The following is a 72,089-nucleotide window of genomic DNA, read 5'->3' on the forward strand; positions in this document are numbered from 1 at the left end:
GGGTAGATACAAGATGGTCAAATCCCCTTGATCAGTGAAGCAGCGTGATAAGTGAAGCAGCGTGGCTCAGTGGAAAGAGCCTGGGCTTTGGAGTCAGAGCTCATGAGTTCGAATCCCTGCTCTGCCACCTGTCAGCTGTGTGACGGTGGGCAAGTCACTTAACTTCTCTGTGCCTCAGTTACCTCATCTGTAAAATGAGAATGAAGACTGTGAGCCCCACGTGGGACAACCTGATTCCCCTGTGTCTACCCCAGCGCTTAGAACAGTGCTCTGCACATAGTAAGCGCTTAACAAATACCAACATTAAATCCCACATGGGATTCGCAGTAGGAGGGAGTACAGGTATTGGATCCCCATTTTACAGATGAGGGAACTGAGGTGCAGGGAAGTGCAGTGATATGCCCAAGGTTCCACAGAGGGAAAGAGGCATAACTGAAATTAGAACCCAGGTCCTCTGACTCCGAGGTCAGTGCTCGTGGCACTAGGCCATGCTGCTTCCTTAGTAATTTTGGTCACAGTGTTTGGGGAAAGAAATAGCATAAAAATGTTCCTTTTATATTCTGCTGGAGTTGATCAGTAGGATGATCAAACAATTGAGAGTCTTAACTGAGCGATTACTGGGTGCATAACACGGTACTAGGTGCTTGGGAGATGACAGAGAATTAGAAGACGTGATTTTGAGATTTTACAATGGAGACAGACACAAAATAAATTGCAGAAAGGAAGACGCAATAGCGGATGAAGATAAGTTTCTAAGTGCTCTGGATGTGTCTGAAGATACCCCAGTGCTGAGGAAGTCTGGAAAGGCTGAAGTGGCTGATATGTAGAGAGAAAATGGGGTGCAGAGACGTGGGATTAATCAGGGAATCCTCCTGGCAGAGGTGTGATCTTCTGGGGGGTCTTTGACCATCGGGAGAACAGTGGCCTGTCCAAATACCCGTTGGACCGTAGTTAATTCCTTCCCCGTTCAGAGCGACAAAATTGGATTTATCTTCCTCTAACCCAGTGGCATTTCCATACTCTGATTCTGAGGCAACGTAAGCAACCCCGGGGGTGATGATGTTCCCTTAACCTTTATACACTTAGACTTGTGACTTCTTGTCACAGTGGCATGCGCTTTATGCTTAAATAAACTCTTATGTTCTAATCCTAATGAAATAACCTTTCTCTCGAACTCCAAGATAATGAGAAAAACGTTCAGAAAATGGCTCCGTGGAGGACATGGTTGGGTGTTCGGGAGTTGGAGGAAGGTTTCGCAGCACCCTCCCCGCCAACCCCTGCCTAAGTCCCACATTTCCTGGAAGATGAAAATGCCTTGTGTTCTTTTGGCCTAAGATATCCAGGACAAAATGGTTGAATTGTCTGAATTAGCAGGTAATAAGTAGTGAATTGTATTTATTGAGCGCTTACTATGTGCAGAGCGCTGTACTGAGTGCTCGAGAGAGTACAGTATAACAGACACATTCCCTGCACACAACGAGCTGAGAGTCTAGACATCCGTATAGAATGTGTGTCCATGGAGGGTTTGCATCTCTGAATCCCAGGAATTCTTGGTAACCTGGTCAGAATAATTTGACCTTTGACACGGAGGAGAAAGAAATGAGCCATTTGTTACAGGTTATGCAGACTCTTCAATCAAGGGCAAGGAAAGCAGAAGAGGCAGATGTACTTAAACCGTGAGCTCCATTTGGGACAGAAATAATTTCCAACCAGATTATTTTGTAAGTAACCCAGAACTTAGTACAGAGCATAGCACAAAGGGAAGCAGCGTGGCTCAGTGGAAAGAGCCTGGGCTTCGGAGTCAGAGGTCGTGGGTTCGACTCCCGGCTCTGCCACTTGTCCGCTGTGTGACTGTGGGTAGGTCACTTAACTTCTCTGTGCCCCAGTTCCCTCAGCTGTAAAATGGGGATTAACTGTGAGCCTCACGTGGGACAACCTGATGACCCTGTATCTACCCCAGCGCTTAGAACAGTGCTCTGCACATAGTAAGCGCTTAACAAATACCACCATTATTATTATTATTGTGTTTGATTTTGTGGCATTTAATTGCATACTTTGTGTCAAACACTGTTCTCAGCACTGGGGTAGATCATAAATCAATTAGGTTAGCACATCTAGATTACAAGTCAATTAGGTTAGCACATCCCCTGCCCCTGATGGGGCTCACAGGCTAAGTAGGAAGCAAAACAGGAGAACTGAGGCCTAGAGAAGTTAAGTGACTTAGCCATGATCCTACAGCAAGTGATGGGGTGAGGATTCGAATCCAGGACCTCTGGCTCCCAGGCCCATGCTCTTTCCACCATGCTACTTCTTAAATGCCACCCTTATCTTAGAGAGGCAGAGTGGCCTTGTAGAAAGAGCCCCTATCTGTAAATTAGGGAACCAGCGTTCTAACCCCAGCTTTGCCTTCTGCTTGCTGGGTGACCTTGGGCAATTCATTTCACTTCTCTGAGCCTCGGTTCCCTCATTGGCAAAATAGGGATTCAATACCTGTTCTCCCTTCTATTTCGGCTGTGAGCCCCATGTGGGACTGGATGATCTTGTATCTGCCCCAGCGCTCAGTGCCACGCTTGGGTTATATACTAAGTGCCTAACAAATACCGTAATTATCATTGATGTTATTGTTACTGTGATGAACTCTCTCGAATTTGTCTGGGAGTATTTCAGCGGTCGCCCTTTATGATCCTGCTGTCACTGGGTACACGTTCCACAGCTTTAGAGAAGGAAACAAGAAATGGGAACCATAGTCTACCGCTCATTCTGGACACCGATAACAGAGGATTCCAGGCTTATTCTGCTCCCCTTGAACATGGGGAGTTCACGCCTCAATTTGAGAATTATTGAATTTAGGTTTAATGGATTATAATGTTCCCTACTCTGTGCCATCCCTCATCCCCCCGACCACACTGTGTTCTTTTCCATCATATCGCATTGCTCATTGTGTTTTGACAGGTCGAACGGCAGCGATGTGCTAATGCGATAACTCCTCACCCGCCGCGTTAGTGGGTCGTGCAGATGGTACACGCACATTTCATGCTCTGGCAGGAGAATCCCGCTGAAGACGACCGGCGTTTATCAGTCGGTCAATCGGTGGTACTTACTGAACTTTTACCGTGTGCACAGCACTGTACTAAGCACCTGGGAGAGTACAGTGTAACAGAGTTGGTGACGAGCAGCTCACAGAGTTTATGGAGATTGTCGGCTTTTGCTGAGGTGGGGAGGGGAGAGCAGAGCTGGGGCAGAGTGGGCATCCCAAGTTAGAACAGGAGGGAGGTGTTTTCGATGGAAGCCCTGGGTTCCAATTTGCAGGGGTCTCCAAGCTCTTAGTACAGTTCTCTGCACAGATTAAACGCTCAATAAATACCACTGGTTGATAAGAGTGCTCATTTTTCACTGACGGAGAGGAGTCTAATGGAAAAATTCCTGCCGTGTGGAAAGAGCACCGGCCTGGGATTCGTAGGACCTTGGTCCTAGTCCTGGTTCTGCCACTTGCCTGCCAAGTGACCTTGGCCAAGTCACCTCTCTGGGCCTCTGTTTTCTCATCTGTAAAATGGAGATTATCTGTTCTCCCTCTCACTTGGACTGTGAGCTCTGTACGGATCAGAGACCGTGTCCAGCCTGATGAACTTGTATCTACCCTAGTGCTTAGAACAGCGTTTGACACACAGAGAGCGCGTAACTATTAATAATAATGATAAGCTCTAATGCACAAGTGTTCCTCCCTCCTTTCTCACCTACCAGAGCTGGAGGAATTCGATTAATTATGGAGGTCACGGTTGGGTAGTTGCTCTTTTCTGGTGGCAGCGGAAGCAGCGTTGCTGTGGAGGTGTTAGATTTGCTTAATTCCTTTGGGCCCTCAGTTCTTGCCTGGAGAGGGCGTGGAGCGGTTCGTCCTGCACCTACTGGGTGCTTAATAAGTTGCTATTACTACTCTTACCATCCTCAGCTATTCACTCTCCAACGTCTTTTCTCCTACTGCTTTCAAACATGGTTATGTCTCCCCAGTCCGAGAAAAACCCTCCCCTGATCCCATGGCTCCCTCCAACTGTCGCCTCATCTCCCACCTACCATTCCTCTCCGCATTCCTTGAGCGAGGTGTCTGAAGCAGCCTGGCTCAGTGGCAAGAGCCCGGGCTTGGGAGTCAGAGGTCATGGGTTCGAATCCCCGCTCTGCCGCTTGCCAGCTGTGTGACTGTGGGCAAGTCACTTCATTTCTCTGGGCCTCAGTTCCCTCATCTGTAAAATGGGGATGAAGACTGTGAGCCCCACGTGGGACAACCTGATCACCTTGCATCTCCCCCAGCGCCTAGGACAGTGCTTTGCACATAGTAAGCGCTTAACAAATACCACCATCATTATTACGCTCACTGCCTCAAGTGCCTCTCCTCCATTTCTCTTCTTGACGCCACCCTCCGTCCCAATCTGGCTTCCATCTTCTTCACATCACCGGAATCACCTTCTCAAAGGTCACCGGTGATCTCCTTCTTACCAAATCCGTTGGCCTCTACTTTGTCCTAATCCTCCTTGACCTCTCAGCTGCTTTTGACACTGTGGACCACTCCTTTCTCCTGGAAACATTATCCAGGACACTGTCTTCACTGACACTGTCCTCTCCTGGTTCTTGTCCTATCTCTCTGGCTGCTCATTCTCAGTCTCTTTGGCGAGCTTCTCCTCTGCCTCCCACCCCCTAACTGTGGGAGTCCCTCAGTATTCATTCTGGATCCCCTTCTATTCTGCATCTACACCCACTCCCCTGCAGAACTCATTTGGTCCCATGGCTTCCCAAACCATCTCTCTGGGGATGATTTCCAAAACTACATCTCCATCCCTGATGTCTCTCCTCCTCTACAGCCTGGCGTTTTCTCCTGCCTTCAGGATATCTCTACTTTTATATCCCGTTGACACCTCAAACTTACCATCTCCACAACAGAACTCCTTATCTTCCCAGCCAAACCCTCTACTCCTCCCTGAATTTCCCATCACTTTAAGCAAAACCACCATCTTCCTTGTCTCACAAGCCCGTAGCCTGGGCGTAATCCTTGACTCAGCTCTCCCAGTCAACCCACATATCGATTCTGTCACTTAAATCCTCTCCATTCAACTTTCCTAACATCACTAAAATCCACCTTTTCCTCTCCATCCTAACTGCTACCATGTTAATCCAAGCACTTATTCTACTGAGAAGCAGCGTGGCTCAGTGGAAAGAGCCCGGGCTTGGGAGTCAGAGGTCGTGGGTTCTGATCCCGGCTCCGCCACTCGTCGGTTGTGTGACTTGGGGCAAGTCACTTCACTTCTCTGTGCCTCAGTTACCTCATCTGTAAAATGGGGATTAAGACTGTGAGCCCCACGTGGGACAACCTGATTACCTTGTATCTACCCAGCGCTTAGAGCAGTGCTTGGCACATAGAGCGAGCTTAACAGATACCCAAATTATTATTCTTACTCCACCTTGATAACAGATTTAGCCTCCTTGCTGACCTCCCCGGCTCCTGTCTCTCCCCATCCCAGTCCATACTTCACTCTGCTGCTGGATCATTTTTCTACAACAAGGTTCACTCCATGTTTCCTCTCTCCTCAAGAGCCTTCAGTGGTTGCCCAACCACCTGTTCACCAAACAGAAACTCCTTACCGTCAGCTTTAAAGCAGTCAATCCCCTTGCCTCCTCCTTCCTTACCTCTCTAATCTCCTACTTCCACCCAGACCATATACTTCACTCGTCTAATGAGAACCTACTTACTGAACCTCTATCTCATCCGTCTCACCAGAGACCTCTTGCCCCCATCCTGCCTTTGGCTTGAAACACCCTCCCTCTTCATTTCTCTCACACCATCTCCCCTCATTCGAAGACTTATCGAAGGTCCATCTCCTCCACGAGGCCTTCCCCAACTCAGCCCTCATTTCCTCTTCTCCCACTCCCTTCTTCTGCATGATAATAATAATAATGTTGGCATTTAAGCGCTTGCTATGTGCCGAGCACTGTTCTAGGCACTGGGGGAGATTCAAGGCAATCAGGTTGTCCCACGTAGGGTTCACGGTCTTCATCCCCACTTTACAGATGAGGTCACTGAGGCACAGAGAAGTGAAGTAACTTGCCCGAGGTCACACAGCTGCCAAGAGGTGGAGCCGGGATTAGAACCCATGACCGCTGACTCCCAAGCCCGGGCTCTTTCCACTGAGCCACGCTGCTTCATCACCCTGGCACTAGGATTTGCACCCTTTATTCACCCCTCCCTCAGCCCCACAGCACTTCGGTCCATAGTCATAACTTATTTATTTATATTCAACCCTGTCTCCCCCTCTAGACTGTAAGCTCCTTGTGGGCAGGGGATGTGTCTAACGGCTCTTTTATATTGTATTCTCCCAAGTGCTTCATACATTGCTCTGCACACGGGAAGTGCGTAGTAAATAAGAGTGATAATTACCACACTTTTATTGCTATTCTGTTTGGAGATGGCATTAGTTGAAAGAGCATGAGACTGGGAGTCAGAAGACCTGAGATATAAATCCACTCAGTCATTGGCCTGCTGCGTGACCTTGAGTAAATCATTTCCCCTCCTCTTGCCCTGACTTTTCTCATCTGTCAAATGGGGAGAGGGCACTGGGTATCCCTTTCCCCATGTGGGACAGCGATTGTGTCCGACCTGACTATCTTTCTTCTACCCCAATATCTCCCCTGGTTCCTGGCACCTACTGAGGGTTTAATTTAATCCTCAGTAAAACACCATCATTATTATTCCATCATTTAAAATACATGAATGTGTGGAAAAGATATTCAAAAATAAGCTGATTACTTGAGAATTTGAGGTAGTTTTGCAGTGGATTTTTTATAGTTTGGCTTTTTAATGGAGTGTTGGGGAGGGAGATGTTCTTTTTAGCATTGAAAAAATATTTAATGTGTAAATAAGCCTTGGGGAATTTTTTTTTAGCTAATGACCCAGCCTGGAAAGAACTGAAGCATCACAATTCTGCCTCTGAAGTTCAGATTGATTGTCACTCTAGGACGCTGTTTCAGAGAGGCTCTGAAACAAAGGATAGATCACCTTTTAATGTTTGGGTAGAAATTCATTTTGGGGAGAGAAATAAGCCATTTTCTACCGAGTGTGACTCTTAGCAAATCATTGGCAATAGCAAACATTTTAAATGCTTCTCTTTCAGTGTGCACTCTTTCTCCAACCAGCTCACCCTCCCTTCTCTGTTGCCAGTGCGCTGTGGCCTTTAGCCCTTAAGCTGTTGATATCCACCCCAAAGTCAGCCCTGCAGTACTTGTGGACTTGTCCTTAAATCAGTGGTATTTACCGAGTACTTCTAGTTCCTTTAACGAAACGTTGCTTTCTCTGGCTCTCAGAGATGGAAATTCACTCCATCGATCGTGTTTATTGACTGCTAGAGTGTAAGCTTGCTGTGAGCGGGGAATGTGTCGGTTATATTGTTACATTGTAGTGTCTTAGTACAGAGCTCTGCACACACCAAGTCCTCAGTGAATACGGTTGCCTAACTGTGTGCATAGCACTGTACTGAAGTCTTGAAAGAGTACAAAATAATAGAATTAGCAATCTCATACCCTTCCCATCATGAGATTACAATCTAGACGGGGAGACAGACGTAATGTGAATAAAGTAATTTATAGTATATAAACGTACACAAGTGCTGTGGGGTCGATTTGGCGAATATCAAATGCCTAAAGGTTACAGATCCAAGTGCAGTAGATGATGCAGAATGAAGAGTGAGCTGGGGAATTTTTAATCGTGTGTGTTACCCTCAATCATTCAATAAATCGATGGCCTTGATTGAGCACATACTCTGTGCCAAGCACTGTACTAGGTGCTTGGAAGAGAACAATACGGTAGAGTTAATGGCCACATTCCCTGCCCACAAGGACCGCACGGTCTGGAGGTCCGGCGGAGATGCAGAGGGGGATGGGTAACCATTGATGATACTGAAGGAGTGGGGTTATGTGAACTGAATTTTTTCTGTTGTTTTAGAAATAGATCCGGGCAACAGAGTGAAGTAAAGAGTGGAGAGGGAAAAGACTGGAGGCCGCGAGGTCAACAAGGTGACTAATGCAGTAGTGGGGGAGGGCTACGACGAGTGTTTGGAGCAACATAGTGGTAGTTTGGATGAAGAGGATAGGGTGAAATTTAGAGATGTTTCTTCATCTGTAAAATGGAGACTCAGTACCTGTTCTCCTTTGACTGTGAGCCCCATGCGAGCCAAGGGCGGTATCTGACTAGATTTCCCTGTATCTGCCCCAGCGCTTACTACGGAGCTTGGATATATTAAGCTTTGAACAACCACCGTTACCATCATCATCTCACGCCCTGGGCTACGCCAAAACTGATGAAAGTTTTTGGTCCAAAAATCCCAAAGCGCTCCCCAGGAAGACAGATCCAGTGGAAATCCTGACAAAAAGTTGGATAATATTAAGGTGAAGACAGCAGCGGCTACGAGGTGGATGTTGAGGCAACACTTCGAGTTCTCACTCTGTGCGGGGCAGGATACTAAGCGCTCGAATCCCAGCAGGGAAGCGTGTGAGTCTACCCCGCCAGCATCGATTTCTCTGCGCAAATTTGTCAGTTCCGAGATCCCGATGTGGTTCGGGCATTTCCGACGGCAGAGTCTATCATCCTCTTCATCATCCTCCCCCTATCTTCCTATCCCCAAGGATCTGCTGGGTTGTTTATAATTGGGGACATTCTTTCCCTGTGTTCAGTTAAGAGCACTCAAGTCAGAGAGAAGCGCCTATTTTATTTTTAGAAATTGGGTTGGCTTCATCTCTTTCCTTATCGCTTCGCCGACGTGAACTATCCCTGCCCGTCTCTGTCAGTGGGGTCAATTAACATCGTCCCTGACCAGTTATGGGGAAAGGTCAGCGGTGAAATGAGAAAAGGTTCTCTCTCCTAGGGGAACCTGTGGTTTGACAGCTCAGAGGGGTTGGGAATCTAACTTCTAGACCTGATGTGTCTGTGCATCACGGAAAGAAAGTTGAAAGAGGATATTTCTGGGGCTTTTTAATTCTATTTTTAAATGGGAATTTTTAAGCGCTTACCATATGCCGGCCGCTGTGCTGAGCGCTGGGGTAGTTTCAGGCCATTCAGGTAGGACACAGTCCATCTCCCACGAGGGTTTACGGTCACCAATCCTCTCCTTTACAGGTGAGGTAACCGAAGCCAAGAGAAGTCAAGTGACTTGCCGAACGTCACGCGGGAGGGAAGTAGTAGAGCTGGGATTAGAACCCAGGTCTTTCTAACTCCCAGGCCACTCTTCTATCCGCTAGGCTTGCTTATGATATTTCGGCATTAGGTGGGGGGGGTCTCTGAATAGAGGTTAAACAAGCCTCCATTTTGGGATATCTTCAGCCCTTCTTTCTTCTCTCACAGATCTTGGCTGGGCCTAATAGAGAAGCAGTGTGTCCCAGTGGAAAGAGCGCAGGCTTGGGAGTCAGAGGTGGTGGTTTCCAATCCTGGCTCTGCCACCTGTCAGCTGTGTGAGTTGGGGCAAGACACCTAACTAGTCTGTGTCTCAGTTGCCTCATCTGTAAAATGGGGATTTAGATTGAGCGCCCACGTGGGACAACCTGATTCCCTTGTATCTCCCCCGGTGCTTAGAACAGCGCTTGTCACATAGTAAGCGCTTAAGAAATACCATCATCATCATTATTATTAATATCCTATACCCTGTTAATGATGGTATCTGTTGAGGGAAGCGATATGTCCTGGGGGAAAAAGCGTGGGCCTAAGAATCAGATGACTTAAGTTCTAATATCGACTCTACCATTTGCCTGGTGTTCTCTGGCCTCAGTTTCTTCAATTGTAAAATAGGGATTAAATGCCCGTTCTCCCTCCTACATAGACTGTGAACCCCAGGTGGGAGAGGGACCATATCAGGCCTGATTTACTTGTATTTACCTGAGTCCTTAGCACAGTACTTGACACAGCGTAAGTAGAGAAGCAGCGTGGCTCAGTGGAAAGAGCCCGGGCTTGAGAGTCAGAGGTCATGAGTTCGAATGCCGACTCTGCCCCTTCTCAGGTGTGTGACTGTGGGCATGTCACTTCACTTCTCTGAGCCTCAGTTCCCTCATCTGTAAAAGGGGGATGAAGGCTGTGAGCCTCACGTGGGACAACCTCATTCCCCTGTATCTACCCCAGCGCTTAGAACAGTGCTCTGCACATAGTAAGCGCTTAACAAATACCAAAATCATTATTATTATTATTGATATACTATTATTATTAAGGACTGAGATAGATGGAAAAGAATCAGATGGTGCATAGGCTCTCTTAGGCAAGGTTCACATTCTAAGCGGTAAAGAAAGCAGTTATTCAATCTCCATTTTCCGGTGGAGGAAGCTGATGCCCATGAGAGGACAAGATCCATGCCCAAGGACACACAGCAGGCATGAGGAGGAACCGAGACTAAAACCTGGATTTCTTAGTAAGAATAATAACTGTAATATTTGCTAAGTGCTTACTCTGTACTGAATACTGTGGCAGGTCTATGATAATCAGGTCAGATGCAGTCCCTGTTTGACATGGGGCTCACAGACTAAGAGGGAGGGAGAACAGGTATTGAGTCTTCATTTTTCTGATGAAGAAAGTGAGGCAGCAATCAATCACTCTTATACATTGAATCCCTGATATAAGCAGAACACTGTACTAAGCCAATAGGAGAGTACAACTAAGCAGAGTTGGTAGTCACGTCCCCTGCCCACCATGAGCTTACTGTCTAGGGGGGAGACAAACAGTAAAATAAACTGTGGAAATGGACACAAGTGCTGTGGGTTTGAGGGTGGGGTGATCATCAAGTGCTTAAAAGATACAGATAATAATAATTTATTTGTTTAGGGTTTACTATGTGCCAATCCCTGTTCTAAGCGCTGGAGTAATTACAAGGTAATCATGTTGTCCCACGTGGGGCTTACAGTCTTAATCCCCATTTTACACATAAGGTAACTGAGGCCCAGAGAAGTGAAGTGACCGGCCCAAAGTTACGCAGCTGATAAACGGCGGAGTTGGGATTAGAACCCACGACATTTTACTCCCAAGCCCGTGCTCTTTCCACTGAGCCATGCTACGGATCCAAGTGCTAGGGTGACACTGAAGCGAGAGGGAGTTGGAGAGAGTCAGGCTTAGGGAAGCTCTCTTGGAGGAGATGTGATTTTATTAAGGCCCTGGAGAGTGGTGGTCTGTCAGATATGAAGGGGGAGGGAGTTACAGGCCGGAGAAGGACACGGTCGAAGGGGTAGGCGACGAGAGAGACGAGATTGAAGCACAGTGAGTAAGATGCTTCTAGAAGAATGAAGTGTGTGGGCTGCGCTGTAGTAGGAAATGAGTGAGTAAGGTAGGAGGGGACGAGCTAGTTGAGTGCTTCAAAATTGGCACTAAGGAGTTTGATGTGGAGGTGGATGGGAAACCACCGGAGGTTGTTGAGGAGTGGAGAGATGTGAACTAAATATGTTTTTAGAAAAATAATTTGGGCAGCAGATTGAAGTGTGGACTGGAGTGGGGAGAGATTGGAGTCAGGGAGGTCAGCGAGGAGGCTGATGAAGAAGTCAATGCAAGTGAGGATGAAGCACTTGGATCAGCCAAGTAGCAGTTTGGATGTAGAGGATAGGGCGGCTTTAATTGATGTGGTGAAGGTGGAACAGGCCAGATTAAATGAGTGAGCTGAGTTCAGGATAACGCCAATGTTATGGATTTGAGAGACAGGGAAGATAGTGATGCTTGAAGTGATGGGAAAGACCTGGGGAGGACAGGGTTTCTGTGGGAAGATGAAGAATTCCATTTTCGGTATCTGAAGTCTGAGGTGCCGGGGAGTCATCCAAGCATATAGATGAGGTGGGATTAAGGGACCTGGCCAAGGTTACACAGCAGGCAAGTGCTTGAGAAGCAGTGTGGCCTCGTGGAAAGAGCACAGGCTTGGGAATCAGAGGACTTTGGCTATAATCCCAGCTCGGTCACTTTTTACTTTTCCCTTTTTTTTAATGCTATTTGTTCAGCGGTTCGGTTGGTTCTGTTCCACACACTGTACTAAACGCTGGAATGAGATGTAAGATAATCAGATTGGACACAGGCCATGTTCCACATGGGGCCCACAGTCTTCATCCCCATTTTACAGATGAGGTTACAGAGGCACAGAGAAGCGAAGTGACTTTGCCAAGGTCACACAGCAGACAAGCGGCAGAGCCGGGGCCAGGACCCATGTCATTTTGACTTCCAGGTCCCATCTCTTCCCGGGAGGCCACGCTGCCACTCTTCGCACTTGTTTGCTGTGAGATCTTGGGAAAGTCATTTGACTTTTCTGTTCCTCATCTTTCAAATGGAGATGAAGACTGAGAGTCCCCTGTGGGACAGGGACTGTGTCCAACCTGATTAGCTCGTACTGACTCCAGCACTTCGTTTGGTGTCTGGGACACAGTAAGTACTTAGATCCTATTAAAAGTGCGAATTAAAAAAATGAAGGGTCAGGGGGGTTAGAGTGTGTGGCTCCATGCTTTATCCGCCAGACCACACTGCCTACCATCCCGTGTTTTTGAGAAACAGCAAGTTAGCATCCATAATTAATAAGGTGTTGCAAATTCCTCATTTTCTTTGCCAGGATCGGCCCACGAGGGCTCCGTTCTATTTTAATTTTGTTTTCTCAACCCCGTGCCTACACTCAAGAGCAGTTTGATTGCAGACAATTACAAGCCCTCAAATTAGGCCCCGGGTTCGGCTGAATCCTGATAACATTTTTTTTTTCTTATAGTATTTGTTAAACCCTTACTATGTGCCAGGCACTGACCTAAGCACTGGGGAAGATGCAATGTAATCAGGTTCCGACACAGTCCATGTCCCATGTGGGGCTCACAGGTTTATTCTTCATTTTACGGATGAGGGATCTGAGGCATCGAGAACTGAACCGACTTACCCGAGGTCACACGGCAGACAAGTGGCAGAGCTGGGAGTCGAACTCAGCCTCTTCTGACTCCCAGGGCCACGCTTTGTCCACTAGGCCACACTGCTTCTCATCAATTAACTCAAGACCTTGGGAAACAGTGCATTTTGCTTTCTCTGAGGAGAAAGCAACTTTAACAAGTTCCCGTCAAAGGACACTTTCAAGAGGACTATGAATCCCCACGGGTTCTCTAAGTGTTTCAGGAACAAGTTCAGTGCGGTCTTTTATTTTCCAAACCGCATGTTTCTTGTGGGCAGGAAGCATGTCTACTAGTACTAATAATGTTGGTATTTAAGCGCTTATTATGTGCAGAGCACTGTTCTAAGCGCTGGGTTAGACACAGGGTAATCAGTTTGTCTCACGTGAGGCTCACAGTTAATCCCCATTTTACAGATGAGGGAACTGAGGCACAGAGAAGTTAAGTGACTCGCCCACAGTCACACAGCTGACAAGTGACAGATCTGGGATTCGAACTCATGACCTCTGACTCCCAAGCCTGGGCTCTTTCCACTGAGCCACGCTGCTTCTCAAATCTGCTACATTAAACTCTCCCAAATAAGAGCTCAGTAAATACAGTTGATTGAGTGACTGTCAGGTAAATACAAGTCCGGGGGGCTTGGCTTCTCAACTGGACTTGCAGCAGAGCCACTGGCCCTTGGCTTAGGTTTTTGTCCAACTGAGAGTTTGGAGAAGTTGGAGGTCTAAATAATATAATAATGAGAAGCAATAATTAATAAGTGATAATGAGAAGCAGCGTGACTCAGTGGAAAGAGCATGGGCTTGGGAGTCAGAGGTCATGGGTTCGAATGCCGGCTCCGCCGCTTGTCAGCTGTGTGACTGTGGGCGAGTCACTTCACTTCTCTGTGCCTCAGTTCCCTCATCTGTAAAATGGGGATGAAGACTGTGAGCCTCACGTGGGACAACCTGATGACCCTGTATCTCCCCCAGCGCTTAGAACAGTGGTCTGCACGTAGTAAGCGCTTAACAAATACCAACATTATTATTATAATAATGATAATAATACTTCTTAAGCACTTAATACATGACAACCACCATACTAAGCATTGGGGTAGATAGAAGATAATCAGGTCCCCCTTGAGGCTCACAGTCTGAGTAGGAAGGAGAACAGCTTTTGTATCCCCATTTTGCAGATAAGGGAACTGAGGCTAGGAAAGGTAAACCGACTTGTCCAAGGTCGCACAGCAGGTAAATTGCTGAGACAAAATTAGAACTTGGGCCCTCTGACTCTCGAGCGTGGTTCAGTGGAAAGAGCCCGGGCTTTGGAGTCAGAGGTCATGAGTTCGAATCCCAGCTCTGCCACTTGTCAGCTGTGTGACTGTGGGCGAGTCACTTCACTTCTCCGTGCCTCAGTTACCTCATCTGTAAAATGGGGATGAAGACTGTGAGCCCCACGTGGGGCAACCTGATTCCCCGTGTCTACCCCAGCGCTTAGAACAGTGCTCGGCACACAGTAAGCGCTTAACAAATACCAACCTTCTTATTATTATTATTGCTTCCCGATTCTCCCAGATTAGGTTGCCGTGGTGATGAGAACCTGAAAACACTCCCTCGGATGTTATTTACATTGACTCCGTTGGGTTTCCATTTTCCTTTTTTTTTTCCCCATGCCGTTCTACTAACTTTCCTTATGTGCCTGCCTCCTTCTGCTCACCAGGTGGCCATCCTCCTCCTCTCTCCTCCCCCCACTACGAAGCCCCAGCTACCGCGCTTAGACCCTGGCATTTGACACCCATCCAACCTCCATTTTCCCCTCTAAGCGAGAACTGCAGAGCCCCCTGCTCCTTCTTGGAAAACATCCCCTCATCCTCCTCCTGTTCCTGATCTGGTAACCGCTTCCCCTCGGCCTCACCATGATGAGATGTGTGGCCTAGTGGAAAGAGCTCAGGCTTGGGAATCAGGGGACCTGAGTTTTAATCCCTGCTCTGCCCGCATACCCCCTGTTGGACTTGGGGCAAGTCATTTAACTTCGCCCCCGTTCCCCTCATCTGCAAAAGGGGGATTAAAAACCCGTTCTCCCTCCGAGTTAGACTGCGAGCCCCATGTGGTACCTGTTGATCTTGATTCTATTCCAGCGCTTCATACAGTATTTGGCACACAGTAAGCACTTAATTATCGGTATTATTATTATTATTGAAGCTGGTAGCACCCACCTCTACCATCCTCCACACCCTCTAAAATTACTAAGTGCCATCATCTACAACCTCTGGTTTCCAACTCCGATTTCCTGAGTGATTTTCATGCTTTTCACATCTTGCTTCCCACCTGCTCCACCCTTCCTTTGATCCTCAGGAAATTCATTATTTCCGGCACATTTCTGACAGCTTCCCAGATCCCGGTTCCTCTCACTCCTCAATTCTGCCAACGTCCTGTCCCACCCCATCTCCTGTCAGCGCCATGGACATAGTGACTATCAACAGCGTCACTAAGTCTTTCTACCATTTTTAACCTCACCCTCTCTGAGACCACACCCGCCATATCCTCCTCACCTGTCTTCTCTCCCACATTTCCGTTCCCCACAAATCTAATTTCTCTCCACATAGAGACTTCCATTTCTGTCCATTTTAATCCATGCCTTTTTGTGCCATTTAGTTTCCTAGCCAACCTTCTTGAGGCCCCATTTCCTCATCTGGGAATGGAGCAGTGTGGCCTAGTGTTACATAGCCCTGGCCTGAGAGTCAGAAAGGCCTGATTTCTAATCCCGACTCCGCCACTTGTCTGCTGTGTGACCTTGGGTAAGTCACTTCACTGGGCCTCAGTTACCTCATCTTTAAATTGGGATTGAGACTGTGAGCCCCATGTGGGACAGGGATTGTGTCCAACCCGATTAGTTTGTATCTACTCCAGGGTTTAGTACGGTGCCTGGCACTGAGTAAGCACATAACAAATACCGCAGTTTTAGCTATTATTATTGTTGTACTCCATCCATCCGTGTTTGGGTAATTATGATGATAAATGCCATTGATTGATTGAATGAATATATATATGGATGGATGAGTTTGATAGAAAGTATCTGGACCCAATATGCCACAGATAAAATTAATTCGAACCCTCCTCAATAATAGATTTCTCTAAATGGGAGATGAATGTTGACATAAAGAGTTTGTGTCTATTTCCTAGGAAATATTTAGAAACTCATTTTGGTTTTGTTTACATCTTTTTTTTTTTTTTGAATTGCAGAGAAATTATCCTACTCTTCTGTTGACTGTTAGAGGAAGAAGGGGCTCTTCAGAAAGCAATCAAAACTCGGGAATAGGTTGATTCTCCCAAGTGATGTCGGCAAAGGCCATTAAAACTCATATATTCCACCTTTGGCCCAGATAGGTTTCAGAATGTTATGATAGTAGTAATTGATAATCAGTTGTACTTTCTGATTTCTTACTGTGTGCAGGACACTGTACTAAATGCTTAGCACAGTACTAATAATGATAATTTTGATGATGATAATGATAATGATGTGGTATTTAAGCCCTGAATACAGTCCATCTGGACTGTAAGCCCATTACGGGCAGGGAATGTGTTTAGAAAATGTTAAATTGCATTCTGTATTCTCCCAGGTGCTTAGTACAGTGCTCTGCACACTGTAAGTGCTTAGTAAATACCACTTAATGAATGCCAAGCATTTCACTTAGGGTTGAGCCTGATCTAACAACTCTATCCCCGTCCTGTCCTACAAGGGCTTTTAGTCCAAGTGTGTAGGGGGGGAGAATGGGTATTGTATCCCCATGTTACAGATGGAGAAGACTAAGGCCCAAAGAAGTGAAATGACTTGCCTAAGGTCACAAAACAGGCAAGTAGAGGAGCCAGGGTTAATTATTACTTGTGTCTTCTGACCCCAAGGGTAAGGTGGATTTTCCGTAATTTGATCATAAAGTTGGGAGTCAGCTGGATTCTTGGATTGATATTGGTGTGTTCAACGTGCGGATCACGGACCATTTCAAAACCACTTTCCTCTTGTACGTCATCAAGTTGGGAGCAGGTATGTTTAAGCTCAGGATATTTAGAGCAACAGCCCTCCCCCACCTTCACCTCCCCTCCCCCCCTTCACTTCCCCTCAGCTAAGCCCCCCTTTTCCCCCCTTTCCCTCTGCTCCTCCCCTTCTCCCTTCCCCTCAGCACTGTGCTCGTCCGCTCAATTGTATATATTTTTTATTACCCTATTTATTTTGTTAATGAGATGTACATCACCTTGATTCTATTTATTGCTATTGTTTTATTGAGATGTACATCCCCTTGATTCTATTTATTGCTATTGTTTTTGTCTGTCCGTCTCCCCCGATTAGACTTTAAGCCCGTCAATGGGCAGGGACTGTCTCTCTGTTGCCGATTTGTACATTCCAAGCGCTTAGTACAGTGTTCTGCACATAGTAAGCGCTCAGTAAATACTATTGAATGAATGAACGAATAGTGCCAAGAGCATGGGCTTGGGAGTCAGAGGTCATGGGTTCTAAGTCTGGTTCTGCCCCTTGTCTGCCTTGTGACTTTGGACAAGTCACTCAACTTCCCTGTGCCTCAGTTACCTCATCTGTAAAATAAGGATTGAGATTGTGAGCCCCACGTGGGGCAATCTGATTACCTTGTATTTACCCCAGTGTTGAGAACAGTGCATGGCACAAAGTAAGTGCTCAAATACCATAATTATTATTATTATTATTATTATTATTATTAGGTGTCAAACTGTTTTCCCTAGGTCCCATTGCAAGATCCTCCTACAAAAGAGCTGTGCATTCTTCTTCTTAATTATAATAATGATAAAAATAATCTTAGACTGTGGGCTCCTTGTCGGGCAGGGATTGGGTCCCACCTGATTATATTTACTCCAGTGCATGGTACAGTGCTTGGTGCATAATGACTGCTTAAGAAATGTCATTTATTATTGTTATATTAAGCGCTTACTAAGTGTCAAGTACTCTTCTAATCAGGTTTGAAACAATCCTGTCCCACAGGGGGCTCACAGTCTGAGGAGGAGGGAGAACAGACATTGAATCCCCATTTTACAGTTGAGGAAACTGAGGCCCAAGGTCACTCAGCAAGGAATTAGCAGAGCTAATAATGTTGGTATTCGTTAAGCACTTATTATGTGCAGAGCACTGTTCTAAGCGCTGGGGTAGACACAGGGGAATCAGGTTGTCCCACGTGGGGCTCACGGTCTTCATCCCCATTTTACAGATCAGGGAACTGAGTCCCAGAGAAGTTAAGTGACTTGCCCACAGTCAGCTGACAAGTGGCAGAGCGGGGATTCGAACTCATGACCTCTGACTCCAAAGCCCGGGCTCTTTCCACTGAGCCACGCCGCTTCTCTAAGCAGAGCTGGGATTAGGACTCAGGTCCTGTGGTTCCCAGACCAGGGCTCTTTGTATTAGACCACCCTGTCTCTCCCTCCTATTTAGACTACAAGCCCCATGTGGGACAGAGACGGTGTCTGATCTGATTAAGTTGTAACTACTCTAGCGTGTAGTACTTTGCTTGACACACAGTAAGTGCTGAACAAATATCATCATAATTATTACTAATGTTGGCTTTGAAAATAAATGAAAGCCAACATAGGTGAATAAGATTAAAATAAAGCAAAACTGTAATAACATCAACCGTGGCACTACAGTTGTTGTTGTTATTTGTTGAGGGCTAACGATGCTCCTTAAGCCAAATTCAGCACTATGGGCATCAACGATTAACAAACTACTTGTCCCACTCAGGGCTCGTAGCTAAGGAGGAGCGAGAACGGATATTGAATCGGCATTTTACAGGTGAGGGAACTGAGACCCAGAGAAGTAAAATGACTGCTCCAAGGCCACACAGTGGGCGAGTGACAGAGCGTAGTTAGAACCCAGTTCCTTTGACTCCCACACCAGTGTCCTCTCCACTAGGCCACCCTGCTTCCCAACACGAAAACGGATTTTCTTCAGCCCAAGTCGCCGAGTAGTCTGGCAGTAACCCCGGGCCACGATTGCTCCCCTTGGCCCCCACCCCAAATTAATGTGAAGCAGTTAAAGAATCAGCAAGATCTAGTGGATCAACCATAGTTCTGGGACTCAGAGGACTTGGGTCTAATCCCAACTCTGCCACATGCCTCCTGCGTGACCTTGGGGAAATCAACTTCTCTGTTGCCTCGTGCCTGCTATAGGACCTTGGGCAAGTCAGTTAACTTCTCTGTGCCTCAGTTCCCTCATCTGCAGAATGGGGATTCACCACCTTTTCTCCCTCCTACTCAGACGGGGGAGCCTATACGGCTCCTGATCATCTTGTGTCAACCTCAGTGCTTAGGGTAGTCCTCGGCACATAGTGAGTACTCACCAAATACCACAATTATAATTACCACTCTTTGTACTTGCAGTCATATTTTTCAACGAGGTTAATGCTGCCTTCAATCCATTGGCAAGAGGAGTCCTGAGGTGTGGAGGAACAGATGAGAGTGAGATGAGATGCCATTGATTGTGCTATTTTGTGATAATGCCAACATGATGATCTGATGGATGCTTTTTTTTGGGGGGGGGGGGGTGGGTATTTTTGGCATCCACCCGAATCCATCAGACTCCAAGCTGCATTATGCAAAGAAGCATCATGTAAATGAGCCTTTCGAATAAGTGCTCAGTACTTACTATTGATTGGCTGTGAAAGTGAAATGTCGCTTATCAGAAAACCTAAATCTATTGAGCCTTCTCCGGTGGCTCCTCATTTTTGGCTCCATGTTTGAAATTCTGTAGGGAATCGGGAACTTGTTCAATTCATGTCCATTTTTCCTTCTCGTTTCATCGGTTTGTGAAACGCTCACACGATACCCATTTCTGAAAGCACCTCAGCCATCAGACGGGGCAGATCGGCACGAGAGAGGGGTGCCGGGACGGGGTGGGACAGTCAAACAAATGGACTGGAATTGCGAACAGGTTCACAAAACTGCTGAAAATGTCAGCTCGAAGATTACCAATAACTAGTAACTAAGTCAATTACCTTCTTCCTCTGTTTTAAGAGAGCTTGGTTGGGAGAGTTCCTTTTTCCTTTTTTAGGAAATAATGCGGCACCGTTTCCATTTGAATTATTTCAGCCTTTGTACAACGAGGTTTGATTGCATGAGGTATTCAGAGAGTTTGTGCCCTTAAGTGGGATAATGAGAACAGAACAGAGCCGACTAAAAAGAACGGAAAGGGACTGCTCTCTTTTGGGGTTGATAACACACATACTGTGTGATTGAATGAGTGCCTGCTACCTAGAGCCTTTTAAACAGAAAATGAAACTATTGCCTGGTTAAGCGTGTGCCTGTAATTCTGCTCAGCACTGAAAGGTTTCTGGAAGAGTAGGAATGGTGTGCTAACGGGAGCCAGATTTTTTTCTGGAAAATAGAAATAGCCTCGGGGTTAAACTCTGGTAAAATGAATACTCAGTTCAACCAGTGGCCTCTCAACTTGTAATCACGGTGCAAAGATTGTTGTGTAGGAATAGGCTTCACAGCATTCAACCGTCCTTTTACTCCTGCCCCTTCTAAATGTGCTTGCTTAATAGCACGGGAATATTCTTCAGCCATAGACATTTCCCTAATCCTTTTAGTTGAGAGGGCTTTCCGTCGACATTCTGGAGATGGTGAGTTAAAGCACTTGGAAAATGACTGAGTTGGAGACTGGTCGGCTCTTCAACAGAAGCGCGTTTTCGATGGTTACTTTAGAGGCATCCTTTACCATTTATATAATCGTCCTGCCCACCGCCCACGCTACGGACGGCGGGAACGAAGCAGCGTGGCTCAGTGGAAAGAGCCTGGGCTTCGGAGTCAGAGGTCATGGGTTCGACGCCCGGCGCTGCCACTTGTCAGCTGTGTGACTGTGGGCAAGTCACTTAACTTCGCTGTGCCTCACTTGCCTCATCTGTAAAATGGGGATTAACTGTGAGCCTCACGTGGGACAACCTGATTACCCTGTATCTCCCCCAGCGCTTAGAACAGTGCTCTGCACATAGTAAGCGCTTAACAGATACCAACATCATTATTATTATTATTATTATTATTATTATTATGGAATTCCCCCTTGGGGTGTGTTTGTGTGTGAGAGACTGCCAGGCTAATGCAGACCTCAAATCCTCTGTAAGACTCGAAGCTCACTGTGGGCAGGGAATGTCACTGTTTATTGCTGTATTTTCCCAAGCACTCAATACAGTGCTCTGCACCCAGTAAGCGCTCAATAAAGGCTACTGAATGAATGAATCCCCGGCCTCATTACCGTGATGCCACATGGGCTGTTTGAAACTCTTGAAAGCTCCTTTTTAATTCTCGACTCCTTTTCTCCCGATCCTCGTGGAGTTTCTCTTCCAACACAACTGCTGTTGTCCATCAATCAATCGGTGGTGTTTATCGAGCGCTCACTGTGAGCCGTTGGGAGAGGATGATACAGTAGAGTTGGCAGATAGGTTCCCTCCCCACCTGGGGCTTGCAGTGCAGAGGAAGCTTCCAGTGTTGATAGCAGTGCCCTTTTCCGACCTGGCTGCAGGGATGGATTTCCTTTCTTTGCAGGTACAGTGCGGTACTCTCTCTGTGCGAGGCTTTTGGGTGAAGCTAAACCGCTTCAACCGGTGACGTGCGGGCCCAAGATCAGCCAACAGAAACAAATCGACTGAGCTGAGAAGGTAAAGGATGGTTGTATTTTGGGACTTTACTTTGGATTGGATTGTACAACATCAGCTTGAATTCTGAAATACCTGAAAATGGTCGTTGGCAAGTTGGAGAGATGGGGGGTTCTGTGTTTTTTAGAGCAACATGGGGTCTAGAAATTGTAATTCTGATAGGATGAGAGTCCACGGGGGAGTCTGTCCTTAGGGTTCACTTGAGGCATCCTAGCTGCCACCGTCCTCATCGCCACCACCCTCTCTGCCGTCGTCCTTATCGTCACCTTGCTCACTGTCACCTCCACCTATCCTGAAGGAGGTTCCCGGTCACCATCTTGAATGAGAATATCTTGTCATAGAGAGCCAGTTGTCTGCTGTGTGATGTTGGACAAGTCTCTTCACTTCTCTGGGACTCAGTTGCCTCGTCTGTAAAATGGGGATAAAGACCGTGCTCCCTCCCTCTGCTCCTCCCCCTCTCCCTTCCCATCCCCACAGCACTGTACTCGTCTGCTCAACTGTATATACTTTCGTTACCCTACTTATTTATTTTGTTAATGAATTGTACATCGCCTCGATTCTATTTAGTCGCCATTGTTTTTACGAGATGTTCTTCCCCTCGACGCTGTTTATTGCCATCGTTCTCGTCCGTCCGTCTCCCCCGATTAGACCGTAAGCCCGTCAAACGGCAGGGACCGTCTCTATCTGTTGCCGACTTGTTCATCCCAAGCGCTTAGTACAGTGCTCTGCACATAGTAAGCGCTCAATAAATACTATTGAATGAATGAATGAATGAATGACCGTGATGAGGGACAGGGACTGTCCAACCTGTTTAGCTTGTATCTACCCCAGCACTTAGATTCCAGTAAGGACTGAAGTGAAAAGAGACAGGAGGCTGGGAGTTCAGCATAGAGGCTGTTATAGAAATCAAGGTGGGTTAGGGTATGCGGTTGGATTAGTGGGTCCGTCGTATTTGAGTGCTTACTGGTCATAGAACACTCGACTGAGCACTGGGGAGAGTACAGTGTGACAGTAAAGACACATTCCCTGTCCACAGTGAGCTTACAGTCTGGAGGGAAAGGCAGGCATTAATACAGATGAATAAATTACAGATATATACGTGAGTGTTGTAGGACTGGGAGAGGAGATGAATAAAGAGAGCAAGTCAGGGTGATGGAGAAGGAAGTGGGAAAAGAGGAAAGGAAGGCTTAGTCAGAAAAGGGAAGCGGCGTGGCTCAGTGGAAAGAACCCGGGCTTGGGAATCAGAAGTCATGGGTTCTAATCCCGGCCCCGCCATTTGTCAGCTGTGCGACTTGGGGCAAGTCACTTCACTTCTCGGTGCCTCAGTTACCTCATCTGTAAAATGGGGATTAAGACTGTGAGCTCCACATGGGACAACCTGATCACCTTGTATCCCCCCCAGAGCTTAGAACAGTGCTTTGCACATAGTAAGTGCTTAACAAATGCCATCATCATCATCATCGTCATTATTATTATTATTAAAAGGCCTCTCGGAGGAGACGGGCCTTCAATAAGGCCTTGAAGGTGGGAAGAGTCAATGTCTGTCGGATGTGAGGAAGGAGAGACTTCGAGGCCAAAGAGGGGAGGTTATCGAGAGTTCGGTGATGAGATTGATGAGGGCGAGGTGCAGTGAAAAGTTAGCATTAGAGGAATAAGGTGTGGGCTGGTTTGTAGTAGGAGAATAGTGAGGTGAAGTAGGAGGGGACAAGAAAGTGGAGTGCTTAAAGCCAGTGGTGAGGAGTTTCTTCGGCTAGGAGATCTGCGTGAGACAGGGGCTGTCTATCTTGTATCTACCGCAGCATTTAATACAGTGGCACAGAGTAAGCCATCCATCTGTGGTATTTGAGCGCTTACTGTGTGCGGAGCGCTGTACTAAACACTTGGGAAACTCCATGAGCTTAACAGTCAGAGAACTTGTCTACCAACTCTTTTATAATGTACTCTCCCAAGCGGTTAGTACAGTGCTCAGCGCACAGTAAGCCCTCAACAAATACCATTGAAGATGATGAAAAGCAGCGGGGCTTAGTGGTAAGAGAGCGGGCTCGGGAATCAGAGGTCGTGGGTTCCAATCCCGACTCTGCCACTTAGCAGCTGTGTGACTTTGGGCAAGTCACTTAACTTCTCTGTGCCTCAGTTCCCTCATCTGTAAAATGGGGATTAAGACTGTGAGCCCCACGTGGGACAACCTTATTGCCTTGTATCTACTTCAGTGCTTAGAACAGTGCTTGGCACAAAGCACTTAACAAATAGCATCATCATCATCATTATTATTACAGTCTCAAGGGGTTTAACAGCCTAGAGTGAGTGCTTAATAAATACCACAGTTAACATTAATAGAGGTAATTTATTCAGATTTATATGCATTGATCCTTTGGTTTCATGAAAGAGTTTATACTGGGTAAAGTCCTAGAGTGGAGGTAAGAGGCAGAATGGACAAGCCAAGGCAGGGTGCTGGGAAGAAGAGATTTTTCTCCATACTGGAAAAAGGGGAAATGAGAGGAATGGAAGCAATAGGAGTTGGGAAGTGGAGTCTACTCACCGCTGATGACCTGTCTCGTGTTAACATGGAAAAAGTTATAGCCGTTCCTTGCCCACCTCCCTGAAAACAGCGGGGAAAATAAATTAATCAAAGCAAACAAATAAACTCCCCCGAATAGGATGAAAATGAGATCCAGTCCCGATTTCTATCCCGATCCCTAATGGTGCTCATTACGACCCTAACTGCATTTTAATGCCAAAATGTAATGTTTCCATCCATCATCCGAGAGACTACAAATGCTGACAATTGACAAAACTTAATCGTAGAAAAGTTCCTCCTCTGCCTATTTTTTAGCCAGAAGGTTAACGTGACACAGATCGCATCAGGTCCCGAGAAGCATCACGGACCGGCTCGGTGGATCACGTTGCACTCTCCCAAGCACTCGATACAGTGCTCTGCCCACAGTAAGTGCTCAATAAATACGATTGAATCAATAAAGAGGGATGACACGGTTTGTGTGCACCTCTGCCTCCAGGGAATTGGGGCATCTGTTTATTGTTCTATTGTTTAATGTTGGTATTTAAGTGCTTACTATTTGCAGAGCACTGTTCTAAGCACAGGGTATGATGGCTATAATAATTATGGTTAAGCACTTACTATGTGCCAAACACTGTTCTAAGCCCGGGGGTAGGAACAAGGTACCCAGATTGTCCCACATGGGGGTCACAATCTTAATCTCCATTTTCCATGCTCCTAAGCGCTTAGAACACCGCTCTGCCCACAGCGAGCACTCAATAAATACGATTGAATGAATGAATCAGCTTCAGTGGAGGGAATCTATCAACCGATTGGTATTCATTGACTGCTTGCAGTGTGCAGAGCTTGGCAACTAAGCACTTGGGAGAGTACAGAGCAAGAAAATTGAAAGATGCCTTCCCTGTTTACAAGGAGTTTACCATCTACCAAGGGTAACAGATGCTGGCATTTGTTAAGCGCTTACTATGTGCAGAGCACTGTAAGGTTGTCCCGTGTGAGGCTCACAGTTAATCCCCATTTTACAGATGAGGGAACTGAGGCACAGAGAAGTGAAGTGACTTGCCCACGGTCACCCAGCTGACAAGTGGCAGAGCTGGGATTCGAACCCGTGACCTCAGACTCCCAAGCCGAGACTCTTTCCCCTGAGCCGTGCTGCTTCTCAGATGTTCAAACAGAATTGGGGTCAGGAAAATAATCCAGCGATGAGTAATAAGAGTTTAATCAATCCCATTGTTACTCTGTGCCAAGCACCGTGCTGGGGTAGATATAATCAGATGAGACACAGTCAAGGGAGAATAGGCATTTAAACCCATTTTCAAGTTGAAGCAACTGAGGCCCAGAGAGTTGAAGTGACTTGCCCAAAGTCACTCAGCAGGCTTGTGGCAGAGTTGTAATTAGAACCCAGGTTTTTTGACCACTAGACTCGCGTTCTTTCCACTAGGACATGATGCTTCTCTCCATCCAAACTTAACCTCAAGCCGGATCTGATTTGTTATTTCTCTGTTGTCGATGCTAAGATCTTTTATGACACTTTTGACACACATCACATCATCTTGCATATTGTAAAAATCTCTTTGGGTCCGATTCGAAGGCTGCCTCCCTGCTCATCCTCCTGCTCGCTGTCTACGCTGTCCCGTGGGGGCGTGGGAGGCGGAGGCGAGAGAGTGACAGGGACGGCTTGGGAATATCGGTCAGGCGGGCTCTCGGGCGGTCCGCTGACCCACCGGGCGATTGCCCGCGCATCTCTCTAGCTGGCGGCTCAGCCCCCGGAGAACACAGAGGAATCGTATGAGTGGAGCCTGCCACGGGCTGATCTCTGACCTCTCGTTCCTGCAACCGGCTCAGCGGCGAGAGGAGAAAATTGATCAATTGGATGCAGGCAGCATGCACATACAGAGACAATATAAATGCAGATGGGGGTGCCCGGTGTCTGGATTGGGGGTTAAATGGGGGGCGCATGGGACCCTGGCAAATGCGCCTCTCCATCTTTAACCGTGGAATTAGATGTCGAGGCAAATGGAGAAATCCATTTCATCCTTTCCCTTTTTGTATTTGTCAACTCCGCTTTGCCATCCAACCTGGTTAATCTCTCCGGTTGCTATTTTGCCTTTCCGAAATGCCCCCTCCATTTTCCTTCACTTAATCGCTCAAGCGGATGGAAGGGGCGTAGTCCCTTCAGGCCTCTTCATGCTGTCAATCAATCCATTAATCAGTGGTATTTATTAAGCACTTAGTGTATGCAGATCGCACCTGTGGGAGAATAGAGTTCTCCAAGGGAGTGGATGTAGTTGGAGAATAGAAGGGGACCCAGAACTGAACCGGGAGGGACCTTCCCAGTTAGGGGGTAAAAGGCAGAGGAGGCCACAAAAGAGATTGAGAAATAAGAGGAGAACCAAGAGAGGACAGAGTCAGTGAAGCCGAGGTTGCATAATGTTTCCGGGAGAAGGGGGTGGCCAACAGTGTCAAAGCAGCTGAGTGGTCGAGGAGGATGAAGATTTAGTAGAGGCCATTGGATTTGGCAAGAAGGAGGTCACCGGTGACCCGAGAGAGAGGAAGCCATATCGGAGGGGGTCAAGGAGCTTGGGGTTGGCGGGGGTGGATTTGGAGACGGAATTAACCAGACTCACGTTGAACACCTCATTTGCTTCATGTTTTCTGCAGCTGTCAATCTATCTTCCTTCCCGAGCAATGAGATTCACTTAAGATTCCAGCTAGTCTAGGAGAAATAAATCTAAATTCGTAGACTTCAGTGGAAATGGACTCGTTACGTACTTTTAAGGTTGATTTCATTCAAGTCGGTTCTAGAAGCCCAAGGACGTGACGATTCTTTAGTGCTTGTCGAAACAGCATATTTGCCCTGCTGTGCCTATTTTTTTTTTTTTAGAGAAGTTCGTGATTCTCTCCAGTAAATAAATATCAGGTACTTCAAGAATGAATTCATAATAATAAAACAATTTAAAATCCATCCTGGTATACTGCAGATTATGTTACCTGAAAGGCCGTGGAAATCCTAGCCTGGCTAGATCCTTCAATGTAAATGGCTTTGGTAACTGCATTAGGAGAGATATGAAACAGTAAATTTCTTATGAGGCAAAAATTGCAGTATTGTCATCTGTCCGGGAAATCCATTTATGTTTGAGCCCCAGAAACAGCCAAATTGAAGAAAAACCTGAGAGCGAAACCTTTTCCCACAGCAGCCCGAGAAGAGTGCTGGATCAAAGAAGTCACATTCCCTGATGAAACTTCTTCAGAAGTCACCGTCTTCTGGCATATCATTATCTCGATGTAAATTTTTTGCCCAACAGATTTTTTGCATGCAATATTTTCTCTCTCCCTTAGCAAGTTCAAATCAAAAGTCGCTTTTTACAGCATTATCTTGCTAATTATGTTCTGATTTTCAGAGCTCTGTTGCAGAGTGTTTGATTAGGAGCTCCTGAAGGAATCACTGTTTCTGAAACCAGCAGTGGATGGTCATTAAGTATTGGAGTCTGGAGTGATAAAAAAATATGACTGCTAATTCAGGTTTACGAATTGACTACTTACATTGTTTTTGTATTTTTATTTTTGGCCTTTTTTGAGGGGTGGGAGAGGAAAATCTATTCCAACTCCATTTCCCCCTTTTATTCTAAGATTGTGAGCCCCTTTGGGGCCTGGGACTGTGTCTGTTTCTCACAGTGACAATTTTTACCGAGAACATAGATTTTATTAAGAGTGTCTTGAGGGCCAGGTGGTATGTACTATCACTGAATGTAGTCTTGGTTAGGCGCTTACTCTCTTCCAAGCACTGTGGAGAGCACTGGGGGAGATATAATAACCATGAGATGAGTCACTATCCCTGACCCAAATGGGACTCGCAGTCTAAAGGGGAGGGAAGATGTATATTTAATAGGCATTAATAATGATGGTATTTGTTAAGCACTTACTATGGGCTAAGCACTGTTCTAAGCACCGGGATAGACAAGGTAATCAGGTTGTCCCACATGAGGCTCACAGTGAATCCCCATTTTACACATGAGGTAACTGAGGCACAGAGAAGTTAAGTGACTTGCCCAAAGTCAAGCAGCTGACGGGTGGTGGAGCCAGGATTCGGACCCATGACCTCTGACTCCCAAGCCCGTGCTCTTTCCATTAAGCCAAGCTGCTTCTCTGTTGTTAATAATAGCATTTATTAAGCGCTTACCTTGTGCCAATCACTGCACTAAGGGCTGGAGGAGAAATAAGTTAATCAGGTCAGACACTGTTTTACCTTAAGCCCTTAGTACAGTGCTCTGCACACACTAAGCGCTCGATAAATATGATTAAATGAACACTGTCCCTGTGCCACATGGGACTTGTAATCCAAAGGAGTCTCTCCGCCTCTAGACTGTAAGCTTGTTGCGGCCAGGGAATGTCACTGTTAATTGTTGTATTGTACTTTCCCAAGCGGTTAGTCCAGCGCTCTGCACACAGTAATAGCTCAATAAATGCGATTGAATGAATAAATAAGAGGGCGAATTAGTTTAATTTCCATTTTACAGATAAGGAAATTGAGGCCCAGAGCAGTCAAGTGACTTGTCCTAGCCTTCACGGCAAGCAGGTGGAAGAGCCGGGATTACTACTGTTACTACAACTAATAGGGAAGCAGCACGGCCCAGTGGGAAGGGCCCAGGCCTGGCGGTCAGAGGATCTGGGATCCAATCCCGACTCTACCACTTTTCTCTTGTGTGACCTCGGGCAAGTCACTGGATGCTCTGTGCTTCAGTTTCCTCATCTGTAAAATGGGGATTCAATCCCTATTCTCCCTTCCCCTTAGACTGTGAGCTTCATGTGGGACAGGGACTGAGGATCTTGTATCTACCCCGGTGCTTAGTGAAGTGATTGGGACATAGTAAGGCGTAAGTATCATTTAAAAAAAATAACGAATCAGACGGAACCAGTCAACCCCAAAGACGTGAAGACCGATTTCTAGCTGTCCAACAGTACGATTTAAAATGTGAATTTCTATCACTAAAGGTACAGCAAAAACTCTTCTTTTGAAGGGGTGAAAATGATTGAGTTTCCTATTAAATGAAAGCCAGGGAAACAAGGGGAAATGGGAGGAGAATAGCAAATTGAAAACATGTTGTGTTACTCAACCAAGATGTCACTCTCGAAGCCAAATCGTCGGTTAATCAGTCACTCAGCATTGATTGAGTGCCTACTCTGTGCAGAACAATGTTCTGAGTGGTTGGGAGAGTCGTCGGGAGAGTTAGTGACCTTATCCCTACCCTCAAGGAGCTTATTTCATAACGGCGCCAAGATACATAATCAGTAGTGTGGAATAAGTATCTATGATGTTCAGGACCCTGAACTCAGCACCTGGGAGAGAGGAATAGAAATTAGAAGACATGATCCTGGCACTCAAGGTTCTTGTGGCCGAACAAGGTGCCAGGATATTCACCAGTGGGCACGGGAGTCAGAAAGACCTGGGTTCTAGTCCCCATTCTGCCACTTGCTTGCTGTGTGACTTTGGGAAAGTCACTTGACTTCTCTGCGCCTCAGTTATTCATGTGTAAAATGAGGATTAAGACTGTGAGACCCTTGTGGGAGGTGGATTGGGTCCAGCCTGATTAGGTTGTATCTGCCCTACGGCTAAGTGTAGGAACTGACACATAGTAAGTGGTTACTCAGAACGGTAGACAGAGGACAGTTATCAAGGCCAGTGCAGTATCGTTGTTAGAGAAGGAGATGGCGCAGCTAATTCCCATCTTCCTTTTGGGTGTGTTACTTTGTCCTGTTCGGTCATGCCTGTGGATCTACTGCTCAGAATTTTGAATGAGAGCAGCGGATTTATCTCCTGTGAAGGGTATGGAGAGGTCCTTGCTTCGCAGAAAACAGTCCTGATGGAGCGCTCGACATGGGCTTGGAAGGACTTCAGCAAGATGTTCTGTCTGACGTCGGCACGGGATGCAGCCTGTCGGGTGCTGGGCCTTGGGGGTTGGCACGGCCACTCTCAGGTAAGGGCGGACATTTTTTCTCACCTCAGGGCGGGCAGATATGTGAATGTGGCCCTGCTGTGGAGTCGGGGGAGCTGGAATCAGTGCCAATGGCCAGGGATTGAATGGACTGGTAATAAGAATGATAATAATAATTATGGTATTTGTTAAGCCCTTAATATGTGCCAGGCAGTGTACTAGGTGATACAGATTGGATTGGATACATTCTCCGTCACTCAGGGGGCTCACAGTCTCAACCCTCCTTTTACAAGTGAGGTAACTGAGGCACAGAGAAGTGAAGCGATTTGCAGCAAGATCACAAAGGAGGGGAAAGGTAGAGTTCAGATTCGAATCCATGCCCTTCTGACTGGTGTACCTACACCACCTGTACTTAATCTACTACTTTATTTGATCACTAGCCATCCCACTTCCCTTCTTTTGCCCACCTATGCATCATTCCAGTGGCTGTCTCCCCTGCTCTCTTGTAAGTTCTTGAACAGCAGGGATCATGCCTTCTAACTCCAATGTACTCTCCCAAGCACTCAGTACAGCATCCTGCAGAGCTCCCTGAGGGCAGGGATCATGTCTCTCAACTCTGTTTTATTCTCCTAAGAACTCAGTACAGTGCTCTGCATCTATCAGGTGCTCAATAAGCACCACTGATTGATTAATAGCACCTGTTCGGAATACACCACTGATTTGTTGATTGTTTCAAGAAGCTATATTCAATCATATTTATTGAGAGCTTATTGTGTACAAAGCACTGGACTATACACTGTATAATATAGCAGAGCAGGTAGAAATGTTCACCGCCCACATGAGCTTACCATCTATTAGACTGAAGCCCGTCAAAGGGCAGGGACTGTCTCCATCTGTTATTGATTTGTACGTTCCGAGTACTTAGTACAGTGCTCTGCGCATAGTAGGCGCTCAATAAATACCATTGAATGAATCTAGAGGGGGAGACAGACATTAATATGAATGAATAAATTACAGATATGTTCATGAGTGTGAGGCTGAGGGAGGGTGACTATAAGGAGAAAATCCAAGAATAAGGACGATGCAGAAGGGAGTGGGAGAAGATGAAATGAGGGCTTAGTCAGGAAAGGCCTCTTGGAGGAGATGTGCCTTCAATCAGGCTTTGAAGGCGGGGAGAGTGACTGTCTAATACTAACTGTGGTATTTCTTAAACATTTGCTTTGTGCCATACACTGCACTCAGCTCTCGGGTGGATACAACCAGATGTGGTTGGACACAGTCCCTGTCCCACACGGGGCTCACCATCTCAATCCCCATATCACAGATGAGTGAACTGAGGAACAGGAAAGTGAAAGGACTCACCCAAGGTCACCCAGCAGACCCAGGTGAAGCAGCCGGGACTAGAACCCGCCTTCTAACTCCTAGTTCCTTGCTCTATCCACTAGGCCGCGGTGCTTCCCAGTGCTGTCGGATGTGAAGAGGGAAGACGGTCGAGGCCACGGACGGGGCGTGGGCGAGGGGTCGGCGGCGAGATAGACGAGATCGAGTAACAGTGAGCGTTATGTAATTTCGGGGATATCTTTCCTGGCCAATTCAGCGTCGCTCTAGTTGTCGAAGTTTGAAATTAGGTCAGCATTCCAATACTGCTTCTTCTGCAGAGTGCCAATGGGACATCAACCTCAAAGAAATGTTCTTTGGTCTCTGGAGGAATGCGAGATAATGCCTCAACCCTCTCCCCGACAGCAGAGGGCAAGGGTCTTGACCCCTGCCATTCAAAGGAATGGAATCGGGCAGCGGCTAGAGCTCCGTTCTACTTCCAATTCTGTAACACCAGCAGGCAGAAAGCGTGCTGCAAATGGGAAACATTTTAATGGTCCTCTCCCGTCCACTTATTTCACTACCGTGTCCTGCTTCCTGCCGTTTGTCAACCGAAAGAGGGTTGCAGAAGTGACAGGCGGGCAGAGAGGCTGACCACCTGTAGCTCAGTTCCTGGAAAATTCAGGCCGGGCCACCCGTCTGCTGCCCCTCCGGGGTGCTAACTGCCACAGAGGGGACCATGGGGGGACGGTCCTTCTGTCAACTCTATTTATTGAGTGCTTGCACTGTGCATAGCACTGTACTCAGTGCTTGGGAGAGGGCACTGTAAAAGTATAACAGACACATTCCCTGTCCACAGAGATCTCACAGTCTGGGGCTGGCAAGGGGGAGACAGACGTTAATATAAATAAATTACACATAGGTTCCTAAGTACTGGGGGGTTGGGAGGGGGCTTCCCACCACAAGGAGCATACGAGACTCCCCCCCACCTCCCATGGATGGAAGACCGGGCTGTTGAGATCCCATTTCTGTCACTTGTGTGCTGTGACCCTGGACAAGTCACTTGACTTCTGTGGGTCGCCGTTTGTTCGTCTGTGAAATGAAGATGTAATATCTGTTCTCCCTTCCACTTAGATAGTGAACCCCACCATGGGATATGAACTGTATTCATTGTAATTATCCCATAGCTACCCCATCATGTAGTACAGTGTTGGGCACATAATAGGAGATGTCATGACTATTAATATTAGTGCTGTGGGTGCTGGCTTGTCAGGTACCCAGTAAAAAGTCCACCCTGGCTAAGGGTGCCACATCCCGAGATGTGTCCAGAGGGAATAGGCGGGGAATGTGTCTGCTTATTGTTACAATAATAACGATGATGGTATTTCTTGAGCGCTTACTGTGTGCCAAGCAGTGTTCTAAGCACTGGGGTAGATACAGGGTTATCAGGTTGTCCCCACGTGAGGCTCATAGTCTTAATCCCCATTTTACAGATGAGGTCGCTGAGGCACAGCGAAGTGACGTGACTCGCCCAAAGTCACAAAACTGACATGGGGCAGAGGCGGGATTAGAACCCACAACCTCCGATTCCCAAGCCTGGGCTCTTCTCTCTAAGCCACGCTGCTTCTCGATTGTTGTAATGTATTCTCCCAAGTGGTTAGTACACAGCTCCACACGGTACGAGCTCAAAAAATACGACTGAATGAATGAAAGAAACCTCATGGTAGGGTCCGGAGTGGCAATTTTTGACAGTTATGGGCACTCTCTCGCCTGTCAGTTGAGAGACAAGGGGGTAAGATGATGGGGAAGGCCACACGACAGGATTTAACCAGCAGGCAAACACTCTCTTCCCCACAGAGACACGCACAAGCCACGCAAGCTGGCAGGATTGAAAGCAGACTTGGTTGAATTGGTAATAATAATAATGTTGGTATCTGTTGAGCGCTTACTATGTGCAGAGCACTGTTCTAAGCGCTGGGGTAGATACAGGGTCATCAGGTTGTCCCACGTGAGGCTCACAGTCTTCGTCCCCCTTTTACAGATGAGGTCACTGAGACACAGAGAAGTGAAGTGACTTGGCCACAGTCACACAGAGGACGAGCGGCAGAGCGGGGATACGAACCCATGACCTCTGACTCCCAAGCCCGGGCTCTTTCCATTGTGCCACGATGCTTCCCAGGGTGGCCGCCCTCCTTGGGGGTTGAGGGGTAAACAGTCTCCACATATGTTGCTGCTTTAGGTCACGGACAGGAGGCTGCTGGAGCCTTAGTAGACGCTTCCCCATTCAGGTGTCTCCTCACAGCCAAAAGGAGGGCAGATGTCGAAGGCGTTCTTCAACGACCGCCCCTGTGTTGGGGGAGCCTGGAGTGCATTACCTAGAGTGGCAGTGTGGCTTAATGGATAGCACTCGGGATTCGGAGTCAGGTGACCGGGTGGCCTAGTCCAAGCTCTGCCAGTGGTCTGCCGGGTGGCCTGGGGCAAGTCCCTTCTCTGGGCCTCCGTTTTCTCCTCTGTAAAGAGGGGATTAAAATAGGGGGGTGCAACCTATTCGATAACGTTGTATCTTCCTCAGAGCTTGGTTAGTGCTTAAGAATCCCCATCGTTCATTTCTCTGTGAGAAGCAACACCCACTAGGAGAAAGTGTGCAAAACTAGTAGTCTGGAGACATGGGTTGAGATTCTCCCGTTTACTTGCCGTGTGATCTTGGGCAAGTCAGCCTTCTCGGTGCCTCAGTATCTTCATCTGTAAAATGCGGTTTAAATACATCTTCTCCCTCCCTATTATATTGTGTCTACCAACAGGACCGGTCTTCCAAATGCTAGATTCAGTGTTCTGCACACAGTAAGCAACTCAATCAATATGATTGATTAATATTATGAGCCTGTGTGTACACGGGACAATATCTGATGTAATTAACTGGTATCCATCCTGGTTCAGACTACGGTACTGGGCACATAGTAAGTGCTTAACAAATGTCACGATCGTGATGATGGTTATTATTGCTTTTGGTACCTGAATTGCAATCACTGTAGTAAATCCATTACGACAGTAGTTCAGTATCTCTTACATTCTTGGACACTACTGCTTTTGGCCAGTCAATCAGTAGTATTTATTGAGCACTTGCTTTATGCAGAGTAGGAACCCTTGGAAAATTACAACACAATATAGTAGGGAGACACAGCCCCTGCTCTCAAGAGACTCGTAGTCTCCCCCATGAAATAATCACCTCCTCAAATCTCTCCCCACGTACAAACCCCCAAAAGCACAAAGAAGGAACATGGTCTAGTGGGTAGAGCATAGACTTGGGAGGACCTGAGTTCTAATTCAGACGCCGCCACAGTCTGCTACGTGACTTTGGGCAAGTCATTTAACTTCTCCGTGCCTCCGTTACCGCATCTGTAAAAGGGGGGTTGAGACTGTGAGCCCCATGTGGGACGGGGAGGGTAGCCAACCTGATTAGCTTTTATCTACCCGAGCGCTTAGAACAGTGCCTGGCACATAGTAAACACTTTACAAATATCATTAAAAAAAAAAAAGAGGAAGCGCATTAAAAAGACCGTACCGTCTACAGGCCATATCCCGTGTACCCATGAGGCTCATATCTTAAGTCAAACCAATCTTCACCTCGTTGCTAAAGAATCACCCAACAAGATCCAGAGTGATGGATGCTCCTCTCTGAAAATCGTTAAGGAATAAAATTTTGTGAGAAGTATTAATATCTCGGCATGATCACACAGCAGGGTGGATAGGCTCCGTTGATGGGACGGTCCAAGGTTGGGTGTGCAGCAGTGAAAAATGAGGTCGTTAGTGAAAATCAAATGCAAAAATGGTCACATTCTGGAACATTTGTCTTCAGGGATTAAATATGTTCCTTGCCAATTTACAGGGGTTTACATGTTGGTAGAAAAATGTACCGTGCTCTGCAAATCAAGTCTCATGAAGAAATATATACATAAAAAGGGAACATTCCCAGAATCATAAAGCTTCTGATGGAATTCCTATGTCTGCTGTGAGTTTCAGAGACAAAGCACATTCCGCTCAGAAAATGTTTCTCTCCGAGGGACCCAGATGAGCTGAATAAGTATTTACTTTATATGAGTGACTGACTCCGTAAGTCTCACTGTGTTCAGTAGGTGACGATTGTGATGGCTCAGGGCTGAAAAGATACTGCAGAGCTGAAGGGTAGAAGTGTCTAATTACACCTCTTATTCCTGACACCCAAACGCATAGACACGTACTTGTGTCTACAGTCAATCAGTGAACAAATGGTATTTCAGCTGGGTTTACTGGAAAGAGCCCAGGCTTCGGAGTCAGAGGACATGGGTTCTAATCCTGGCTCTACCACTTGTCTACTGTGTGACCTTTAACTTCTCTGTGACTCACCTACCGCATCTGTAAAATGGGGATTAATACTGTTATCCCCACATGGGACAACCTGATTACCCTGTATCTGCCCCAGTGCTTAGGACAGTGCTTGGCACATGGTAGAAGCCTAACCAATACCATAATCGCTATTATTATTATTATTTGGAGCTCAGAGGTTAATTAGGAAGGAGTAGGGTTTAGCCCTCATTTTACAAATGAAGAAATAGGCACAGAGGAGTAAAGTTCCTTGCGTAAGACGACAAAGCGGACAAGTGACGGAGCTGGTTGGAACACAGTCCGTATCCCCCACGAAACTCATAGTGTTAATCCCCAGTATACAGATGAAGTAACTGAGGCACAGAGAAGTTAGGTTTTAAGTTAAGAAGTTAAGTTCAATTTGAGAGGTTCCCTCTCAAACTTTCCTTTCTATAGAGTGAACAACCCCAGCCACCTACGCCGATATTCCGAGCGCTGACGTCCTTTTAATCTTTTCCGGTGACTCTTCCCCGAACTTGACAGTTTTTCCTCCTCGACAGAGAGATGGAACTCGGCTGCAGTACTCCGGTCCTCAGATTTCATCTGCCTCCATTTTAAGAAGAAAGGTAAGACTGAGCCATCTGAAAAAGCTCCTTGGGAGCCAGAAGATCGGAAAGTTCACCCACAAAGTTTACTCATGTCACAGTAAAGACAACAGCAGGATGTGTGTATATTTCTGCCTCGTTGGAACTGTGCTGACTAAATGCCAAGTCCACCAAGGGATTCTGAGTCCCTGAAGGGAGGCAGTAAAGAAGCAGGAAAGAGAAGATTTTTTTTTCTCCTCCACGGAATTATTCATAATGATGCACCCGATCTATTTCTTACAGTACGTTATGGCCTCAGCCCTATCCTCAGCGCTTATAGAAGTGTGAATATCTCGGGCCAAGTTGTAGCATTTTGGGCATAATTCATGCTACTTTATATTCTTCACCTACCGGTGCAATGGGGGGAATTCAAGGCATTCTCTGAGGCTTGGAGGACCCTTTTTTCTCAGAATAAGCATTTCAGCTGAACAGCTGCAGCATTAATAAAAAAGGATATGGTAGCATATTTTGCTTGCCGTTCTGCAGGAAAAAAAAGGCTCCTGGGTACTGCGTTTGTATTTCAAGGAAAAGACTGTGATATCATTAATGGGGATTATTCATTTTTATAGGTGGGTGTCTGAATAAAGCGGCAGAAATGGCCTTGGAGCAGCTAGAACAGCAGCATGCCCTACTAGATAGAACCCAGGCCTAAAGGAGTCAGAGAACTTGGGTTCCTCTACTAAATAATAATGTGGGTATTTGTTAAGCGCTTACTATGTGCAGAGCACTGTTCTAAGCACCGGGGTAGATACAGGGTCATCAGGTTGTCCCACATGAGGCTCACAGTCTTAATCCCCATTTTACAGATGAGGGAACTGAGGCCCAGTGAAGTGACTTGCCCACAGTCACACAGCTGACAAGTGGCAGAGCAGAGATTCGAACCCATGACCTCTGACTTGCAAGCCCAGGCTCTTTCCACTGAGCCACGCTGCTTCTTAGTGCGCTTCCACTAGCTTTCTGTGTACCCTTGGTCAAGTCACTTGACTTATTTGTGCCTCAGTTGCCTCATCTATAAAATGGGAATTAAGACGGTGAGCCCTATGTGGGATATGGACCACGTCCAACTGGATTTGCTGGTGTGTACACCACTTCTTAATACAGTTCTTGGCACGTAGTAAGTACTTAATGAATATCATTTGAAAAAAAGTTCTGTTTTCTGTAATTTCAGGCACAGATGGGTTCCTAGGCCCACTGGTGCCCAAGGTCAACCTTGGTTTCACAAAACTCTAGGGCGTGATCAATCTATCAGTGGTTTTTACTAGACAATAAGATTGTTTTGGGTCAGGAATTTGTCCACCACCTCAGTTGTTTTGTGCTTTTCCAAGCACCTAGTTCAGTGCTCTGCACACAGTAAGTGTTCGGTAAATCCCACTGATGATTATTAAGCACTTCAGTGCAGTGCAGAGCACCGTACTAAATACTTGGGAGGTGACAATAAGAGTAATATAGGCACTTGCCCTTCCCACAAGGAGCTTCCAGTCAGTAGAAGCAGCACTTCTTAGTGGATGGGGCACAGGGGTGGGAGTCAGAAGGATCTGGATTCCAATCCCGGCTCTGCCATATGGCTGCTGTTTGATCTGGGGCAAATCATTCTAACTTCATTGGGCCTCAGTTACCTCAACTATTGAATGGGGATTAAGAGTGGGAGGCGTGTCCAACATGATGAACTTGGATCTATCCCAGTGCCTGGCACATAGTAAGCGCTGAACAAGTACCATAATTGTCGTTTATTATTGGAGGCAAGTGGAGGGAAAGGGAGGATTGTCCTACTCCCTTTGTGTCGCCTGGCAGAGAGTCTTGGCTGGTAAATGAACACAGGGTGTGAGGGCGGTCAGAGATGGCTAGTAACCAGGACTAAAATAATAATAAATAATCATCTTATACGCTAAGCACTGTGTTCCAAGCACTGTTCCAAACCCTGGGGTAGATACGCGGTAATCAGGTTGTCCCACGTGGGGCTCACAGTCTTTATCCGCATTTTACAGATGAGGTGAATGAGTCCCAGAGAGGTCAAGTGGCTTGCCCAAGGTCACACAGCCAACAAGTAGCTAAGCTGGAATTAGAACCCACGTCCTGTGACTCCCAAGCCCGTGCTATCGCCACTGAGGCATGACTAAAAGGCGTGCAAAGCTGGCATAGGCGAAATGGCTCACCCTTGGTCCAACTTGGTGAGGGGCAAGTGGGGAGAAGGCCTTGCTTGGAACTGATTTTCATCTCCACCGTTTTTAATTATCAAGTGTCTGCCTCCCCGCTAGAGTATAAGCTCCTTGAGGGTCCAGTCCCTGCCTTTGTGATTCATCGTTTGGAGTGAAGAACTCTGCTGTCCTAGATAGTTCAGAAGATATTTTTGCGACTCTCTTCCTGCAACAATTCTGAAAGCCAGCTTCCCACCTCAGAGGTATGTCTAGTCAGCCCTGATACCGCCTCTCTCACTGGGTTTATTTGTTTTGTAATGGTACTTTTTATAGACTGAACTTAGATAAAATCTATTCAGTTAAAAAGTCGTATTTATTGAGCACTTAGTCTGTGTCAGGCCGTCTCCAGTGAGTTTAGAAAAAAGTACAATACAACAATATAACGGACACAGGTCCTGACCACAATCAGCTTGTAGTCTAGAGGGGGAGACAGGAATTAATATAAATGAATGATTTATACATGTGTATATGAGTGCTGGGGGGACGTAGGTGGATGGTGAATATAGAGAGCAAGTCAGGAAGATGCAGAAGGGAGTGGGATAAGAGGAAAGAGGGCTTAATCAGGGAAGGCCTCTTAGAGGAGATATGTCTTCAATAAGGTTTTGAAGGTGGGGACATTAATTGTTAGAGATGAAAAGGGAGGCAGGTCGTGGGTGAGAGGTTGGCAATGGGATTGAGATTCAGTGAGTATGTTAGCATTAGAGGAGTGAAGTGCGTGGGCTGGGTTGTAGCAGGAGAGTGGCAAGGCGATTGAGGGCTTCAAAGCCCAGGTTGAGTTACTTTTGTGATGCTGAGATAGACAACCACTGGAGGCTCTTGAGGAGTGGGTAAATACGAACTGAATGTTTTTGGAGAAAAAGGATCAGGGCAGCAGCATCACGTATGGGCTGGAGTTGGGAGAGAGAGGAGGCAGGGAGCTCAGCAAGGAGGCTGATACACTAATCAAGGCGGGATGGGATAAGTGCTTGGAATTGGGTGGTAGCATTTTGAATGGAAAGGAAATGACAGATTCTAGCCGTTTGGTGAAGGTCCAACCGACCCGATTTCATGATAGATCGAATCTTTGGGATGAATGAGAGAGAGGAGGCAAGGATAATGCCAAGGTTTCAGGCTTGTGAGACAGGAAGGATGGTGGTGCTGTCTAGGCTGATGGGAAAGCCAGGGGGAGGGCAGGGTTTGGGTGAGGTGATAAGGACTTCTACGTAGACCACAGTCCTTGTCTCATGCGGGGCTCACTATTTTTGCCTCAGTTTCCACATCTGTAAAATGGAGATAAAGAGAAGTGCAGTGACTTGTCCAAAGTCACACAAAAGAAATGTGGCAGAACTAGGATTAGAACCCAGAGCCTCCGACTCCCAGTCCTATACTCATCTTCCTGAAGCATCACCCAGCCACAGTTCTCCTCTCCCAGAGCTCTGTTCTGGCTTCCTGCATCTCTCCTCATCTCACAAAAAAACTCCTCAATGGGGCTACAAGGCTATCAGAGTTCTGGCTCCATCTTACCTATCTACTCTCCTCACCCACTGTTCCCCAAGGAGATGGAGGGAGAAGGGAAGAGGAGGATGAGAAAGAAGACAAGGATTCCCAGAATTCAGAAGCAGCCACAGGAAGAGAAAAGGTAGGTTGCCATTTATAAAAGAGGGTTCTTAACATACATTTCTGCCATCGCCATATTTGGTTAAGGAAGGTTTAATGCCAAGAACTTGCAGTAAATGGTTACAAAATGAGTTTTACCTGAATAACAGCACATTCGGAGCGATTTGTTTTTCCTTCCATCCCAGTGTCTCTACCGTTCAATAATTGACACCTCATCATGACACCTAATTTGTTCTCTGAGAACATCATTTGTTACTTTGGGCTTTCCCACATTTCATCATTTCCCTCGAGTCGGGGGGAGAAGCCAAGCTCTCTCAAATCTTGATTTTTAATTGCGCGTCCCTGCTCGGATTCCATCTGCTGGCGTTAGATATCATCGTTGGCTTTGTTTCCAGGTGCTGCTCTAACCTTTGACTTCCGTCTCCTTTCTGACCGTTACATTCCCGACGGTGCTGTCCGGAGCAGTCTGTTAGCAATTAGTGACCATCTGTTTGGGAGAGAAAATGGCGGCCCCTGGACAAGTTTTGGAATGTCCCAATGCAAAAGAAGGCTGGGATGGAAGGGTTAAGAAACCCTAAAGGAAATTATTTCTGTTTGACAGAAGACTTCCGAAAATAACGCGTCACCACAGAATGGAGTAACTAGATGGAATTGTTGAGGCTGATCGAGTGACCACCTCCTTGCTCACCCTTAAGCTCCTCCGTTGTATTTTCACGTATTCGTTGGCGGCGGTCGTAAAAATAATGATGCTATTTGTAAAGCGCTTACTATGTATCAAGCACTTTTCTAATTACTGGTGTAGATACAGGCTAATACAAGCTAAGCACTGAGTTACAAGCTGATCAGGATGGACACAGTCCCTGTCCCACATGGGTCCGCAGTTTTAATCCCCATTTTGAAGAAGAGATAACTGAGGCACAGAGAAGTTGAGACTTGCAGCAGGTAAGTGGCAGAGGTAGCTTTAGAACCCGGGTTCTAATCGGGATCAGGCCCATGCTCTATCCACTAGGCAAGGCTGCTTCCTTGTGCTTTTTACTCATAGTCTCCCGAGGGCTGAGTACAATGCTTTTCATCTAGCAGTACTTCAATACTTCACCCAGCAGAAAAGCCGGGAGGGGCCATGAGAGAAGAGACTTGGAGAACACCATTTTCTCCAAACACTGTTCCATCTCTGCCTCTGTCAAAGCTGTGACTCAGTTCACTCAGTCCGTTAGCGGGAGTTCTTCCTCTTGTTTATTCTCTCTACTGCTCTGTTCTTCCGGAAGCGAGTTCCCCCAGTTTCCCCCTTCTTTCCGTCCCTTATTTTTCGGGATCCTCTTGACCTTGGAATACCTCTCCCAAGTCTCCCCAGCACTGAGTATTGTGCTCTTCACTTAGCAGGCCCTCAGTAACATCTGTAATACTGCTCTTATTACGCTGGGAAGCAGCGTGGCTCAGTGGAAAGGGCCTGGGCTTTGGAGTCAGAGGTCATGGGTTCAACTCCTGGCTCTGCCACTTGTCAGCTGTGTGACTGTGGGCAAGTCACTTCACTTCTCTGTGTCTGTTACCTCATCTGTAAAATGGGGATTAACTGTGAGCCTCACATGGCACAATCTGATGACCCCGTATCTACCCCAGCGCTTAGTGCTCTGCACATAGTAAGCGCTTAACAAATGCCAACATTATTAGCATTATTATTATTATCATTTTAACTATTACTATTATCAAGTCATCTGTGTTTCCAAACTCCATCCCCTAGATACCTATAGGGTCTTTTCTGTACTGGGCTATCTATATCTTGATGTGCTAATGAATCCATTTCTTCTCATCACTGACTACTACTATAAAGGAATAATAATAATTGAGGATGCTAAGATCATTTGTGAAACAAAGGACACCATCAGCCTGAAAATATGAGCTGCTGTTTTCCCAATCAACCAGTTGTATTTATTGAGCACTTCTTTTTTGCAGACTACTGTACTAAGCACTCGGGAGAGTACAGTAAAACAGTACAACAGAGTCGAGAAGCAGCGTGGCTCAGTGGAAAGAGGATGGGCTTGGGAGTCAGAGATTATGGGTTCGAATCCCAGGTCTGCCACTCGTCAGCTGTGTGACTGTAGGCGAGTCACTTTACTTCTCTGTGCCTCAGTTACCTCATCTGTAAAATGGGGATTAAGACTGTGAGCCTCACGTGGGACAACCTGATTACCCTGCATCTGCCCCAGCACTTAGAACAGTGCTCGGCACATAGTGAGCGCTTAACAAATACCAACATGATTGTTCATTATTTCATTCCCTGTCCACACTGCCACCGGAAGCTCCTCGTGGGCCTGGTGTGAGTCTACCGACTCAGGTTGTACTCTCTCAAGTGCTTAGTATAGGGCTCGGCACACACTAAGTGTTCAAAAAATACCTTTGATTGTCCTTTGTCAGGTGTTTCTAAGAACTAGTATTACATCAGAGAGATTTGACTCTTCCTGAAAGGCACCTACCGTGTTCAGAGCACTGTACTGAGCTCCTTTGGAGCAGAGGTCATATTTACTAATATTATTGACTTTCCCAACCCAGGGGGTGAGACAGACACTAAAATGGATTGCACGTAGGAGGAAGTAGGAGAGTAGATGAGACCCTCTGATGGTACTGTATTTGCCCCTGCACTTAGTACAGTGCATGGCCAAAAGTAAGTGCTTAAATACCACAGTTGTTATTCTTATTTCAAATGGCAGGACTTTCCCAGGCAACTAAGGACAAGTAGTCACTCCACTCTGTCTACCTTCCATCTAGAGCTCACACTCCCCTCTGTTAATGATCCCTTTTTCTCTCCTTTGTGTGTATGCAGTAGATGATAGATTAAAGGATTAAAGGACACAGTTGGGGTCAACCTCAATATATTAAAGTATATCACCGAGGAAAGCCATATCGCTTATGAAAGAAAAATTGCAACAATCATAAGATTTCAACAGGGTCAGGTTTCCACCTTTTTTTTTTTTCTAATTTGCCGGAGGAAGAATGCTAAATAAAACGGAACCTCACCGGAAGACCCAAGGCCAAGCCTCTCTTCTTAGCAGTGTTTCCAGGGAACTAGATCTTTCCGTTCTGAGCAGATGGTCTGTTCATCTCCCTGGGTTGGCGAAGGTTGGATCTCTAGGCAGCTCAGGGGCAGATTTCTTGGGGAAGTCAGGTGAACTAGGGAAGCCATGCTTGGAAACTGCCCTTGCTGGGGTCATTAGTGGTGGCCCGTAGAGGAAAATGAAAGCCCGGCATTTAGTTTTCTTCGGAATTCACCAGACCAATTTCTACCCATCTTTGGAACTTGTGTGTGGATGTTAAGTCACTTGCGCATTTGAGTATTTATTTGGGTTGAATTCATTTTGGGGGGGGTCTCCCCCGTTAGAGTGGAAAATCATGGTGGGTGGGGAATATGTCACTTGAAGCATCTTGGCCTAGTAGATCAAGCATGGGCCTGGAAGTCAGAAGGGCCTGGGTTCTAATCCCGGCTCCACCACTTGTCTGCTGTGTGACCTTAGGCAAGTCACTTCACTTCTCTCTGCCTAAGGTACCTCATCTGTAAAATGGGGATCTAAACTGTGAGCCCCATGGGGGATAGGGATTGTGTCCAGCCCAACTATCTTGTATCTAACCCAGTGCTTAAGACAGTGCCTGGCACATATTAAGCGCTTAACAAATACCACACTTATTATTATTACATGTTTGTGCTGTACTTTCCAAGTGTTTAGTGCAGTACAGGCCCCAGAGCATGCTCAATAAATGACATTACTGCTTCGAATATGGTAAAAATGATGGTATTTGTTAAGCGTTAACTATGTGCCTAGCACTATTCTAAGTGCTGGGGTATATAGAAGGTAATCAGGTTGTCCCAAGTGGGGCTCAGAGTCTAAATTCCCATTTTACAGCTGAGGTAACTGAGGCGCAGAGAAGTTCAGTGACTTGCTCAAGGTCACACAGCAGATAAGTGGTATCTTAAGAACTCCAGAACATTGCCCATCAGAAACTATTCCCCAACAGTAAATAGACTCTAATCTAATCGATGGACCCAGAGATGGCAAATGGTGAATGTTTGAAAAACATAAACGGTGAAATCATCTCCGGTCTCACTCAAAGTTATACAATGAATCAATCAGTGGTATTTATTGAGTGCTTACAGTGTGCAGAGCACTGTACTAAATGCAACAGAGAGGGTAGACACGTTCTCTGCCCAGAATGAGCTGACAGCCTAGAGGGGGAGACAGTGATATAAATAAAGAACTTAGAGATATGCAGGTAAGTGCTGTCAGAGAACGACTTCGAACTGACTTCGGGAATATTCCGTCAGGTAAAGGTCACTGGAGAGAGTAATAGTGGTGCTAATGCTATTTATTAATCTATCGATGGCGCTATTTGAGCAGTTAATGTGGGCAGGGCTTAGGAGAGTACTGTACAAGAGTTGGTAAATGTTATCCCTACCACAGGGTGTTAACAGTCTTGACTAAACTAGTTTACAGATAGGGGAAATAAAGTTGAAGAATAATTAAGTATTGTGGGGCTGGGATATCAGCATTTTAAAAGAGTATACGGTCAAGTTCATGGTCGATTGAGAGGAGAGGGCGGCTGGGGGAAATGAAAGGAGTGATCTAGGAACACCTCCTGGAGTAGATGCAGTTCATGGAGGGTTTTGAAGGTGAGGAAAGTCGGGTGTGAAGGGGGAGGGGGTCCCAGGCCAGAAACAGGACATGCGCAGGGGAGTTGGAAGAAGACAAGATCAACAAGAGCAAGGTACAGAGGGAAGGTCGGTGAAAAAGAAGTGGAGTGTTTTCGTAGGAAATATAAAAGAGAAGGTAGAAGAGGCGGAGCTGATTGAGTGCATTTAAGCTGATTGTAAGGAGTTTCTCCCTGATGTGGAAATAGATGAACTACCTTTGGAGATTTCTGAGGCGTGGGAAGGTATGGACTGAATGGTTTTTCTGTGCTTATTGTGTATAAAAGCATTCTACCAAGGACTGGGAAATAGTATAAAAGTTGAAGCATAATAGCACAGAGTTTTTAAGTTCGACTGTGTCCCACCTGATTATCTTATATCTACACCAGCATTTAGGAGACCGTTTGGCACAAAGTGAGCATTTAACAAGTACCACCATTGTTATACAGAAGAAACATGGTCTCTTGGAAAGAGCAGGAGTTGGGGAGATGGAGGATCTGTTCCCTAATCCTTGTTCTGCCCATTGCTTGCCCTGGGACCGTGGGCAAGTCACTTTATTTGCTACTTCACTGGGCCACAAAGCAGCAGGGCCTAGTGGATAGATCACGGACCTGGCAGGCAGAAGCATCTGGGTTCTAATTCCGGCTCTGCCATATGTCGGCCGTGTGACCTTGAGCGAGCCACTTAGCTTCTTTGTGCCTCAGTTACCTCATCTGTAAAATGGGGATGAAGACTGTGAGCCCTTTGTGGGACAGAGACTGTGTCCAACCTGAGTAGCTTGCATCTATCCCAGGACTGAGTCCGGTGCCTGGCATATAGAAAGCATTTAATGAAAACAGAAAAAAAAAACCCACACTGCCTTTTCTGGCCTCAGTTTTCTCATCTATAAAATGGGGATTGAATCCTAGTCCCTTCCGTTTAGATTGTGAGCCCATATAGGACGGGGACTGTGTCCAAATTGGTTAAGTTGTAACTTCCCCAGCACTTAGAACGGTGCTTGATACATAGTAAGTGCTTAATGTATAATAACAAAAGCTATAGTAATTGTAATAATAATGATAATACAGGTTGCAATTAGACATGGACCGTGACCCTAGAGGGGCTCACAGTCTATGAGCCTGGTTTTGGGAATCTAGGAAACTTTGGTTCTAATCTCTGCTACACTATTTGCCTGCTGCAAGACCTTGACCCAGTCACTAATTTTCTCTGTGCCTCTGTTTCCTCACGTGTAAAATGAGGATAAAATACCTGTTCTCTCTCCCTCTTACACTGTGAGCCAGATGTTGAACAGGGACTATGTCTGATCCCCACAACTAAGCACGGTGCTTGATACAAATAAGTGCTAAACAAATACCATGGTAATGATTACTATTAATATAACATAAACTGAGCTGTTTAAGAGCTGCTAAATTCCCTGCAAGTCCATTTCTTCTTTGAATTGGCTACAGTCTTATTTTGTAACTTTGGGTCATAATGATTGTAATACTAGACACAGTGGCAATAGTAATGCCAATTACCAAGTAACAAATTTGATACTAGTTGTTTAGAAAGGATAGAGGTCGTATTTACAAACCCTGTTGTACTTTCCTCCAACAGTACAGCGTTCTGTGCACAGTTGGGGCTCAATAAATAGCATTGATTTGAGGAGTACAAAAGATATGCAGTGAAATTTCTTTAGCCCATTAGAAGGTAAGCTTCTAATGGGTGAAGTGGACATAAAATATTGAACGCGTAACAGAAATCAGTAACTGAACGTGCAATTGAATAAATATAAATACATGTAAATGCTGAGGATGAATATAGAGGGATATTCTGTAATGAAATGACCTTTTGAAAAAGAGGCTAAATGGCTGAATTTGTAAATGAATGTGGGAAGAGCAGCAACAGTTGAGAGGAAGCGTGAAGGCGTGTGTCTCCTCTCCTACCCCTCCCGCCCACCATGAGCCCAGTGTTCGGATCTTGATTACTACCATGGGGGTCTGGATCATTCATTTAATAGTATTTATTGAGCGCTTACTATGTGCAGAGCACTGTACTAAGCGCTTGGAATGTATAAATCGGTAACAGATAGAGACAGTCCCTGCCCTTGGATGAGCTTACAGTCTAATCAATCGATAGTACTTACTGAGTACTTATTCTTTGTGAAACAGTGGACTGAGCACTTTGGGGAGCACAGAAGAGTTAGTAGACAGAATCCCTGGCCCCAAGGAATTTACAATCTAACGGGTGATCCGTTCTAATGATTAGACCTTTTAACCGACCTCTTTTCAGAAGCCCTTGCTACCTCCCCATATCCCAGTGTGAGGGATATGAAACTCGGGATATTTCTGACTCCAGAAACCTAGGCAGATAAGTCAAATGAGAGCGAGCATCAAGGATTCCAAGATTTAAAGGTTTTTTTGACCATGAACGTAGCTTGGGAAATTCAGAAAATATTTCCTGATGACTGCAAAGGAGAGGTTAATTAAGAAACACACTATAGATATTAGACAATCATTTATCTGCCAACACTGAAATTGCAAATAAGAGTTTCATACATGAGTTATTCTCATCTACAAGTTAAATTTATTCTGTAATCACAATGTGCCATAAAAGTGAGAGATGGAAGAACACTAAGAGATGCTCTAATTTATGCTAGTGCAAAACTGTTCTTTTGACTATATTTTTAGTGGTTTGTTAGAATGTCAGCCTCAAAATTCAGCACTCCGAAAGGTCTTTTGGACTATTATTTGGGTTTTTCTTTGTTTTCTTGAGAGCAGGCACTCAGTTATTCTTTTTCAGCGAGAAATGGGATTGACTGAGTTGATTCCTTCATGAAGTTAATTCTTTTATAGTTCAGCTATCAGTATTAAAGGATCAAAGTCTTCTGCATCTCAGCTACTAGTAGGAAAATACCCTTTATTTGACTCTCAGAGGTATTAGCACGATGGGAACTGATATGTTCAGGGTTTTGCTTCTGGAGTCTCTGGTGGGGAAAAAATGACCCCCTTTCAAGGTTGAAGATACTGGATACGGATGTGCTTTAGGTTGGGTGTGTAGCTGAATGTGATGTCATCACACCTGCCATATTGATATCATGCATATTATGATGGTATCACACCTAATGTGATGACTTCAAATCAGGTCTCTGGAGAGACACTGACATCCTTCCCACCTCCACCACCCCTCTTGCCTCATAACCAATGAGTTTCCCACCCACATCCCTGAGAAATAGCATGGTCTAGCGGTCCCAGCCTGAGCCTGGGAGTCAGAGGACCTGGGTTCTAATGTCGGCTCTAAAAATTTTTTTTTCTGTGTGACCTTGGGTAAGTCACTTTACTTGTCTGCACCCCAGTTTCTTCAACTGTAAAATGGGGATTAAATGCCTGTTCTCCCTCCTACTTAGACCGTGAACCCAGTGTGGGACAGCGACTGTGTCCGACCTGATTAATTTGTATCCATGCCACTGCTTAGAACAGTGCTTGTCACATAGTCAGCTTTTAGCAAATAGAACGATGATGATAATGATCATAATAACACAGTGTCATATATTTTTCCACTTTAACCATCGCCGCTCCATCTTGGTGGTGTGCCGTAAAACAGTTGATGATTGCCTGATCTGCTCCGTTCATGTGACGAGTCTGTAGAGAAGGAGGATGCGAGAAGTTCCATTTATAAGTTCAATCATTGCTCCTGGAGTTTAGAGAAGAGGGGTCTCTTTTATAAATGTATTTGATCGGGGGGGGTCTTTATTTGAAAATCCACGTTTCAGAAGACATCCAAAATAAAACAAGGGCCTTGATGTGATTCTATTTCTCTCCTAAGTAGTGTTTCGAGAGTGAGGCAGGGTTCCAGAAAATAGTCTCCCAATTTGCTCAATTCACGAGAATAAATGTAAAGGTCGAGGCTATCTCTGTGTGAATTAACCTTTGCCTTCTACTGGGAAGATTTGCCCGTAGTGTATCTAAACCAAAATAGCCCCGCTTTTTAAATGATGACACAGATCTAATGCGGCGGAGGTACAGTATTTCTTTCGGCCACCTATGCTGGCAAAGAAGAATTAGCCGTGGCAAACCCTTGAAAGTTTGACGATCTACGTATCACCTTTCCCTAACCGTTGAAGCAAACCAAACGGGATAATCTGCATCTTCACAGCATTAACATCTGAAATTAGCATTATCTTCTTTTACAGCTTTACGAATGGGTGCTCGCAGCTGAAAACAGGATTTTATCAATATTCTAATGCCGAAAATCATTAATTTTTCAATTCATGGGTGGTGATAAAGAAATGCAATTAGAGCGAAGCATCTGGTTTGAACACGACCCAACCGATCCCGTGAGATAAATAGAGTGGCTGTCTGAAGTGCCAACAGAGCCCTAAGATACATAAAGTATCTGTTTACTCCGATTGGGAGTGTTGGATCAAGCCCCACCCACACAGGGAAATGTGCTGGTTACAAAATAACGCTGCTGTAGTGTCCTCTCCCGAATGCTTAGTGCAGAGTTCCGCACACAGTAAATGCTCAGTAAATACGATTGATTGATAGCGGGAGACACGATGTGCTGTTTGGAATTTTTCATGTCCTCGAGCTCCCTCATTTGAACAGAAGTTCCTTGAGGTTCGTGATCGTGTCTACCAACCGGGGTTGTTCTCCCAAAATCTTGGTGCATGGAGTCAGTGCTGTGAAATACTATTGATCGGTTGCGTCCGTTTCCTGCATTATATTGAGAGCAAAGACCGTGTCTTCTAATTGTCTTGTACTTTCCCAAATGTTTAATAATAATAATAACAGTGTTCGTATTTGTTAAGCCCTTACTATGTGCAGAGCACTGTGCTAAGCACTGGGGTAGATACAGGGTCATCAGGTTGTCCCACGTGAGGCTCGCAGTTAATCCCCATTTTACAGATGAGGTAACCGAGGCCCAGAGAAGTGAAGTGACTTGCCCACAGTCACCCAGCTGACAAGTGGAGGAGCCGGGAGTCGAACTCATGACCTCTGACTCCGAAGCCCGGGCTCTTTCCACTGAGCCACGCTGCTTCCCCAGCACAGTGCTGTGTGCTGAGTGCTCGAGGAGCACTACTGACTGACTGATTCTAAACTCCCTCCAGAAAGTAAATTTCCAGTTGGTAGGAAATGTGTCTGCCAACTCCATTGAATCTCCCAAGCAGTTAGTACAGTGCTCAGCACACAGAAGGCCCTCAATAAGTATGATTGACCAATCCAGTCTGTTGTTCTCTTCCAAGATATTCATGCAGCGTTTTGTAGTGAATAGGAGCTCAATAAATACCCTTGATAGGTTGAGTGACTGTATTATGAGAATGACAATGTAAAGGTAAGGGAAATGGGATATATGTAGTAGAGACTATAAGATCTGAGTAGGGAACGTGTCTACTAACTTTCTGTGTTCTCGTCTCCCAAGCGCTCAGTACAGTGCTCTGCATGCAGGGAGTAAGAGTTTGGATTTTTCTTTTTCTCCTCAGATTGACGCCTGGGAGACAGCTTAGTACAGTGGTTGGCATACAGTAGGTGCTTAACAAATTCATTAGAAATAAAATGGTAATTCCTCTGTCTTAGATTGTGAGCCCAGTATGGGGCAATGAGTGTGCACGGGCCTGGAAGTCAGAAGGACCTGGGTTCTAATTTCGGCTGCACACGTGCCTGTCATCTAACCCTGGACAAGTCACTTACCTTCTCTTGGACTCAGTTACCTTATTTATAAAACGGGGAGTAGGGGGTGAGCTCCAGTTTTTAGAACAGTGCTTGCACATAATAAGCATTTAAGAAGAATCATTATTGTGTTATCATCATCATTATTATTACTCTTATCTGACCCGATCATCTTATTTCTCAGCCCAGGCATTAGCTCATAGTAAGTAGCTCATAAATGCCATTATTAATAATTGTAGTAATAGCATTTTTGTCGTCAATCCCCAAAACGTCGACTTTCTCCTTGAGCCTTCAGCCTTTAGAAAGTCATTTAAACCCTCCTCGAAATGACAAGTGACCCCTTGGCTGCCGAAATAATATCTTAGCCTTTGGGTTACCAAGAGAAGGGAAAACAGAAATAAAATGTTAAGACAAGGTGTGAAACACAGCCCGTGTTTAAAGCCGTCAGATTTAAGTGCTTTGGCGGTGTTGGTGCCGGGGTGCCTGACAGCATGCGCCGTTCTCCGTCGGTCTGAGGAAACGGACTCTATTAGTTTTGGATGCTTTGAGCTGATGGAAAAGTCACGCAAGCCTTTTGGAACCTTTCCCCAGAAGCAGGGTCGTGGTCTGTGTTAGAGGCAGGCATTGGCGTTGGCCCGACACAAAATAAAACAGTAAAAGCGATCCAGGGTTACGTTGTTTTACAGTCTAGGGAAGTATTTGTTATTTGTTAAGCGCTTACTAGGTGCCAGGCTCCCCACTAAGCACTAAGCAGCATGGCTCAGTGGAAAGAGCCCGGGCTTGGGAGTCAGAGGTCATGGGTTCGAATCCCCACTCTGCCAGTTGTCAGCTGTGTGACTGTGGGCAAGTCACTTCACTTCTCTGGGCCTCAGTTACCTCATCTGTAGAATGGGGATTAACCGTGAGCCTCACGTGGGACGACCTGATGACCCTGTATCTCCCCCAGCGCTTAGAACAGTGCTCCGCACATAGTTGCCGCTTAACTAATACCAACATTATTATTATTAGAATGCAGGTCCTCTGGATCCCAGGCCTGGACTCTTTGCACTAGACCGTGCTGCTTCCTACCTGACTGCTCTGTGCCTCCATGGCTTCATGTACCATATAGGGATTAAAATATCTCTCCTCCCTTGGTCTTAGTCTCTGAGCCCTGGAATAATATAAGTACTTGAATACTATTTTTTTCAGAAAGAGGGATTTGTTAAGCACCTACTTTGTGCAGAGCACTGTAATCGATCAATGGCATTTATTAAGCACTTGAAATAATTCATTCAATAGTACTTATTGAGCGCTTACTATGTGCAGAGGACTGTCCTAAGCGCTTGGAATGTACAAATCGGTAACAGATAGAGACAGTCCCTGCCCTTTGACCGGCTTACAGTCTAATCAAATAATAACAATAATGGTATTTTTTAGTGCTTACTACATGCCAGGTACTGCACCAAGTGCCGGGATAGTTAGAAGATCCTTAGGTTGCGCACAGTCTCTGTCCTACATGGAGCTCACAGTCTTCTGTGTGCAGAGCACTGTACTAAGCATTTGGAAAACTACTTGGGAATGAGGTGGTAGATCTGATCCCTGCCCACAAGGAGCTTATGATCTACAGGGAGAGGCAAATATTAAAATAAGTTCATTCATTCAATAGTATTTATTGAGCGCTTACTATGTGCAGAGCACTGTACTAAGCCCTTGGGATGAACAAGTCGGCAACAGATAGAGACAGTCCCTGCCGTTTGACGGGCTTACAGTCTAATCGGGGGAGACGGACAGACGAGAACGATGGCACTAAATAGCGTCGAGGGGAAGAACATCTCGTAAAAACAATGGCAACTAAATGGAATCGAGGCGATGTACAATTCATTAACAAAATAAATAGGGTAACGAAAATATATACAGTTGAGCGGATGAGTACAGTGCCGTGGGGATGGGAAGGGAGAGGTGGAGGAGCAGAGGGAAAAGGGGAAAGTGAGGCTTTAGCTGCGGAGACGTAAAGGGGGGATGGCAGAGGGAGTAGAGGGGGAAGAGGAGCTCAGTCTGGGAAGGCCTCTTGGAGGAGGTGATTTTTAAGTAAGGTTTTGAAGAGGGAAAGAGAATCAGTTTGGCGGAGGTGAGGAGGGAGGGCGTTCCGGGACCGCGGGAGGACGCGACCCGGGGGTCGACGGCGGGACGGGCGAGACCGAGGGACGGCGAGGAGGTGGGCGGCGGAGGAGCGGAGCGTGCGGGGTGGGCGGTAGAAAGAGAGAAGGGAGGAGAGGTAGGAAGGGGCGAGGTGACGGAGAGCCTCGAAGCCTAGAGTGAGGAGTTTTTGTTTGGAGCGGAGGTCGATGGGCAACCACCGGAGTTGTTTAAGAAGGGGAGTGACACGCCCAGATCGTTTCTGCGGGAAGATGAGCCGGGCGGCGGAGTGAAGAATAGACCGGAGCGGGGCGAGAGAGGAGGAAGGGAGGTCGGAGAGAAGGCCGACACAGTAGTCTAGCCGGGATATAACGAGAGCCCGTAATAGTAAGGTAGCCGTTTGGGTGGAGAGGAGAGGGCGGATCTTGGCGATATTGTAGAGGTGAAACCGGCAGGTCTCGGTAACGGATAGGATGCGTGGGGTGAACGAGAGGGACGAGTCAAGGATGACACCGAGATCGCGGGCCTGCGGGACGGGAAGGATGGTCGTGCCATCCACGGTGATAGAGAAGTCTGGGAGCGGACCGGGTTTGGGAGGGAAGATGAGGAGCTCAGTCTCGCTCATGTTGAGTTTTAGGTGGCGGGCCGACATCCAGGTGGAGACGTCCCGGAGGCGGGAGGAGATGCGAGCCCGAAGGGAGGGGGAGAGGACGGGGGCGGAGATGTAGATCTGTGTGTCATCTGCGTAGAGATGGTAGTCAAAGCCGTGAGAGCGGATGAGTTCACCAAGGGAGTGAGTGTAAATGGAGAACAGAAGAGGGCCGAGAACTGACCCTCGAGGAACTCCGACAGTTAAAGGATGGGAGGGGGAGGAGGCTCCGGCGTAGGAGACCGAGAATGATCGGCCAGAGAGGTAAGAGGAGAACCGGGAGAGGACAGAGTCCGTGAAGCCAAGGTGAGATGAGGTATGGAGGAGGAGGGGATGGTCGACAGTGTCAAAGGCAGCAGAGAGGACAAGGAGGATCAGAATGGAGTAGGAGCCATTGGATTTGGCAAGAAGGAGGTCACGGGTGACCTGAGAGAGAGCAGTCTCGGTAGAGTGGAGGGGACGGAAGCCAGATTGGAGGGGGTCTAGGAGAGAATGGGACGGGGGGCATAGTAGAATCAGATGATACTTACATAAGCGCCGTGGGGGTGGGATCAGTATCAAAGCACGCAAGTGTTAGGTCAGAATGCACAGGTGAAAGTGAAACATATTAGCAAAAATGTTTTCTTAAGGACCTTTCTCAAACTACCTTCACCGTCATCTGTCAAGACGGAAAGATTGGCTGAGGGATGAATGGTATTCATCGAGCATTCCAGGCCCAATCCAAAAACAGGATAACGGTTCCTACTAGCTGCAGGAGAAAATTCAAGGCCAGCATTCTCAAATCCCTTTGCAACTCTCTTTTCAGATCCCTGAAGATGGGACCGATATATTCTCCTGCATTTTCTGTTTTGCGGTTGATAAATATTTATCTCTTCCTTCAATCTCTTTAATGCAGAGGAAACTTCAACTCCGCTCCGGCAAGGCGTTTTTCATTTTCATAGCGCAGACAGAAACGAGGTCAAAATCCTGTGTTTGTTTTCTTCACGTCGTCATTCCCTGCCTGAACTCAAGGTTCCGTGTGGATCCCTTGGAACTTCTCTGAGAAAAACGGTCGACCTTCTCTGAGCTCTTTCTCCTTCACTCGATGGGGCTCCGCCTGCGTGGATTATTTATTTTAAGGTAGTGCGTGTTCCTTACGTGTCTAGTTTTCCTACCGTTTTGGGAGTGTAGATCAGGCGAGATCTTGGCAGCACCTCTGTTGGCATAAGAAAATGTTTATCTGATTATTAAAAAGTGTCATTTTGTTTTAGAATCAATCTTCCTTTTCAAGATGCAAATTCCTTCCTCTTTTGGATGCACGCTGCTCTGATAGCAGACGTTGTTTTCCCTTTCTTCTCTTACTCATATATCCTTCTCATGTCGTACTCCTCCCCAGTGACCCGAAAGGACTATTTAAAACTCCAAAGTCACTGTCTTTGTTGCCGTTGGAGTAGTTTTAGTTGTCATAGTCACCGAGGAAGTGGTAGTCTTTTTCCATGGTTGAAAATGTGACAGTTGGCAGATGATTTTTTTTTTTTCAATTATTCCATTTCGTGTCCAAGTAGTCGAAACGTTTACTAAAATGCCACGGTCCTTCCGAGTGACACGGGCTGGGCGGAGAATGTGGAGGTTGCTGGGAAATCGACTTGGACTCCAGATTCATTTGTGAACTGATTTTCCAAATTGAGTGGTGACAATTTAAGCATCATAATTCCATAGCATCTTTATGTCACATAAATTCCACAGGGTCTTAGTGGAAAAGTTCTTCTGCTCTCCATTAAGCGTCTTCTTTGAAAGAACCCCCCCACACACACACTTAATATCTTTATCGGTTTCAGTAGTCTCCCCCTCATTCTTTTTTGGGTGTTTTCCCCAATCCCGACCCGCTACCCAACCGCAGCCAGGGTGTCCTGTTGAAGAGAAAGTGACCTTAGAGCAGCTGTTCAGCTTAAAGATGTCAATCAGCTTAAGCCATTTTGAGCATCCTTTCGATGGCTGGGTGTGTAATATTTGGGGAGCGGTTGGCTGTTTTTTCATGGACCATTATTTTCCAGTTGAGGTGACCCAGTCAGTTGATGTAGTAATCAGCTCAGCTGGATGTTTCGATGGACAGTTCCTGGAAGACAAAAGTGCAGCTTGAGAGGTTACAACATGTTGCGGGGGAGGGGTAGAACGGAGGGGCTGCAGATTAGGGGGGCGTGGTTGGGGGATCGGGAGGCAGGGATGCATTTTTGGGAAGAATCCAATTTCTGCACTACTGAAATATCGCACACTTATCTACAGTCTCCCTCCTGCCTGGAACTCCTCCCACGACCTTCACATCTGGCGGACCACTGCTTTCCCCATCTTCGAAGCCCTTCTGAGAGTACATCTCCTCCAGGAGGCCTTCCTGCATTGATCTTTCATCTCCCCACTCTTCTCCTCTCCCTCATTTCCTCTTCTCCCACTCCTTTCTGTGCCGCCCATGCACTATGATTACTCACCCCTCCCTCAGCTCCACAGCACTTAGTGACATATCTGTAATTTAATTTATTTATATTAATGCCTGTCTCTCTCTATACTGGAAGGTCTTTGTGGCCAGGGAACATTTCTATTTTTTTTCTCGTACTCTTCCAAGCGCTTAGCTCAAGGCTGTGCATCCTAAGTGCTTAATGAATATGATTGATTCATGGATTGATGAGTATCCATTGGAGGGTGGGAAGACATGGACTAAAGTTTTTTTTAAAGAAAAATGATCCAGGCAGCAGAATGAAATAGAGAATGGAGTGAGATGAGACAGGAGACAGAAAGATCAAAAAGGTGGGATCGAGTGCTTGGATGACCATAGTAGCAGTTTGGACGGAGAGGAAAAGGTGGATTTTAGCGATGTTGTATAGTTAGAGCTGAGAAGATGTGGTGACATTGAATGTATGGGGTGAATGAGAGAAAGAAGTTGAGGATAATGCCAAAATTACAAGCTTGTGAGACAGGGAGGATCGAGGTAAAGAGCAGTATCGAGTTTGGGTAGGACGATGATGAGTTCTGTTAAGAGGTCATGAGAGGAATAATCCCCCCTGTTATTGTTAATCAGCTTAGTGCAGAGCACTGTTTTAAGCACTTGTGAGAATAAAATGTTCCAAATAGTTGTGATTATCAATGTTATTTATTGAATGCTTACTGTGTGCAGAACACTCTAGTAAGCACTTGGAATAATACAATAGAGTTGGTAGACATGTTCCCTGCCCACAATGAGCTTAAGGTCTAGGGGATAGTAGCTATGTAATAGAATTTGCATTACCAAACTAAGAAGGTTATCACTAATCACGGAAAGTCCCTGGAGCACTTGGAAGCCTGAGAAAATAATAATGATGATGATGATATTTGTTAAGCACTTACTCTCTATCAAGCACTGTTCTAAGCTGTGAGGAAGATATACGATAATTAGGTTGGACACGGTCCCTGTCCGTCATGGGGCTTACAGTCTTAATCCCATTTTACAGATGAGGTAACTGAGGCCTAGAGAAGTGACGTGACTTGCCCAAGGTCATACAGCAGACAAGTAACTCCAAGGTCCATTGTCTTTCCACTAGACCATGTTCCTTCACGTGATAATAATGGTAATAACAGTTAAGCCCTTATTATGTGTTAAGCATCGCAGTAAGTGCTGGGGTAAATATCAGACAAGCATACAATAAGAAGAAGAAGAATGATGGTATTTGTTAGGTCCTTACTATGTGCCAAACACTGTTGTAAACACTGGGGCAGATAGAAGGTGATCAGGTTGTCCCACGTGGGACTCACCCTGTTAATCCCCATTTTAACAGTTGAGGTAACTGAGGCACAGAGAAGTTGTCATCTGCCCAAAGTCACATAGCTGACAAGTGGCGGAGCCGGGATTAGAACCCACGACCTCCGACTCCCAAACCTAGGCACTTTCCACTGAGCCGTGCTGCTTCTCATCAGATCAGACAAAGACCCTATTACCCCTTGTAATTCATATTCTAGGATGGCATCTCATCCCCATTTTACCAGTAAGGAATCTAAGGCACAGATAATTCAAGTAACTCACCCAAGTTCTCACAGCAAGCGAGTGGCAGAGCTAGATTTAGAAATCAGGTCCTCTGGCTCCCAGGCCCTTCCTCTTTCCCCTAGGCCATGCATATTTGTCAAATCTTCTCAAATCTGGAAGCTGTAGGCGGTTTAGCATTCGTAGCAAACAAATGGGTGGTATTAGGAGAGTCCATGTCCTGGTTCATTGTTTTTCAATGTGCTTAACATCTCACTGACGTGGAGGATTCAATAGCTGTTCTACCTCCTACCTAGTCTGCAAGAAGCTGCGTGGTCTAGTGGATAACAGACAGGCTTGGGTGTCAGAATGACCTGAGTTCTCATCCCATCTCTTCCTCTCTTCTGCTGTGTGACCTTGGGCAAGTCACCTGATTTATCTGTGCCTCAGCTACCTCATCTGTAAATGGGGATTAAGACGGTAAGCCCCATGTGGGACATGGACTGCGTCCAACCTGATTAACTTGTATCTACCCCAGTGTTTAGTACAGTGCCTGCCACAGTGTAGTGGTTAAGAAACACCATAAAAAAAGCAAATCTCATATGGGACAGGAATTGCGTTTGGCCTGATCATCTTGTATCTACCCCAGGGGTTAGTGCTGTGCTTTGCACATAATAAGCAAAGAATCAGTGGTATTTATTGTTTTCTTACTGTGGGCAGAGCATTGTATGAAGCACTTGGGAGAGTATAATACAGTCGAGATGGTAGACGAAAGTGAGGGATTGCCCCTTTATCAGATTCCCACCATCCTCCTGAAAAATGGGAAACCCTTCATCCATGCTGTGACCAAAGTGGCCTTTGGAAGCCCAAATGACTCGACTTAGATTAGCATATTTTGGGCACATAAGCAGGAGGACTAATTCTCTGGAGTAGACACTAATGCTAGGAAATGTCCGGGGAAGACATGGAAGAGGCAGACCAGCGGCTAGATGGATAGAGGCCGTAACAACAATAACGGAAGAACCAGTAGAAAGGTTGCGGATTATGGCAGAGGACAGGACGTTCTAGAGAAAGTATACCCGTGGAGTAGCTATGAATCGGAAGCGACTTGACGGCATTTAATAAAAATACAATAATGCTGTGATGAGAGAAGTCAGGCTGACTGTGTTTTCTCTCAAGGTTGCCTTCTTAGTAGAAATAAATTAGCTAGGAATTCCCATTCCAAATCTGCCGGTTAGTCAATCGCATATATTGAGCGTTTTCTGTGTGCAGAGCTCTGTACTAAGCGCTTGGGAGAATACAGTATAACAATGCAACAGACATATTCCCTGCCCTTAATGAGACCGGACGGCTTTCTCACCGATGGCTCGTTAAGCCTGATTCTTCTGTGTTGATAGCAGCCCCGAACACTCTCATGCAAGGCACGGTGAACGTCGCTGGGTGGAAATAAAGTATGCCGAGCACACGCAAACTCTCTTGGCTGCTGCCTTTGCTGTTGTTGCTGGGAAAGGCTCTGGGCCAGAGAGGGTTTTGGCGGTTGGCCCGAGGTTTCAGGGAGCGGGATATCAATCACACATTTTTGGCCTTGGTTCAACTGCTACTGTTCTTACCGAAGGTAGCTGTGGTTTTTGTTAGGTGTTTACTATGGGCTCAGAACTGCACTAAATGCTGGAATAAATACAAGTCCCTCCTCCCACATGGGGCCTTGAAGCACTTGATATTTCCCCCAGCCCCACAGCAGTCTATCAGTGAAAAGCAACGTGGCCTAGCGGATAGAGCCCGGGCCTGGGAGTCAGAAGGACCTGGGCTCTAATTTGGGTTCCACCACTTGTTTGCTGGGTGACCTTGGACAAGTTTGCTTTTTGTTTTTTAAATATCTGCCAAGTGCTTACTAGTTGCCAGGCACCATTCTAAGCACTGGAGTAAATACAAGGTAATCAGGTTGGACACAGTCCCTGTCCCACCTGGGGCTCACAGTCTTAATCTCCATTTTACAGATGAGGTCACTGAGGCACAGAGGAGTGAAGTGACTTGCCCAAGGGCACGCAGCAGACACGGGCCAGAACTGGGACGAGAACCCCGGTCCTTCTGACTCCCAGGTCCGTGCTCTATCGTCTAAGCCATGCTGCTTCTCTGAGCCTCAGTTCCCGCACCTGTAAAATGGGGATTAAGACAGGGAGCCCCATGTGGCATAAAGACTATGTCCAACCTGATTATTTTGTAACTATCCCAGTGCTTAGTACAGTGTCTGGCACAAAGTAAGTGCTTAACAAATGCCATTAAAAATTGGTATTCACTGAGCCTTAGTTTTTGCGGAGTACTGTACTAAGCACTTGGGAGAGTACAAAATAAAGGCACAGTTAGACGTGTTCCCTGCCCACAACGAACTTATTTTCCCAAGCATTTAGTACAATGCTCTGCTCAGACTAAGAGCTTAATAAATACACTTGATTGACTACAATCAATTCTGTCTGTTCTCCCATTTCCTCGACATGCGATTCATTTTGATGTTTGTCACCCCACTAGACTCCTGGTGCCTTGTGGGAAGGGAACGTGTCTACTAACTCTATTGTACTTTCCCCAGTGCTTAATACCGAGCTCTGCACACGGCGAGCGCTCAAAAGATGCCACTGGCTGACGGATGGTTTGAGAACAGGTTTTGAATCCCCATTTTACAGATGAGGAAGCGAAGGCTCAGAGATGCGACATGACTGGCCTGAGGTCTTAACGCAGGCAAGTGGCGAAGCCGGGAATTTGAACGCAAGTGCCTGATGTCGGGGAGAGAGATTTAGGAACAGTTATTAAATATCTGCCAGGCTTTGAGTGGTTGCCTGCTTACATTGAGCACGAGAGTCATTGGTTCTAGAAATCTGCCTCTGTCCTATTTTTCTTTCTCTGGAATCCTCTGTGCAAGTCACTTCACTTCTCTGTGCCTCAGTTCCCTCATCTGTAAATGGGGATGAAGACTGTGAGCTTCACCTGGGACAACCTCATTCCCCTGTATCTACCCCAGCGCTTAGAACATTGCTCTGCAGGTAGTAAGCGCTTAAAAAATACCAACATTATTATCGCGGGCAAGAGCTGGACTCCCAACTCAGCCTATAGAAAGTCTGGACTTGTGTTTTAGCCAATCAGTCAATCATTTAATCGTTTTTATTGAGGGCTTACTGTTTGCAGAGCACTGTACTAAGTGCTTGAGAGAAAACAATATAACAGAGTTGATAGACACACTCCCGGGCCACAAGAATTTTACCATCTAGTCAGTCAGTCGATTGTATTTATTGAGCACTTAAGGTGTGCAGAGCATTGTTCGAAGCACTTGGGAGAGTACAGTATAACAATATAACGGTCACATTCCCAGCTCAGAACGAGATTAGATTCCAGAGGGGGAGACAGACATTAGCGTAAATAAAATTACAAACATGCACATAAGTGCTGTGGGGCAGGGAAAGGAGATGAATAAAGAAAGCGAGTCAGGGGGACACAGAAGGGAGTGGGAAAAGGAGAAAGGAGAGTTTAATCAGGGAAGGCTTCTTGGAGGAGATGCCTTCAATAAGTCTTTGAATAAAGGGAGAGCAATTGTCTGTCGGATATGAAGAGGGGAGGTTGCACCAGGCCAGTCAGGATGTGGATGAGAGGTCGGTGGTGAGATAGATGACATTGAGATACAGTGACGAGACATGAAAGTGCCCTTTTGCTTGCCCGAAGTTATACTCTAGACCAGTGGCATTTCTGGGATTAGAACCTAGATTTCGTGGCTCCCAGCCTTGTGTCCTTTCCAATGGACCAATCTGGGTGGATCAGGATCTTCTTCACTAATAACAGTGAGTTTATCCCTGCTTTAACCTATACTCGATTTCCTTTCTGGGGAAGCATTGCTTTTTCTTTCGTTGATTCAACCACTTGCACTTCAGTTCTAGAAATTCCCTCCAGGAATAGTGCAGTCTTCAAATGAAAGTGAGAAATCCTTTTCTATTTTCCACATACCTTTCCCCAGGTTCCTTCTCGGCAGCGATGTCTGTTGGTCACTTCTCCAAAAATCCCCTCTGAAAAAAGCCTCTCTCCATCTGCTCGGGTTGGGCAATTAGCTTCCAGAGGGCCACGTAGCCATGGCCGCCTCCATTTTTTCTATAGAGATTCAAATGTTGTTCATGGCAGACACTCAAATTTTCCTCCGTCATAATCAAATCCCCTTTCACTCAATCGGCCCCAGCAAGTGGCAGGTGGGCCGTGCAGAATGATTTCCCCGAGGACCCGTGGAGAGAGAAAAGAAGCCATCCTTCTCTCCTCCGCAGTTTCTCTTCCTCCTTTCAGAGCTGTAAAAAGGGATTGCCTTTGCACCGTCAACTTGCCTGATATTTTCTATCTGTCTGAGATGACGGTCAGGAATCACGCCCAGGGGAATTACTGGACTGGAAGATGCGTAAAAGAAATCCCGAGCGACAATTTGGATCACATCCTGAACGTGGAATTCTCGACCTGCCTGCCATTTTTTTGAGTCCATACGGAAGAAACATTTGAAAGCTTAGAAATCAACAACTGATCTCAAGTTTACTACTTGAGATAGACCAAGTTTGAAAAGCAGCGTGGCCTAGAGGAAGGAGCTTAGGCTTGGGAAGCCAGAGGACTCGAGTTCTGTTCTCGGTCTTGCCACTTGTCTGCTACGTGGCCTTGGGCAAATTACTCCCCTTCTCTCAGTTCTCTAATCTGCAAAATAGGGATTAAGTTTTACTCCCTCTCACCTAGACTGTGAGCCCCAAGAGGGTCAGGGTCTGTTTCCAAGTTGATTACCTTGTAACAACCCCAGTGCTTAGAACAGTGTCTTGCACATAGTAATCACTTAACAAATAACACACACACACACACGCGCGCGCACAGCACTAGTGCTTGGGCACATAGCAAGTTTCTTAGAAAATAGAATAATAATCATACTTCGTTCATTTACTCAATCGTATTTTTTGAGCACTTACTATGTGCAGATCACTGTACTAAGCACTTGAAAAGTACAGTTCAGCAATCAAGAGAGAATAACCTCCTTTTGGGCCTTAGCTCCATTTGCTGTGAAGCAAAAATGAGGATTAATCATCTATTTTCCCTTCCCAAGCATAATAATATTAATAACAATTATGGTGCTCGTTAAGCGCTTACGTGCCAAGAACTTTTCTAAGCGCTGGGGTAGATACAAGTTGATCAGGTCGGGCACAGTCTCTGTCCCACAGTCATAATCTCCATTTTACAGATGAGGTAAATGAGGTGCAGAGTCGTCCAAGGTCAACCAACAGCCATATGGCAGAGCTGGGATTAGAACCCAGGTGCTTCTGATTGCCAGGCCCATGCTCTGTACACTGTCACCCCATGTAGTACAGGGATTGTGTCCAATCCAATTACCTTGTTTCAGCCCCAGTACTTGGCACGTAGTAAGGGCTGAACAGATATCATGATTATTTTGGACGACCCTCACCAAGGAATTCCTGCCGCATTTGACCTTGTCAATTAGGATGGTCATAAAGGATTTCATTTATCCTCCTCCCTTTTCTCACCCGACTGAGATCACCATTTTGGGAGATTCCAGTAGTTGATTCAAAATCTCATTTCTGTCCTTTCCATCTACACATCTTTAAGCCCCGAGAAGTGTCGAGAGTCAGCTCGAAAACCTCTTGGAAATTCCTTGACGTCTGTTGTAAAACCCAGGATCACTAACTTCATCCCTCCTTCCCCTCTCTTGATTTATTTGGGCACAGAGGAGTTCAAAGCCTGATGGATTGACCCCTTCTCTTCTCTCCGTACAAAATGATACCACAGGCGGGTCAACAAGAGATTAACTCCTGGGGGCTTCACGTCCGTCCTCCTGATCCACTCGGTGAGCAAAGCCTGCAGCCTGCTCCATCTTGACCGAGCTGTTGATTTTGCAGACTCTTAAGGTGGGGTGGTTCTTTGAGGTCACAGTCTTTAGGGATAATCTCGTGTCATTCGCTCTGTCAAAGCACAGGTTATATCATCTCACCTTGGCAGAACTAAATTTACCCGGAAAACTTCATAACACAGAGGCATCAGCCAGAAAACAAACATTTGGCAAACCCTCACAGTCAGTGGTATTTATTAAGCGCTTACAGTGTGAAAATACTCTGCATTTGGGAAAATATAGTGCAACACAGTTGGTAAGACCTGATCCCTGCCCACAAGGATTGTACAGTCTACAGGGAAAGATAGAAGTTTAAATAGAGTAAGGATAGGGGAGATAGTAGAGTATGTCAGTCAATCGTATTTATTGAGCGCTTCCTGTAGGCAGAGAACACTGTACTAAGTGCTTGGGAGAATGTAACAATGCAAGAGACACAGCAGCGTGGCTCAGTGGAAAGAGCACGGGCTTTGGAGTCAGAGGTCATGGGTTCGAATCCCGGCTCGGCCACTTGTCAGCTGTGTGACTTTGGGCAAGTCACTTAACTTCTCGGTGCCTCCGTTACCTCATCTGTAAAATGGGGATGAAGACTGTGAGCCCCACGTGGGACGACCTGATTCCCCTGTGTCTACCCCAGTGCTTAGAACAGTGCTCGGCACATAGTAAGCGCTTAACAAATACCAACATTCCCTGCCCTCAGCTTGCAATCTAGAGTATAAGAACATTTACATAGGTATTGTGGAGTGAGGGTATCAAAGTGCTGCTGAGGTGCACGACCTAGTTCGCAGTTAACACGGAAGGGAGAGCGGATACGTGAAATAAAGAGTTTAGCCTGAAAAGATCTCTTGGAGGACATGTAGCGCTTTGTACAGTGTCGGGCACATAACAAGCACCTAACAAATACCATAAAGAAATAAAAAAGGCATGTCTGCTGCCACAAACCAGGAAGTCATGTCGTTGTTATAGTTTCTCCTATATGTGGATTAAACCCTAATTTTCAAGGTATTAATTTGGCAGAAAGCCACATGAACTAGGCGAGCTAAATAAGCAACATAGCCCAGTGGATAGAACGTGGGCCTGGGAGTCCCTGTCTACTAACTGTCTCGTCCTCTCCTATTTGCTCGGGAAAGTTAGAGATTTGCCCTTGTATGCAGAAAAATGACGTTCAAAATGTGTGATGGTGGGTTTAGAAGTGATTGAGCCACATCACTAAATTCATTTCATTTCTTATCACTTATCTGAATGTATTGATTTTGTTTGGATCCTATCTTGTTTTTTGCAACTCATACGAATCGCTATTCTCCCAACATAAGGCCCGATAGGGAAATATATTTTGTTGAATTCTCAGAGGCAGTGTGGCCTAGTGGAAACAGCACAGGAAGGACAATCAGAGGCCCTGGGTTCCAGTTTTGACTTGGCCACTGGTTTGCTATGTGACGCGGGGAAAGTGGCTTACCTTCTCCGTGCCTTAGCGGCCTCATCTTTGAAATGGAAATAAAATACCTGCTCTCCTCTTGTATCAGATCTCACCAAGTGCTTTCTCAGCTATTTGTAGAGGAACCCAAGTTAGACTGTAAGCCCCCTGAGACAGGCATCCTGACTTTTCATAATCAGATATCCTCCCCTCCTAGTGTCTGAGTTCCATGTGAGATAAGACTCGCCACAGTGTGTAGCAAAGGGCCGAGCACACCGTAACCGGTTGATGCCATCATTTTGACTATAAAACTCGATTTCTGCTGCCCTATCAGTGAGACAGGCCTGCCACAGTGTCTAGCAGAGTGCTGAGCACACCATAACCACTTGATGCCTTCCGTTTGCAGTCAGTCCGTCGCATTTATTGAGCACTTAGTGCGTGCAGTGCGCTGTACTAAGCCCTTGGGAGAGTACAATAGAGCAATATAACAGACACATTCCCTGCCCACAGGGAGCCGACAGTTTAGAGGGGGAGAGTCTTATTCCAAAACTCCATTTCCACGGCCCTAACGGTGCCAGAGTTCCCGGGGTCGGTGATGGAGCGGGCACGGAAGTCCCTTCTTCCGGTCTTCCAATCCATCATTCACCCGCCAGACTCGGGCGTCACCGTGCTCGACTGGCTGAGCCTGTGCTGGAGGCAGCGAGATAGAAATCGTCTTAGAAGAGCCTGTCACCCAGTCCACCATTTTTCCATGCTCCAACGGTGCCTGTCCTTCCTGGGAGTCATTTCCATTGACGTACTGTAAATCAGGGAAAACCCATCCAAACTGTCAAGGATCACAGAAGCTTAAACATCTAACTTGGTTCCTTGTGAAGAAATATGAAGAAGTAAAGCTCTGCCCTTATGTTTCTCGTAGAGCCGGATAGATGGCATATATGTACTGAACCAAAAAGAGCTACATTTTAAAAGAACAATGTTTTTAATGTCAAGGCGGAGAGAAATCCGTCAGAAAGAGGCCGTTTTTCCTCATTTTTGCTAAAAGCACATCTTCCGGCTCTATGTGAGTTCCGAGGGAGATGACCTGGAAGATAATTTCACATCAGGCTGAGCAGTTAAGCAGCACGGTACATTTTCTTAAACATCCCTCTAAAAATGTTCATTCTAACCAGAGGAAATGCTCATTCTTCACTTATGGAGATGGAAGACTGAGGAAACCAGCTTATTACCTAAAGCTCGCTGGGACCTTTCGATTCCGGAACTTAAACCTTAAGCGAGGCAATTATTCAGAAGATTTGTTGCACGTCAGCAGGCGATTGGGGGCGGATCAGGGTTCGAGCGAAATGAGTGATCGGTTGCAGGAAGACCGGAATGATGTGTGGATTAGGGAGACGGAGGGACGAGAGGAGAAATCACGGTCCTGGGAGTCAGAGACCTGGTCCTGTCCCTGCCCTGCTCATAGCCTGCTGGGAAACCTTGGACGGGTCGCTGACTTCTCTGTGCCTCAGCTTCCTCATCTGCAAAATGGGTATGTCCTCCCTCTCCCTTAGACTGCGAGCTCGATGTGCGTCCTTGTCGGACGTGGCGCCTAGTGCACGCTTAAATTTGGTAAGTACTTAAAAATTCTGCAGTTAGTATCATTATCAATCCACTGCATGAGTCAGTAGCATTAGGAAGTTAAACTGGGACTGAAAGATGTGATTTTCCTTAACATGGTCTAAGAAAACCGCCTAGCTGCTTTGCTTGGGTACGGTGAGTGTGCAGTTGTGGAGTTAGGTGGACGAGGCCTCAAGGACAGGGTTTTTACTCTCTAGCAACGTGACTGGCCTTCCTTTTTGCATCTCTCGCCATCATCCTCTTGCCCATGCCCTACCTCCTGCCTGGAACTTCCTCCTGCCTGGAACTCCCTCCCACTTGACACGTGGCAGATTGCACTTTTCCCAATCTTTAAATCACTTCTGGAAGCCCATCTCTCCCAGGAGTCCTTCCCCGAGTGATCTCTTCTCTCCCTATTCTGTTTCTTCCCCTAGTGACATGTCAGCATCAAATAGTCACCCGCCAGTCCTCTTGTAGCATTCATGCACCTATCTATGCATGACTGTTGTTTCCTCTCTGTCATTTTAGTGGGTGCCTCCCCCATTAGACTGTCAACTCCTTGAAGCAGGTGTCTGTATGTACTAACTCCTTTGTATTCTACCAAGTGCTGAATACAGTGCTCTGCACAAAGTCAGCACTTAATAAATCCCACTGTTGGAGAATGATCGATAGATTCTGTGAGTGGCACACTTCTGTAGGCTATAAACTCTTAGTGGGTAGGGAACCCTGCTATATTATCCTCTCCCGAGCATTTAGTATAGTGTTCTGCACACATTAAGTGCTCAGTAAATACCACGGAATGATTAGAAGTGGGTGCACCACCCAGTGTGATCTGTTTTCCAGTGAATGAAAGAGTTAAATCTCTGCCAGCTTTGAATGACAGCCTTGCCCCACAGAATAATGGCCTAACATCTAATCCAACATTCCTACAGATTGATACAAGGGAAACAAATATCTTTTTCTCATTCCGACCTCCTGGAATTCCGTTTACAACATTTCATTACGTCCTCTGTCCATCATCCTCAAGTATCCCATTTTCAAAACCGTATCCCAAAAGTCACAGTAGAATAAACAGACATCTTCCAGGTAACTGTGGATTTAACAGGCTCAGTTTCCAGGTTGGAAAAGGGCACATAGCTTTCACCTCCTGCATTTTTGGAGAACATTAATCTGAAATGTGCCCCATAGATGTTTAGCCCACAACAGGGGACAGGATTATCACCACTGCAGTGTTTCATAAAGGTCATGTCCACGGATAGATAGTCTGTCGAACAAATAAAAACACGCTGCAGGTGAGAACTTCACCAATCGTTCACTTTGAACTGAAATTAATTACACAGATGGCAAAACTCCCTTCCTGAGCAGAGACGTCACCGTAGCCCCAAGTGGGGTAGAGTTTTTTTGAAGATACCGTTTCCTGGATTGTAGAAACTGAGTCTTGATGTATCTAGCTTGTGTCTACCTGGCATTTGTAACTGCATTTGACACACAGTAAGCATTAAACAAACACCATAAAAAAGCAATCTAATGACTTCAATCCCTGGAGTACTTTTTGCTTTATCTTGAAGCTGATTCTTAGCCTCCTTAAGGGATATTCATTGTGAAATCGTAGACTGTGAACCTGTGCGGGACAGGGACTGTGCTGTATCTGATCTGATTGATTCGTATCTACCCCACTGTGTTAGAACGGTAAGTGCTTAACACATGACCTCGATATTAGAGTGGAGAAATGACTAATCAGAAGATAATTCTAGTTAACAGTATTAATTTGGATTTTCTTTGTCCTTGTATCGGCCTCCATTTTGTTAATGATAATGGCAAAAATAACGATGATGATAATTGTGGAATAAAGCGCTTACTAGGTGTCAAGCACTGATTTAAATACTGGGGTACATCCAGGATGATTGGGTGCCACATGAGGATCAGAATCCCAGGAAGAGGGAGAATCTCTCCCTGAATCCCCATTTTGTTGAGGAAGGAACTGTGGCACAGCGAAGTCAAGTGATTTGCCCAAGTTCACACAGCAGACAAACAGCTAAGGCAGGATTAGAACCCAGGTCCCCAGACTACCAGGTCCAAGCTCTGTTCACTAGGCCTCACTTTTCTTGACTGCTAAGGTTAGTTGTGATGTAGGAAGCCTACCTGAATTTCTCTGGCCTTGAAAAAAGAGAATCCATACACAAACTGGATTCTCTGGTGGAATTTTATTCTGAATTTTTTCGTTTGGATTTTTTCCCTGCTTTCCTGGTTTCTTTTGTTGGTTTGGCTCCTGGACTCTTTCGTTGGACTTTGTTGGATTTCATGAGGGTCTGTTTTTGCCGTCGCTTTACCCCTATTCTGTGTCTCTTTTCGCCGGTCGATGGATAGATAGAAAGGTAGGAAGGCAGTGCTGGCCGAACAGTACATTTTTTTAAGATATCTGTTAAGCATTCACTGTGTGCCAGGCACTGTACTAAGCACTGGGGTAGATAGAAACTAATCGGCTTGAACAGAGTTCATGCCCTACATGGGGCTCACAGTCTAAATCCCCGCCTCATCTATAAGGGAACTGAGGTACAGAGAAGTGAGATGACTTGCCCGAGGTCAAGCAGTAGACAAGTGGTGGAGCCAGTAGAACCCGGGTATTTGTGACTCCCAGGCCTGTGCTGTACCCACTAGGCCACACTGCTTCTCTATGGACCGTTATAATGGGTTTCAAAAAGAGAATCAGTAAAGCTAAGCTAGAGCACCAGTGCAGGTTGACATCTGCAAGCCTGTTGTGGTATCCTCGAACCACCACAGAAAGCAGTGAGATCCAGAGGTAGAAATATATTTTCCATTTCCTTGGCACGTGTGCTGCAGATGAGTTCTGCCGGCGATGAAATGTCGGCAAAACAAACGGTGCACACCCAGCTCGGCGCAGAAAGCTAGTATGCCTAGACTGCAAGCTAGTCCCTCTAATAATGAATTACTTATTATTTTAACTGATATTATTGACGGTAATATTTGTCACACCCTCTAGCCTGGAAGCTCCTTGTGGGCAGGGAACGTTCTGTTATGACCAATTCTGTTATATTGGACCCTCCCAAGTGCTTAGTACAGTGCTTTGAACAAAGTGCTCAATAAATTCCTGTGAGTGATGCCTCTGCACACGGGAATGGCTCAACAGGTACCACTGATTGAATGAATCTAGACTGCAAGCTCACTGTGGGTAGGGAACGTGTCTACCATCTCACTTCTACTGGACTCTCCCAACTGCTTAGCACAGAGCTCTGTATAAGGTAAGTGCTCAATAAATACCATTGATGGATTGATTATAAGGGTGAGGAGGCTGACATTCAGAGGAGGTGGCTTCCCACAGGTAAAGGAGGGGACGGGCTGAAAAATAATAATACTAACTATGATATGGATGAAGTGCTTACTATGCATTAAGCACTGTACTAAGCACAGGGGTAGATCTAAGGTGATCCTGTCGGTCCCAGTCCCTGTCCCACAGTGGCCTCACAGTTGAAGTAGGAGGAAGAGCAGATATTGAATCCCCGTTTTACAGATGAGGAAACTGAAGTACAGAGAAGGAAAAATATTTGTCTGAGGTCACACAGCGGGCAAGTGGCAGATAGAGAGCTAGGACTCAGGTCTTCTGACTCCCAGGCCCATTCTCTTTCCACTAGACCACACGGCTTCTCAGCGGAAGAGGAAAGGTAGGCTGACGCACAGAGGGAGAGTGGGTGGGAAAAATCGATCAGGGCTATTTTTTGAGTGCTTACTGTGTGTGGAGTGCTGTGCTGAGCACTCGGGAGAGCACAATACAATATAATTAGCAGACACATTCCCTGTCCATAACAGACTTACAGACTTACAGGCTCATCTTCCTGCAGAAACGATCTGGGCATGTCACTCCCCTTCTTAAACAACTCCAGTGGTTGCCTATCGACCTCCGCTCCAAACAAAAACTCCTCACTCTAGGCTTCGAGGCTCTCCATCACCTTGCCCCTTCCTACCTCTCCTCCCTTCTCTCTTTCTACCGCCCACCCCGCACGCTCCGCTCCTCTGCCGCCCACCTCCTCGCCGTCCCTCGGTCTCGCCTATCCCGCCGTCGACCCCTGGGTCACGTCCTCCCGCGGTCCTGGAACGCCCTCCCTCCTCACCTCCGCCAAACTGATTCTCTTTCCCTCTTCAAAACCTTACTTAAAAATCACCTCCTCCAAGAGGCCTTCCCAGACTGAGCTCCTCTTCCCCCTCTACTCCCTCTGCCATCCCCCCTTTACCTCTCCGCAGCTAAAGCCTCATTTTCCCCTTTTCCCTCTGCTCCTCCACCTCTCCCTTCCCATCCCCACAGCACTGTACCCGTCCGCTCAACTGTATATATTTTCGTTACCCTATTTATTTTGTTAATGAATTGTACATCGCCTTGATTCTATTTAGTTGCCATTGTTTTTACGAGATGTTCTTCCCCTTGACGCTGTTTAGTGCCATTGTTCTCGTCTGTCCGTCTCCCCCGATTAGACTGTAAGCCCGTCAAACGGCAGGGACTGTCTCTATCTGTTGCCGACTTGTTCATCCCAAGCGCTTAGTACAGTGCTCTGCACATAGTAAGCGCTCAATAAATACTATTGAATGAATGAATGAATGAACTAGAGGAGGAGATGGATATTATTCTAAATAGTAAGTAATTTATAATATATAATCTACAGTTCTGTACGTAACTACTGTGAGGCCGGAGATGGGACGAAGAGCAATTGTCCAAAGGTCACAGATTCAAATGCAGAGATGACACAGAAGGGAGAGGGAGAACCAGAGGATAGAGGGTTAATCGGGGAAGTCCTCTTGGAGGATATATGTGCCTTTGATAAGGCTTTGCAGGTGGGAAGAGTAATTGTCGGATATGGATGGGGGGGTATTTCAGGCCAGAGGCAGAGGTGGACACTGTCCTAAGTGCTCCAGAGTGGAGAATGAACCGGAGTGGGGAGAGCCAGGAGGCAGGGTGGTCAGCAAGGAGGTCATTAGGGTAACAAGGTGGGATAGAAGAAATGCTTGGATTAACACGGTAGCAGTTTAGATGGAGAGGAAAGGGAGGATTTTAGTGATATTGTCATGGTTGAACCCACAGGATTTGGTAACACATTGATTCTGTGGGTGGAATGAGAGAGATGTGTCAAAGGTAATGCTTGTGAGGCAGGGAGGAAGGTGGTACTGTCTACAGTAACGGGAGGGTCGGGGGAGGGCAGAGTTTGGGTGGGAAGACGAGGAGTTCTGTTGCAGACATGTTACGCTTGAGCTGTCGGCGCGACAGCCGAATAGGTATCTCCTGAAGGCGGGAGGAAATGTGAGGCCGAAGAAAAGGAAGAGATCAGGACTGGATATGTCGATTTAGGAATAATCTGCCTAGTGATGGTAGTTGAAGCCATGGGAGCCAATGAATTCTACAAGGGAGACCTCCCTTGTCTTTGTCTCCGAAGAGTGGAATTCCTTAGCTTTTCGGTAGAACACATCTGAACAAATCAGACCCCTGACTGGCCGTTTGGGGTGGATTTTTTTGATTTTCTTAAATGAGCAAACTAAATCAATCTCGGTGCAGATAGTCAGTTGGAATATATTTACAGAACTAAAGGTAATTTTTACTCAAGTACTGTAGAAATTTTCTGGTCTCTCTGGCTATTAAAGACATTCAGGCATCTTTAATGGTTGAAGTACCCGAGTAATGTAAAATGTCACAGAGGAGGGTTTTTCTGCTGTCAGTTGGCCGTTCACCTGAACTGGAGTCAAGATGGGTCCTTGGCATTCAATCGGCTCCTCACAAACCAAGCCAACGTGCACAATAATTTCACCCCTGACTTGTCGGCCGCTGCTGCTATCTGCACTGAAATAAAAGTCATCTCTCTGGGTGGAAAAGGGTAACGAAACAAAATGGTGCTTTTTTCTTTTAACCAACTCTAACCCCGGTTCTTTTAACATCTCCCAGCCCACTCCCACCTTAAACCCTACTCCATACCTTGGGGTCAGGAAAAAGGGTTATTTAAAGTGTCGCCATGTTTGGCCTTAAAGTCAGTCAGGAAAAATCG

Source organism: Ornithorhynchus anatinus, chromosome 6 (assembly GCF_004115215.2).
Source record: "Ornithorhynchus anatinus isolate Pmale09 chromosome 6, mOrnAna1.pri.v4, whole genome shotgun sequence".
Classification (NCBI taxonomy): domain Eukaryota; kingdom Metazoa; phylum Chordata; class Mammalia; order Monotremata; family Ornithorhynchidae; genus Ornithorhynchus; species Ornithorhynchus anatinus.